Source organism: Leopardus geoffroyi, chromosome C1 (assembly GCF_018350155.1).
Source record: "Leopardus geoffroyi isolate Oge1 chromosome C1, O.geoffroyi_Oge1_pat1.0, whole genome shotgun sequence".
Taxonomy (NCBI): Eukaryota; Metazoa; Chordata; class Mammalia; order Carnivora; family Felidae; genus Leopardus; species Leopardus geoffroyi.
This window is the reverse complement of record NC_059328.1, coordinates 55,793,879-55,865,967: the sequence shown is the minus strand read 5'-3', so window position 1 is coordinate 55,865,967 and position 72,089 is coordinate 55,793,879. Positions and strand designations below refer to the sequence as shown.

The following is a 72,089-nucleotide window of genomic DNA, read 5'->3' as shown; positions in this document are numbered from 1 at the left end:
TGCAATCACATCTGCAAAGTCCCTTTTGCAATGTAAAGTAACATATTCACAGGTTCCAAGGATTAGGGCATGGGCATTTTTGGCTGGCCATTACCCAGTCTGATGTCATAGTTGCTATTAGCAAAAGATGAAGTCCAAACCCAGCCTCAATGAGTTGCACAAATCTTGGAGTCAGACATATGTCCCTATGTGGAGATAAAACTCATTCATCTGATTGCTTTGAAGATTAAATGAGATGATCTGCATGAAGCATGATGACAGCTGCATAATGATCACTTACCAAATGTCTGTGACTATTATTGTTAGCCATTATTTGGCATTTTACCACCAGCTGACTTGGAGTCCCCTCACAGCACTAGTCTTATTTAATAACTTTATATGTATGTTGGGTGACTGTGTGGTATATGATGATTTTAACTGAGTTTTAATTATGTAAACACGACCTTAATACATTATCCTTGTAAAAAAAAAAGTTCGTCTCTCTCACATTAGATCATAAAAAAGCCCATATGGACAAGAATGATTTTACACATCATCAAATTCCCAGAATCTAGTCCAGTAGCAAATACGTGTATAGTTAACACTCAATAAATAGGTATAGAATTAATGGATTCAATCTACCTTTTAAAATACCTGTCTGGTTTCCCATTGTCTTCAGAATGAAGATCAGGTTCTTAGCATGACAAACAAGTTTTAGCCAGATCCAGTCTCAACTTGCTTGAAAATTCACTTCCTATCCACACCTCCCAGCCTTGTCTCCTACCCTACGGCAATATTGAACTCACCCTGTCCTCTCAGGGGACAGGGCTCCATGCCCTTTCTTGTACTAACTGCAGCTTTCTTTGCCTGAAATGGCCTCTCCTCACCCTCAGCAACATAAACACACACATGACCCCCTCCTCGTCACCTGGATAATTCCTGCTCATACCTGGATAATTCACCCATACCAGCTTGAAGCACACCAGATTGCAACTTCCTATCCACCTGACATTTCCTTCCCACCATCCCATCCCAATAGCCTATAGCATCTTTAAGGGCAGGGAGCAGGTCTTACTGTTACATCCCCGGAGGCTGGTAGGTGCAGGCACATCTGCCTCGGTCCATCGAATGTCAGTTTCTTGGGTTCAGGGACTGTTTCATTTATCTTTGGATCCTCAGACTCTAGAAAGGATCCTGACAGGAATATAGTGGGCAGTGAGCATTCCACAAATGTTTGTTGAATGGCCAAATCTTTCCACAAGATGCCCTGCCTACATTAACAATAAATAACAGGTTGTGTGCTAATCACCACTGCTACACTTTGGAAGGGAATAATAATAACAATAACAACAACAACAACAAAACACTGTTCTTCCCTCCAATGTTCATTGGAGCATATGGTGGGCAGTGGCCAACAAAAGAGTCTACTGATGGCTTCTACAAATACATTTCAGTGCATCCCATTGGTTACACTTCTTGCCAAAAAGCATATCTCACAGCAATAAAGGCTAACAAATAATCGTATATTCCTACAATAGCCACTATGTCCCCTACTCTATCAGCAAGTCTCTAGCTTTGACTCTCCTCAATATGCCTACTCCACACCTGACCACACCCTTCCACGGAGAACACCAGGCTCCTACCACTCTTGACAAACCAACAGACCTACTATGTGTCCAGCATCATCCCTTCCTCCTCTTACTTTGTTGGCACTTTGCCAAGCATCTCAGAGGGCTTCCCTTCCCTAACCCTCTCTTATCTCACTTGGCAGGTCCCCAGATGCCCAGCACACAACTCCTATCTCCTGAAGCAGAGCTGAGCCATGGCTCTGGTAGCAGAAGAAAGGACAGTTGGTGGCAGGAAAGAGGTGTGAGCAGAATAGTCTCCAGAGCACCCAAACACACACACAGAAATGGTAGATACTGCTTTATTTCCTGTATTATGGAGGGAACAAAAATTGTCAGCCTCCTAATAGAGAGCAAATGGCTGGTTGTGTAATTGCATCCTTTACAACCATTTTCCTCATTAGTTTCTTTCCAACCATTCTCATTATCATCAAGGATATTAAATATTACTATGAATTGAAAGGAATAGGAGGTAAAGAAGGAGACCACCATCTGGGAAGCGACGACTAAGTGCCAGGCAAGCACTGTGCTGGGCATCTTTGTATATGCAAGCTCTTTTTAATATTCACCAAAAACAGCACACAAACAAAAAGGCCATGCTATAGTAGGTATTTTATCATCCACACTGCCCAGGGCTTCAGAAAGGTTTTTGTGGTCACACAGCTGGTAAGCAGTATTATCACAATTTGAACCCAGTTTCCAAAAACCCATGCTTTTTATGCTACACGAAGTTCTCTGTTACTGAGCAGCTGTTGTGTGACAGGCACTTTGCAAATGACATTTCACGGAATCCTTCCCACTACAGGATGAGAAGCGGCTTCACACAACCATTTCATAGGTGAGGAAGCCAGGGTCAGAAAGGTCAGCTGCTTTGTCCTCATTTATAAATCAAGAGATTTCACACTGAAATTTTAAAGCACACATACATACACACACACATGACAAGAAAAAAATGTTCTAGCTATGTTAAGCAGGAAAACATTACAGGGTATATGGTGCTTACAAAATTGATGGAGGAGCGGGCTATAGGCCGGGTCCCCCGGAACAACACCCAGAACAACACCCAGATGGTATCTCAACTGCCCACTCCAGGCTCCTATCACCTTAGCCACAACTCAGGATGGGGGAACTGCCATTATTGGTATTGGCTCTGCATTGGCCAGACCTGCACCAGCGACACAGTGTAGTAACAAGGTGACCTCACCTTCATCCCCACTTAATTCAGTCTGAGCCTCCTGTGAGCAAATCTAAATGGCAGATTCTAATCATACCCAGGACCTGTAGGGGAGGCCGAGAAAGGTGGATTTTATGTCTCCAGCCTCTGCAATTCAGGGAGGCATGAAGAGGAAGGAGGGACAGATGCAGAGCGAGTCATTCTGTTTATCTGTCATAGGCTTCGTTCCCACAGGGCAGCCATCTGCTGCGGCTGAGAAGCCCTCTTCAGAAGGAGCCAATGATCAAGTCCTCCTCCTGGCATTAGTGCTACGTATGTTGCTAATCTACCGCTTCTATCTGCTACATGGTGCCCACTGTGTGAATCCACCACTTTTCACCTATCCCCTCTGCCAGTGATGGAAACCCAAGCTGCCTGTGGGGCCTCCTTGGGAATTCGCCCAAGACTTATGCTTGGACCCTATGGACTTTTAATCTTCTATCACCTAATTTCAGTTTTATCCAGAGAGAGAAAGAGGGAGGGAGGGAGAGAGAGAGAGAGAGAGAGAGAGAGAGAGAGAGAGAGAGAGAAAAGAATATAGGATAAAAATAGTATCACTTATGGAGCATTTACCATGAGTCAGACACTCTTCTAAATGCTGCAGTGTACTGATTCATTTAAAAACAGTCCTCATAGTATCATTATGAGAATAAATTAAGCAACTTGAGTATCTGGCACTTTATACCAGGGACATAGCGGTGCTCAATAAGTGACAGTTATTATCACCAAGTAGTAGGTCAGGGGCTGGACACCAAGGCCCAGGCTTGTCCAACACAGTCTTATATGCATTCCCAGACAAGGTGCCTCAGTTTGCCTCTGTGCCTCTATGCAGCCATAGGGCTTGTGCCACTTTGATTCTAGGCTCTTAACCACAAATGGCATGCATTCACTTACCTCTCCAACTCCCCATGAGGTAGGATGCCTTTGAGGCAGGGGATGGGTATTATTCTTTTCAATACTACAATCCTGACATCTAGCACAGTGACTGCCACACGTAGGCATTCATCCATGACTTTTGGATGAAGATACTCATGTGTAAGGGAGTTTATGACTAAGCCTGAAGCTTGTAAGAGAAACACTGGTGGGCATCATTCCATTGGACTTACAAGGGGCATGGGCACATTGGCCTCCAAAGGTCAGAAAAGGATATTTTGTACTAGGCTATGGAATGTCATTCCCTTGAGGATGAACTATAGGGAGACACCAAAACCCATGGCTGTACCCTTCACACCATGAGAAGCCTAGTTAGGGATGGAGTAGCGAGGGGAGGACAGCACCTTCCACAATGCTAAGGCAGGCCTGCTGTTCTCAAAAATGAACATTTCTTCAAGGGCTTCTTCACAGATCAATTGGCCACTCTATACACAGCAAATCAGCATTCCCAGTGTCTTCCATCATGTTCCCAGAGACTGATGGATTCAAGGTCGATAACATAGTTCTGCCCAACTCGGATTTATTGTGCCTACCAAGTGGAAGAATCAAATGATCCTTCTGAGCTTCTGCTGCTTGCCAGGCACTGGTAGCCATCTCCGTCTACAGCATTAACTTTAATCTCTTTAGCCATCTGTGGGTGGGTACTGTCGCTACCCACATTTTTAGATGAGGCAACCAAGGCTTCAAGAGCATGAGAAACTTGCTCTCACCTGAGCAGCGAAGAACCAGGGTTTGAAACTAGGGCTGGCTGGCTGGAATTAATACCTTGTCTTTGTCCTTGTCCTTTAATAGGACATCTCACAGTTGTAAATCATCCATTGTGTCATTATTGGTTTATCATATGCCTGCCTGGCCAGACAATACACTCCAGGAGGGCTAGGCCAGACCTGTGTTCACTGCTGTGTCCTCAGCACCAGCACATAATGGGCCATAATGGAAATCCATTTATGGGCATTGAGGGGATATTTCATTGAATGAATGAAATTTACAAATGCAAATGACATAAGTTCTGCTTTCCAGCATGCGGCAATGGTCACATAGTCAGCTCTTTGTTGGCTCTTGCCTGGACTATTACAATAATTCCCTTATTGTCTCCAGATTTTTGCACACTCCCCCATCCTTCATATGGGGATTGGCTTGATCTTCCTTATACACCTGAACACATCATGGTCCTGCTGAAAGTCATCACTGGTGCTCCATTTCCTGCAAGATAGAGTCCAAGCTCCTGGGAGTGGCCTACAAGATCATTATATCACTCCTATATTCCTCGGGAGCCTTAGTTGTTGCTGTGAGACCTAAGCCCTGCCCGTATCAACCAAGTGCACTGTAACAGCAGCCATTCTGAATCAGCTCACTGCTTTCCAAACTGTCATTCTTCACCTGAAATCTCCCCACCTCCAATGCTTCCCACCCCATGCCCTGCTCAGTGTACCTGATAGATATCAACTCATCTTTTTTTTTTCTTTTTGAGATGAAAATCACATAACATAAAATTTACCTTTTTAACCATTTTAAACTGTACAATTCAATCACTCCCACTATATTCATGGTCTTCTGCCATCACTACGACCTAATTCCAGAATATTCTCATCATTGTCAGAAGAAATCCTGTGCCCATTAAACAGTCACACCCCAGTCCCCTCTTCCCCCAGCCCCTGGAAATCTGTTTTTTGTCTCTGTGGATTTGCCTATTCTGAATATTTCATATAAATGGAATAATATGCAGCTTTTGTGTAACTCACCTTTTAAGATGCCTCCACAAAGTCTCCCCTGACCTTTTCCAATGGCTATGATCCCCTTTGTGCCCAATTTCCAAATTCTCATGGATACCTCCGTGTTGCCCCCATTCTCCTTCTCTACTTCTGTCAAGGCACCTGTGACACTCATTCCTCCCACTGGACCATGTCCATCTCCTTCCATCAGCTTGTGAGTTCTTTGAGGGCAGAGAGCTTGCTGCTCTTCATCTTTACCTTTGCAACATCTCCTACAGTGCCTGGCACAGAGCAGTTTCTTTAAAATGTATTCTGAGTACATATCTAAGGTGGTAATAATGTACCCAGGCTCTGGGTCCTGACTACCTGGCATCCAGCTCTACTGCTTGCCAGCCATATGAAACTGGGCAAATGACTTAAACTTTTTGTGTCTCAGATTTCTCTGTGCATGATGGTAATGAGAGTAGGATGTGTCAAAAAAAACGGTTGTGAAGGCAAGACACTCAGAAAAGTGCCTGGCACATAGTAGCGTTCCATAAGTATTAACTTGATTGATTGATGATAAAGAGTATTTTCTATTATGAATGTCATTCACAATAGGTGCTGGAAAGTAATGTACTGGTGGTGTATGGAGCAGGAACACATAATGTTGGTGGAGGGGATTTAACAAGGCTTCTTGGAGGAGGTGCGAATTGACCTTGTCATTCAAAGTTGTATGAGCACTCAAAGAGCAGATGTGAGGAGGCACAGAGAGAACCAAGAAAGGACATTAGGGGCCCAGAGAATAAGAACTGAGCAAACGCAAGTGGGAGAGGGAATGCGGGGCATATTCCAGAAGGGTATGGCAGAAACAAGTGTGTGGAGGCTTGTTCAACAGGACATTGGCCTAAAAAAGGAGCTTGGGACCAATTTGTAGTGGGCCCGTAGGCAGTGTGGAACTGTTAAATGTCTCCGAATATGAAAGTGAGATAATCAGATCACGGTTTAGGAAGATAAACCTAATGGTCATAGGAGGGTGGGTAAAAATGGGGAGAAACTAGGCACTAGGCTTGCAAACTCAGATGCTCACGGAGGGTAGGTGAGGAACTTACATGAGTGAGGAGGTCTGGAGGAAAGAAGCAACAGGGACTTGGCCAACTGAAACACAGACACCTAATCATCAGCAGACAGTGCTGCTCATTGTTGCCATGAGGCTGGTCCAGTGTTAGCAAGTCTTTCCATTTTTCGAAGAATGCCATGCAATATAGATTTTTATGTGATTCTAACATTTAAATATTAATTCGTAAGTTAAAATGGCCCTCAGACTTCACATGTGTGTTCTCTGAGAATAAGCTATTCTGATTATCCCGAGAGAAGAGATCAGTAGCAATGGGAAGCGGCATTAGGAACAGAAGATGGAAGCAGATAGCTCAGATAAGATGACTACCAGATGTAGATGATAAAGAGAAGATGTTGAAAAAGACACTGCCGCTTCCAGCCTAAATGACCTAGAGGAAGCTGATGCCATAGACAACTTCATGGAAATGGAAGAAGGATAGCTCTTGAATCAGAATGGGTTCAAACTCAGCCCCATTACTTACTAGCTGTGTGACCTTGAGCACATTACTTATCCTGTCTGACCCTCAGTTTCTTCATCTGTTATATGGAGGTAATAATAATACATATCTTACAGAGTTGTTTATAAAGATTAAATGAGATTTGTGTGTGTGGAGTGCTTTGCGTAGAGTCTGGCACATAATAAGAGCTCAAATGTTGTCTAATTCATTGGCAACATTCCTTTGTCCTATCTGCAGTAAGAGCCTCCAGTTTTTTGTTTGGTGGTCTGTACTCTCCCCAATCCCTTCCATCCAGGAATGTCATGTGACCCAAGACTGGCCAATGAGAACACTGTAGCCCTCTGGTGATAGTGACTGGCTCAGGGAGCAATTAGTCTGAAATTGGAGTCAATAACAGAGTAAGCTGAATGTTGAGATGAAAGAGAGACCAAGTCCTTCTGGAGCATTTGATTTGCTACATCGCACCATACCTGAAATCAACACTACCTCTCGACTTTTCAATTAATTACCTTTCAGGTTATGCCATTTCAGATTGGATATTCTGACACGTCACTAAAAGAGTCCTAACAGATTCTATTACTATAATCGCTATTACTATAACTTTTGAACTTAGATTCCTAATGATGACATATCCTTCATAGAGTTTAAAGCTGACAGTCCTTGGAAAGGCTTTCTCCAGCCATAGTCCCCTGGGCAGGAGGTTTTGTTCTCCAATGCCTCTTAGGTGAGAATGTGAACATGAGGTGTATCTCAGATACCCTGAGAAGGCGTTTCAAAGTGGAAACCAGGCTTGTCACACCTCAGCAGCACCCACCTAGTTTGAAGTTCAGAATCCCACTTTGAGGGTGAGGCAACAGGCAGTGGGGTCATTGCTCCTCAACTTCTGGGGTTCTTCTCTGGTTCCCAGAAGAGAATCTTAGGTTGGACACTAGCTAGGGAAGCAGAAGGCTGGTGAGATCTTCAGACAAAAGAGACCTCTGGATGGGTGGACAGAAGACCTTTCACCTTGATCCTCCAGGGATATGGTTTTTAGACCTTGCCAGCTCTGCTCTCACTTCCCAGAGGGTCATAAGAGGGGGTGTTGTGTGTGTAGAGTTCTGGCTGACACTTAAGAGACATGGGTTTTAACCCTGTCTCTAAAACACACTAGCTGTCTGATCCAGACATTCTACTCACCTTTCTGATTCTTATTTTCCTCATTGTAAAGCTGGAAAAATTTAATAGAATAATATATCTAAGGCACTTAGCAGTGTCTGAAACATAGCATGCATGTTTTTAGCATTTTTTTTCCTTTAAGAATCTCAAGTTACTCATCTATGGAGTGAAGGAGATGAGGGCAGACTCTAGTTACTGGATAATCCGTGAAGTTCCTTGAGGCTTGAAAATATTCCAAAACATTCTAGGTTTCCTCAGCTTATTTACAGTGGTAAAAACCATAGTGCAAGCTTATCATGATACTACAGAAACATAAACCTTTATCCAAAACTCTCGGTGCCAGATGCAGTTCATAATTATTTAGTAATCTTTGCTGAATTCTTTTGTAGGATAATACTGCTCCATATCTTGCATATAACAGAACACCTCCAGGAAGATATGGGTAACACTTCTGTGGTGGTTTTAAAATAAGTCCACAAAAACTTTTACATTCTTTTCTTAACGAATAGTGTCATCGAAATCTCCTTTTATTGTGTGTGGGCTAAACTTGGTAACTCTCTTTTAAGAAACACAAAGCATGGGACACCTCGGTGGCTCAAACACAAAGCATGGGAAACCTGGGTGGCTCAGTCGGTTAAGCATCCGACTTTGGCTCAGGTCATGATCTCACGGTTCACGAGTTCGAGCCCCACATTGGGCTCTCTGCTGTCAGCATAGAGTCTGCTTCAGATCCTCTGTCCCCTTCTCTCTCAGCCCCTCCTCAGCTTGTGTGAGCCCCACTCCAAATAAATAAATAAACTTAATAATAATAAAAAGGATTGTACTTTCCCCTGCTAACAGCCATATGAGTGAGCCATCTTGCCAGGGACTCCCCCCTACCCCCAGCCCTGGGCAAGCCTTCAGATGACTGCAGCCATAGCAACATCTTGACTGTAACTGTATGAGAAACCCTGAGTCCAAACTACCCAGTTAAGCCTCTTCTGAATTTCTGACCCATAGAAACAGTGAGAAAATAAATGTTTGTTGTTGCAAGCCATTAAGTTTTGGGGTAATTTGTTATGCAACAATAGATCATTAATACAACCCCATAATCAAGCACGCTGATAATTTTGCAGTGCAATGTTTAAGTATTCACAGCAAGTGATTTAAATAATATCTGCTGGGGCACCTGGGTGGCTCAGTCAGTTAAGCGTCTGACTTCGGCTCAGGTCATGATCTCGCGGTTTGTGAGTTCAAGCCCCACATCGGGCTCTGTGCTGACAGCCCAGAGCCTGGAGCCTGCTTCGGATTCTGTGTCTCCCTCTCTCTCTGCCCTTCCCCCACTCATGCTCTCTTTCTCTCTCAAAAATAAATAAACACTAAAAAAAAAATTAAATAATATCTGCAAATAAACTTACTTCAGTTCAGTCACATTTGACTCCAAAATGAGTTTCCCAAACTTAAGACTTTGGGTTTTCAGAACATTTTAATTTTATCTTCACTTGGAACTGTAGATGAGAAATTATGAACTGAGATTACATAATGCAAAACACTCTGGGGACATTTTTCAGCCCCAATGTGATTGTTGGACAGTAACCATAGCAGGCAACCAGTGCCATGAACTGAGTTAATTCTGTTACGATAAACATCAACAGCAGTAAACGGCTTTCCTCACTAAACTACATACTCAGCATGTATGGACTTTCTCATCTTCACAGACTTTGCAGCCAAAGGTAGCCTTAAAGATCATCTAGAGGCACCTGGGTGGCTCAGTTAGTGTCTGAATTTGGCTCAGGTCATGATCTCGCCATCCATGCATTCAAACCCCACAGGGGGCTCTGTGCTGACAGCTCAGAGCCTGGAGCCTGCTTCAGATTCTGCTTCAGATTCTGTGTCTCTCTCTCTCTCTGCCCCTCCCTGACTCGCATTCTGTCTCTCTCTCAAAAATAAATGAATATTGGGGCGCCTGGGCAGCTCAGTCGATTAAGCATCTGACTTCGGCTCAGGTCATGATCTCGCAGTTTGTGAGTTTGAGCCCTGCCTTGGGCTCTGTGCTGACAGCTCAGAGCCCGGAGCCTGCTTCAGATTCTGTGTCTCCGTCTCTCTCTCTCTCTGCCCTTCCCCCACTCATGCTCTGTCTCTGTCTCTCTCATAAATAAACATTTTAAAAAAAGTTTTATAAAAAAATTTTTTTTAATGAACATCAAAAAAATTTTGTTTTAAAAAGATCATCTACACCATGGTTTTCCAAAGTACAGTAAAGAGGTCACCCGCATCAGAACTGGGAAGGTTGGGGTAGGTATTTGTAATGCAGATCCCAATGATTTGCCCAGGCCTACTGAGTCAGATGGCAGCAGTGGACCTAGGAACCACACAGTAGCTTTGTGGTGTTGGGTAAGTCGGGTAACCTCTTTAAACCTGAGTTCCTGCATCTGTAAAATACCTGCTTCTTACGACTGTTGGAAGGATCAAGGAAATGATGTAGCAAAGTGTCCAGTACAGTGCCTGGTATAAAAATGATCTGGATTGAATTATAGGAGAAGGCTACATACAGCTTGATTCCCAGGAGCCCAGCCTCTGGGGAATGCATCACACACCTTCACTGCCATTCCAGGTGGCAGTGGGGTACAAGAGCTGAAGTATGATAATGATAATAACATGATTGTCGAATGTTGATAAGCCAGGTACTGACCTAAGCACTTAGCCGACCTGAACTAATTAAATCTACTAACCATTCTATGAGATAGATACATTTTTAAGACCTAGTTTACAGATAAGGGGGTTGAGGCACAGAGCAGTTAAGTAACACGTTATACTTAAAGCTTCCAAGTGGCAGAGCCAGGATTGGAGCCCAGAGGACCTAAGTAACTTGTAACACTAAGCTTTAGTAAGGTCTGTTTATCCTAAAATAGAGAGAAGGGAGCCCATGTCCCTAAGTGTCCCCCTTTTCTTGATGAAGCTGCTCTGGCTCAGAGCTATAGCTGAAGGCTGAGACCCCAGATGAATTGTAGATCCTGCAAAGGGGGTTCTCAGGCTATCACAGGAGCATGACTGGATGGAGCAAAGGGAAGCACTGAAGGCACTGGGCCTGGGGCAGGGGGAACTCCTAGAGAAAGCAGTGCAGGCTGGAAGTCTGGGGGCCCCCACCAAGAGCAGCTTAGCCATTTCAGTTTGCCTGAGCTGACCTCAGCTTCAAGACATTCGCACGCTCCGTTCCCTCTGCCTGGAATTCTCCCTTGGCTTCCTTATCCTTCATGTTCATTATCTTTCCCAAAGAAGCCTTCTCTGATTATTCCATTCAAAATAAATGGTCCTGTCCCATCCCCCCTCCCGATTATTCTCTGTAATAGCCCACTCTTCATTCCTACCATCACTTACCATAATTTGCAATTACTTTATTTAAGTGTTAGCTTCTTTCTGATCTTCCCCACTACTTCGGAAGGGCTGGAACCATATCTGTCTCATCTGCCATTGTAAATTCCAGGACCTGATTGTAAACAAGGTCTGGCACGTAGTCAATTCCATCAAGACTTGTGGAATGAGGGTGAATAGGCTGAAAACCGTGAGTGCACATACTGGCCTTTCCCTCTCCCACCTACTTTGACACCACTCCTCATCACTTCACTCTGCACCCTTACCCTTGGAAGGCAATCGCTGAGCTAAGGCTCTTGAGCAAGGGACATACCTGCTTTCAGCACCTGTCACTGTCCTGCGTTAAGCTTTCCCCCACTTCACCACCTCCAGTCTTTACCACAAGGCCCTCACATCTTTGTGCAGGAAGGTGGAACCAGGCACAAATGAGTGATCTGAACAGAGTAGACAAATGGCTCAGAATACCTGTTTATGTATTTTTAAAGGGGACCAGCTCTGGAGTTTCAGTCTTCATTCCTAGAAAGGAAAACAGAATGCAGTTAAGTGATTCATACTACATGGGGAAATGGTTTTCTTTAAGCTAGAGCCCGCACCAGTAGCCACTGCATGCAGGATCTCTGAACCAGTTCACTGAATGACACCCAAGGTTTGAACCAATTAATCCACAACTGAGATCACAGCTGGAGATAAGTGATGGCAGAGAGAAGGAACTAGAGCCCCATCTCACATCCCAGCTGTAGGCAATCCATAGTCCTATTGACTTTAGCAAGGAAAGAACAGAGTTGGGCACTGTTGAATGTGTTCTTCCCCCACGGGGTCCTAAGAAAGTCAAACTAACAACTAGGGAGGACTTCAAAGTGGCAAATGGTGCAATTCAGTGAGGAAACCAGGCTTGCACAATCATTAAAACAGCAGAATCTCCCAGAAGGCAATTCCTAGAAATAAAATGCCAAGCATAGTGTAAGTCATCAGAAAGCCTCTGGAGCTGGAAATTCCAGCTTGACAGAAACCATCCACTTAGTGTTCTAAGAGAGAAGGACAGCGTTATCCCAATTTCTCCTACTTAAGTTGTTTTTGAGATTTAGAATTGATTATTCAGCTAAATAATTGCTCCAAAATTCACTTGACATTTTTTTTTTTTAGCTCTGTGACCCTGGATAAGTTACTTGACCTCTCTTATTCTCTATATCCTATACAAGGGGACGTTGTAGTACTTGTTTCATGTTGTATAAAGATTAAATAAATTGTAATGTATTTAAGTACTTAGCACGGTGTCCGACTATGGCGAAATGCTAGGAAAGTGTTGAAAAACAATTTCTTTTCGCAGATGTTTATATGGCTACAACAAATATACCCACAATGAAGTTTGCACACACCTTTACCACATCATAGCCTAATGCCAGTTTGCTTTCCCACTCCCATCCTAGAGCAACCTGAGAGCAAGAACTCAGTCTTTTTCTCTGTGAATCCCCGTGTAAGCAAATTATCTGACAAATAGTAAGCATCCGATAAGTATTTGTGATGAATAAATAAGTAAAGGTATATTTCTGTGAGGTTATAAAATGAATAATGCACAATCCTTGTCCTTGAAGAGCTGATAGTCCAGTGGGGGAGAAAGACACTAAACAATTCCTCATCATGTGATTGATTAGAGTTCTAAAAGAGATATGGAAACACTGCTGTTAGAATTCATTCGGCTTGGGGGAACAAGGGAAGGAGGTGATACATAAGCCAACCTCAAAGAAGGAGAGGGATTTCACAAGTAAAGGTTGGATTCAAGAAGGTGGCATCTAAACTGAGTTTTGAAGGATGAGTAGGAGTTAGCCAGATGAAGAAAGTACAGAGGGCTTACCAGGCAGATGAAATAACATGTGTGTACTTCAGGATCTTGTTTGGAGTGGGTGTGTGTATCTGTATGTGTGTGCGAAAGACATTTCACCATCATACTGCAAGTTCCTATAGAACAGGAGTTGGCAAGTTTTTTCTATAAAGGCTAAACAGTAAATATTTTCAGCATTGTGAGCCATCCAGTGTATCACAACTACTCACTTCAGTCGCTGTAGCAAGAAACCAGCCATAGACAATATGGAGACAAGTGATGTGGGCAGATTTGGCCTTTGGATGGCTGGATTTGACCCATGGGCCCTAGTTTGCCAATCCTCTGGCTTCCCAAGGACACGGTGCATGAAGGTGCCCAACCAACAGGGCTTATGCTAGAGGGCCCTTCACATAATCAGACTTGCTCTTTGCATGGGTTATCAATTGATGTGTTATTAATTACCTTGAAATCATCAATATATATCACAGTTTCTTTCTTTCTTTTTTTTTTTTAAGTAGGCTCCATGCTGGAGCCCAGCATGGAACTTGAACTCACAACACTGAGATCAAGACTTGACCTGAGATCAAGAGTTGGACACTTAACCAACTGAGCCACCGAGGTGCCCCTCTATCACAGTTTCTATAGGTAAGGAAGAGTTCGGGCAGTCTGGCTCAGGATCTCTGATGAGGTTGTGGTCAAGATATTAACTGGGGCTGCAGTTAGCCAAGGGCTCTACTGGGACTGGAAAATATGCTTTCAAGGTGGTTCACTCACTTGGCTGACAAGTGGGTGCTGGCTTTGGCAGAAGGCCTCAGTTCCTCCCCCTATAGGCTCTTCCACATGGCTGCTTCAGCGTCCTTCATAACATGGTGGCTGGCTTCTCCTAGAGCCAAGGTGGAAGCCATGACCTGGTCTAGAAAGCCACAGACTGTCATTTTTGCCATATTTTATTGGTCATACAGACAAAAAGGGATTCAATGCAGGGAGAGACACTATGCAAGATAAAAACACTAGAAGGCAAGGATTACTGGAGGCCATTTTGAGAATGGTTACCACACCCCTTCTTCATATCCACAGTGAGATGTATTTTACTCTTGTCCCTATCTTCTTTCCCCTATTTCAGCCAAATATTCTCATGGAAACTTCAAAGAATCTAAATGTCCCATACCCCTCACATTGACCATAAAGAACAATGAGAAGACCTGAAGAACATGGGAGACCTGAAAAACATGAGAGAAACTGGGTACAAACAGAGGAAGCTCATCTCTGAAACTTTTCTTCAAGGAAAAGGCTTATCAGAGCCATTAATTGCTCCCCATCAGTAAATTGACCCTAGCCTTCCACATCCAACTTTCTCTCTTGCCTAAAGATGGGCTACACTAGACAGTCAGTTCTTTCACCCTGTACCTTCCATAAATGAAGCAGAATCCAGAAACTGGTAAAAACTTTACTTAGAAACACAGCCTACTCTTTCCTAAACAAACCCAGTGGGGGCTATTTGAGGAAACAAGCTGGAGCAACTCCATTTCTAACAAACTATTTGGGACTTAGGATTCTAACATTTTTGAACTGATGAGACCTTACCATTCTTTCCAGCCTCCAGCTTCATCCAGCACACCCATTCCCCAGCACACCTGAGAATAGTCTTCCTGCTTCTGCTTTCAGATATCCCATGTCCTTTTTGACTGAGCAAGAGCTGGGGAGAAATGAGGTGACATCTCTTCAGAGTTCTCTTCACCGACTGCATGGAGGCTCTGTGTTTTGGGGCTGGGGGAAAGAGAGTTTTCTTTATTTTGGTTGTCCAAGTGATAGGAGACAGTCGAGAAAGAAGTAAAGGAGACAGAGAGGGACATGAGTTGTAGGACCCACCTCCAATCATTGGACTGTCTCTGAAACTCTATACCCAAGGAGATGAGGACCAGTATCTGAGAGGGACATATTGTTGTGAGAGACAGAGGACTCCAGCCAAAAGTATTGTTTCTTGGGGACTCAGATGGCAAACTGCAGCACAGACGTGGGACCATTCTCCATTCCTCTCGGAACCTAGCAACACACAGGCCTTGAGCCCTATGGACTAGGGTGCATTGTGGGGAAGCCCCCTTGAAACAGACATTGGTGGTCTCACAATTAGTATAGTTGGTGAGGCTGCATGAATAGTGTTGACAAGAGGGAAGCCATGGTGTATGACAGGTGCATGTACCTTATCCACTAAGTTGTTGGTATAGGTAGGCACTCTGTGGGGACTTCTGGAAACGATCTGAGCACCTCTGGATGAGAAAGACTAATCCTATATTTTGACATGTAGGAGCCTACGGTCATATCTTGGGGGTATTAATATAAATGTGACCTCAATATAGGAGTTAATGGATGGAGTATGGATGTTGGAGCCATTCTACCTGAGTTTGAGTCACAGTGTGGCCCTGGGCAAGTTATTGAACCTCTTTCTGAGTCTTATTTTTCTTCACTTACAATTGGAGATAATAATACACTTATTTTAGAAGGATGTTGTAAGTATTCCTAGAATTATATATATATAAAGTACTTTATATATATAAAGTACTTTATATATATAAAGTATATATATATATATATATATATATATATATATATATATATATATATATATATATATATAAAGTATTATATATATAAAGTGCCTGGTACATAATAAGCACCACCACATAATTGTTGGAAAAAAGTTTTACACTCTCAAGTTGATGGTGCCCAAAAGAAAGTTGTTGTATAGATTTCCTCCAATGAAAATCACCTCCTCAACTATGGAGCCTATTACATGTTGGAAAATTCTCATTATTAAAAACGTTCTTTCTGATATTAAGGCAATTTGCCTCGTTGCAACTTCTCCACATTGGTTCCAATTTTTCTCTGAGATATTATTCCAAAATAAACTTTTAATAAGCTCATTGAGACAATTCTCAAGATCTCCCTGAGTTTTCTCTTTTCCAAGTTAAGCGGCCCCAGGTACTTCAACCATTCCTCAGAGAACTGGTCCCCAGACCCTCTGCAACCCAGGCGCATGCCCCTGAATGCACTGCAGATTGGCAGGGTTGGGGAGGTATATGGATTCCAAGTAGATAGCCTGGAGACTGTCTCCAGGAGACCCTCCCCCCTCATATGAACACATGTTCCTCAGAGGGAAAATGTCAGATTAACCCAACCGTTTCAAATTAATTTTGTTTGGGAGAGCAAGGGGGAAGGGGATTTCCAAACAGGGCCAAGGACTTTGTCAAAGCTGTTCCTCCAAGATAGAGATAGACAACTGGCTGGCCTGGAGAGGGGCCAGCTGGGAAGTGTAACTCTGTCCAGGGATGTGAGCCAGGACTGGCTCCTCCTCTTGGGAGGTAAGAAGGAAAAGCTGGTTTCCTCAGTAGAGATAAGCATACAGTGTGCGCTCAAGTCAAAAATAAAATTTCTCTTTGTACCTGGCACAGGCCCTAACTCATGCCCCCAGCTGGAACACATGCCTCCCTCATTCCACTTTCACTGTGAGAAGCCCTGGATGGTGGTTGTCCGCTCCTCACCTCCAGGGCATGAGGCTGCCAGACACAAGTGTAGTACGTTTCCGGGTTTCACTTGCTCGGGACTTTCTGAATCATTTTTCTTTTATGGGCCTGTGGGGTAGAAGAACAGGAGGGAGGAAGGAACATGGAAAATGTCACTTTTGGTCTCAGTCAGACTTTGTTTTCTATAGAATAACAGCTGAAACACTTTTCAGATGCTTTCTGTTTAGCAGGGGGTAAGGATGAACAAGGATTATGCCCAAGGACTGCTTGGGAAAAAAGGCCTCCTTATTTCTTTTATTAACAGAAGTTTTCCCTATTACCAGAGTAAGGCCTGATGATCAAAGGGGGAAAAACATCAACCATGGTTCACCATCCAAAGACAGCCTTCATTAACATGGTAGTAGATCTCTTGTCAGAATTTAGGTCAGAGGGTTTGTGTTTGTTTGGTGTTGGTTTTTGTTTTAGTTTATTCATTTAAATTCAAGTTAGCTAACATACAGTGCAGTATTGATTTCAGGAGTAGAACCCAGTGATTCATCACTTACATACAATATTCAGTGCTCATCCCAACAAGTGTCCTCCTTAATGCTCATTACCATTTAGCCCATCCCCCCACCAAACATCCTCCAGCAGCCCTCAGTTTGTTCTCTGTATTTAAGAGTCTCTTACAGTTTGCCTCCCTCTCTGTTTTGATCTTACTTTTTCTTCCCTTTCCCTATGTTCACATGTTTTGTTTCTTAGATTCCACATATGAGTGAAATCATACTATATTTGTATGTCAAAGCTTTGAATCTCCTTTCCAAATAATTATAACCATAATTTACAGTACATGATTCTAAATCATTCACAAATATTATGAACATTTCTTCTTTTAGTATATACTTTACACAAATGTATTTTTAATAGCTTTATAAAGATACGATTTACATACCATATAATTTGCCCATTTAAAGTGTACAATTTAATGGGTTTTGGTATACACGTGTTGTTCAACTATCACTGTAATTGCTTTGAGAACATTTTCATTACCCCAGAAAGAAAGCTTGTGCCCATTAGTGATCACTCCCCATTCCCATCCCCGCTCTAGCCTTAGCCCAGGTAACCACTAATTTATTCTCTTGTCTCTATAGATTTACCATTTCTAGACATTTCATATAAATGACATTATACAATACAGGTCTTTTGTGACTGCCTCTCTCATTTGGCATAATTTTTTCAAGGCTCACCCATGTTACAGCATGTATCAATACTTCATTCTTTTTTACTGCCAAATAATATTCTACTACATAGATATACCACATTTGACTTAGCAGTTTATCAGTTGATGGACATTTGTGTTCGTTCTACTTTTTAACTATTATGAATAATGCCACCTTAAATATTTCTGTATAAGTATATATTTCTATTTCTGAGTGGAATTCTGAGTGGAATTGCTGGGTAACCTTTGTGTGGAACTGCTATACCGTCTTCCAAAATGGCTGCTCCATTTTACATTCCCACCAGCAGTGTATGATGGTTCTAATTTCTCTGCATTTTTTTCCAGCGCTTGTTATTATCTGTCTTTTTTAGTACAACGGTCCTAGCAGGTATAAAATGACATCTCATCATGTTTTGATTTTCATTTCCCTAGTGGCTAATGATGTTAAGCATGTTTTCATATGCTTATGGGCCATTCTTACACCTGCTTTGGTGAAGTGTCTATTCAGAACCTTTGCCTATGTTTTAATTAGGTTATTTGTCTTTTTTTTTTTCCAGTTGTGATTTTTGGATATATATTCTGGATACAAGTCCCTAATCAGATAAATGGTTTGCAAATATTTTCTCTCATTCTTTCAGGTTGTTTTTTCACTGTTTTGATAGTGTTCTTGGAAGCACAAAAGTTTTTCATTTTGATAAAGTTCAGTTTGTCTATTTTTCTTTCTTTTGATGCTTGTGTTTTTGGTGTAATATCTAAGAAGGCTTTGCCTAACCCAAGGTCTATTACTCCTATATTTTCTTCTAAGAGGTTAATAGTTTTAGCTCTTAAACATTTCAGTCTATAATCCATTTTGAGTTAATTTCTGTGTATGGTGTTAGGAAGGAGTCCAACTTCATTCTTTTTCATGGGGATGTAAATGTCTTTTTTAATGGTTGCAAAATATGCCATTTATTTGAAGATATTTTAATCTTTCTAATTTGGGCCTGCTATAATAAATTCTATGAAGACTCTATATCTAAAATTAATTTTTTTCAGGGGTGCCTAGCTGGCTCAGTCAGTTGAGCGTCCAACTTCTGCTCAGGTCATGATCTCGTGGTTCGTAAATTTGAGCCCCACTTCAGGAGCTATGCTGACAGCTCAGAGCTTGGAGCCCGCTTTGGATTCTTTGTCTCCCTCTCTCTCTGTCCCTACCCCACTCATACTCTGTCTTTCTCTCTCTCAAAAATAAATAAACATTAAAAAATACTAAAATTAATTTTTCCAAATAAATCAATAAAACCTAGAAAAATCTACAAATGGGTAATAACAATCTAGAAATAGAATTATTGAGTCAAAGAGAATAATCATTTTAAAGGCACTTGATCTATGTCATCACATTGATTTCTCAAATGGTTTTATTGATTTATATTCCTTTCAGCAACATATAATCCTTTCAGCAATTTTTATTGCCTTAATTGCAAGGGGATTTGTATTATTTTTTTTAATCCTTGCTAATTTGATTGGCAAACATTTTTCTCACTAATTTGTTTTCTAGTTGCATTTCTTACTCTATGAATTTTCTGATTTCTTTACCACATTTATCTGTTTTTCTTACTTTTTTTAAACTCCTTCTAAGGCCTGTCTCTTTCTTTGGCTCCCTATCATCTATCACCCTGCAGCATACTGATCAAAACTTTTTACTGGATCACTTGAATCTTCTGTCTCTACAGTGAGAACTTGCAAAGACTTAAGTTAGATTTTTAAAAACATGTTTTAGTATCTTTTTACCAGCTGTTCCCACTCCTGGAAGTAAGTGTTCATCCTACAGAACTTCTCATGGTAGCACCGTAACATTTTTGGCCCTCTGCTTTCCCCTAAAACCTTACCAGTGCTGTGTTCTACCCCTCAAAGCTCTTCTGATTGGCTCATTAATGAACTTAACTGTGAAAATAATATAGTTATGTCAGATAAAGCATTTTTGCATGCAGTACCTCTCTTTAGCTCACAAAAACGCTGAAAGATAATTATCACTATCATCCCTGAGATGGGAAACCTGAGGCACAGATAGGTTAAGTACCTTGCCCAAAGTCACACAGCTTATAAGCTGTTGAGCTGGACTTTGACCATAGGCATTCAGACTCCAGAGCCATTGGGGTGGCTAGCTAGTTCATCTGATCCATGAAATCACATTAAGGTAACAGGGGGTCAATAGGACCTGATGTTGCCACCCCAGGTTAAAATGTACACTTTAGAAGTCACCTCAGCCCAGAGTTATGAATAGTTCTGGGCATCATGACAAGACTGATACAAAAAAGCGTGCTGCTTTGCTCTATTGTACCAGAGCTAAATATGTTCAGGCCTGGCACAGAGTAAGTACTCAAGAAATGATGGTTTTCTCTCCCTATTTCCTTGGACCTCAGACAGATGCCCTATCATCATCAGTGCAGAACCTTGGTGATGGTCTATCAACTTGACTAATAGCATAATAATCAGAGCTACTTCTTGAGTGCAATCTACTGCAAACACTATGCAATTCCATACACTGCCTAATGAGCTCATGCCAATCTTAACACATGCTTGAGAAGTCAATCTTTAGACACATAGTCAAATCACATGTTAAAACATCTGGAAAGTTGGTCCTTTTCCACATGGATCAGATCATGTTTTTACTTTTCCTCTCAACCCTCCCAGCGGCTTCCCAATGCATTTAGAGTAAAATCTAAAGGCTTTACATGTTCCAATCATCTTGACCTTCTTATTCTTCCCCAAACATTCACTGAAAGCACACTTTCCTTATGATTGTCACATCTGATGTTCTCCCCACCTGGAATCTTCTTCTCTACACTTAGTTCACATTTCAGCTCAGATGTCACCTTTTCAGAGGAGCCTTCCTTGACTACCTCTTCTAAGTAGCTTCCCTCCATCCCTAATATCTGTTACTATACTTTGCTCATTGTACTTTCCACCAGGCATTCATATTTATTTATTATGTTTCACTCAACTAAATTCTTACATACATGAAAAAGGGAACTCTGTCCTTGTTCGCTGCTATATTTATTCCCAGAGGCTTGAGTCACACACTGCAGGTGCTCAAAAAAGTATTTATTGAAGGAAAGATGGAAGGAAGGGAGGGAGAGAAGGAAGGAAGGAAGGACAAAGGAAGAAAGGAAGGAAGGAAGGAAGGAAGGAAGGAAGAATCCTTAATATCCCCATTTCATAGATGGGAAGTCAGAGAGGTTAAATAACTTGCTTAAGGTTGTACAGCTAATTAAGTGACAAAACACAGATCAAAGACTTTTTTTAAAAAATTGTAAGTTTATTTATTTATTTATTTATTTATTTATTTATTTATTTAGAGAGAGCCGGGGAGTGGCAGAAAGAGAGGGAGAGAGAGAATCCCAAATAGGCTCCACGCTGTCATCACAGAGCACAACGCAGGGCCCGAACCCACAAACCATGAAATTATGACCTGAGCTGAAATCAAAAGTCGAACGTTTAACTGTCTGAGCCACCCAGATGCTCCCAGAGACTGAAGACTTTTGCTCTTAACCACTACATGTTTCTGTCACTAAATATCACCTCAGATATACTTGAGCATTGGAGGGTTTATCTGCAATATTGCATGACTTTAAAAATAAAAGAGACCTAAGTAATTATTTATAGATTATTCGTTTTTATTTTATGTTTTAATGTTTGTTTGCTTTGAAGGGAAGAGGGGCAGAGAGAGAAGGAGAGAGAGAATCCCAAGCAGTCTCCAGGCTGTCAGCACAGAGCCCAACACAGGGCTTAATCTCACGAACCTTGAGATCATGACCTGAGCCGAAATCAAGAGTCAGATGCTCAACTGACTGGGCCACCCAGGTGCTCCTAGATTACTTGTTTTTTTAAAAAAGGAGAAAGAAACACAAAAAGAACCAAAAAATGACGCATGTATTCTGGATGAAAATACAAAGTTAGGAGTACTTGAATAACCATAGTGGGTTTTGGTTTAGTACCTTATTTTAATTCCCTCTCATGTATACTCTCAAAAGGCATAGAAAAATCCTTTTGTTTGTGACACAGGGAAGTCGTTGCAAATGCCTAGGCACAGGACTTATCTAGAAGGCCACAATCTAAGCATCTTCTCAGAATGCTAACCTATTCTTTTTATTTAGTTCAAAGTAACATAATCCTTTAGACATCCAATTTGTAGATTAGTTATAGCATGGTTGGGAAATTCGAGGCTGGATATTATCCTTTTTTACTCTTTTCAGTTTATAATAAACAAAAAGTGAAATACAATGTCCAAAAATATATAAACCAGAGAGCACAAGTACTAGAAAGCCCTTTAGGGAGCATCTGGTTTACTCTCTCATTTTCCAGATGAGGAATGTAGATCCCTGGGAGGTGAATTTGTACATATATAATAATTATGCTTGACATTTGCTTTCAAATTTAGCATAGCGATATGCCAAATGAACCAAAAAACTGAGAATATGTGGCCAAAAAATTCTATGTGTTTCCTCAGGAACTCATTGAATCATGACATCAGGTTTTTTTTTTTTTTCTTAAGTCTCTAAAATCTCTAACTAAAAATGACCTCACATCTCGTTAGGGGAATAAATCTACGGGCCTGTTAACCTCAAACCAGCCAATATTGGCACTATGTGTATCATGGGCCACATCTGATTCAACTCACCAGTCTTCGTTCAACTCTGCTCAAGGGTATTGACCATGCACTACAGATATGAGGTGTGGTCTTTAGCCAGGTGAGGACTCAAGTCTAAGGATGGTCTATGTGAGATCCTCTGCACAGGGAACTTATCAGCATGGATGGTCAGAAACAAGTCTCAACAATTTTTTTCCCTTTCTTTTTCCCTGTTCTGTTGTTGTTTTATTTCCCACTATTCCTCCTTTTTTCCCATCCTGATAGTAAAATAAATTCATGCTTGATGCAAAAAAAAAAAAAAATTCTCCAGGGGCACCTGGGTTTCTCAGTCGGTTAGGCGTCCGACTTCGGCTCAGGTCATGATCTCATGGCTGGTGGGTTCGAGCCCCGCATCCTGCTCTGTGCTGACAGCTCAGAGCCTGGAGCCTGCTTCGGATTCTGTGCCTCCCTCTCTCTCTCTGCCCCTTCCCCACTCACACTCTGTCTCTCTGTCTCTTAAAAATAAATAAACATTAAAAAAATTTTTTTTAATTCTCCAAAGAACAATTAAGTACCTACAACATTACATCTAAATTTCCAAACATTTGGTAACATTTTCATGTGTGGTGTTTAAAAATCATTGATTAAGAAAATGAGGCTGTCTGGGAGAAATTTGGTACCTTATATTTGACATCATCAGTCAGAACCTTCTCCACATCTTCCCAGGGCCCATATTGAAAAAAGATATTAGAGTGGATAGTTAGTCCATGGTGAGAAATGTTTATTATTGAGGACATGAAAGTAAATTGCACCAAATGAGTACTTTCAGATTGAAATCATGGTGAGGGACAAACAAATGTTAAGGTTGTTGTAGGCATGTCATGGCTAAGCCCCTGGATGCTTTGGAGCTTGTTAGAATCCCATTTTGGCGGGCTGGTTGCTCAACCTCTCAGAGCCTTTTCCATAAAAATGGAGATCAAGATCCCTTCTATGTAAGAAGATTATGAGGATCTTGTGAGATGGGCCTATACAGATCTTAGCGCAGAGCCAGGCACATACTGTGTCCTCGCTCAGCATGAGCCACTCTTGTAAAGTGACCTTCGGTGCAGTGTCCTAGCAACCAGAACTAAAGAAAGAGTCAGAAAAGGTGAGTTTCCTGCACTGAATTCCTCCACCATTTCACAGGGGCTCTGCCTGCAACCTCATGGTAGGTGATCTATGGAATCCAGGCTGGGAGCAGGCACAGGCTGCCCACTGCTGCAGGCTTGGGAAGCCAGGGCAGCAACCTCCAGGGGTGCAAAGACAATCTGGGGGCTTCACTCACCTGGGTCACTCCCTCCTTCATCCCAGCATGTTGTCCGAATGAAATCTGGTATAAATGAGGAGTCTGGACCACCAAAGCAGCAGGAGGAATGGAGGGCCCAGAGGGAGGATCTGAAGCCTGAGGAGGGGCAGTGTGGAGTCAGGAAAGTGACGCCCAGCTCCACTGCCCTAGTGACAGGGGCAGGAGAGGAAAACCAAGTCAGTCAGCTGGTTCCTATGACAGGAAAGGGAACTCTGCAAGCCAGAGCCCTCGGGAAATCAGTTTAGGAAATTAAGCAGGGTTTAACATGTTAAACCATTGGAAGGATAAAGATACAGGGAAAGGGATACCGGGTACCTCGGGAGAGGGGACAGTGGGTGGCACATCCTCTGCAGGGAGAGATTCAAACAAGTACCTTTCTTCTTCTGTTGTCTGCTTTTCAGTGGAATGGAAAAACACACACTCTCCTCCATAATAAGTGGTTTGGTCTGTGCCTCTCTTGACTTCCTCACAAACAACCCCAGGGAGCAGACAGACTTCTCAGATTACTCTTGACCTTGGGAGTTGACCCTTAGAAATGCATTCGACTTCAAGATCTAAGAAAACAAAACCAAACCCAAAACAACAACCTCCTGTAAAGGATGGTTTATTTCTGCTGGGGATCCTGTTTCCCTTCTCTATTTCATTGTTGCTCCACAGTTAAGATAACTTTAACACACACACACATACACACACACACACACACACACACACACACACATCAGATCATCCCTCTTCTAATCAAAACTCTTCACAGTTTCCCACTGTCCTTAGATTAAAATCCAAATAGCAAACTGTGGACAATAAGGTCTCATGTGATCCAGCACTTGCCCGCCTCTTGGACCTCATTCCACACCACTCTCTGGCTGTTCGTCATGTCCCAGCTACCCTGGCCTTGTTCTTCTTCTTCCAGGCTTATTCCCACTTAGTGCCTTTGTGCCAGCCGTTCTCCATGTTTGAAATGCTCTCCTCCCTGGATATTGCATGCCTTTCTTGCCTTTCACATCCCACTCAAATGTCACCTTTACAAGGAGACCTTCCTGAATCACCCAGTGCAAACCCAGATCTGTACCCACATCACAACTTTCCAGAACTTAGTCACTTTCTGGCATTGTGTGTGTGTGTGTGTGTGTGTGTGTGCTTACTCCTTGATTATGTTGTTTGTCACTCCTACAGGGACATGAGCTCCATGACATAAGGCCCTAGCTGTCCTGTTCATGATTGTATCCACAGAGTCTAAGCCTTGCCTGGCACACAGCACAGCTCAGCTCAGAATCTATTTGTAAACGGGAAGAATGAAGCTTCTACCTTTCTACTCTCTCCCCCACTGCCATCTTTGGTGACTTTATCATCTACTTGGATTACACCTGATTCCTTCTCATCGCCCCTCAGTACCACTCAGAAACCAGCAGAACCATATTCTGGCCTTCATCATCATGCCCAAGCATCTCCTACTTGGAACCACTCTGTACTCTTCAAAGCCTATACATCTTCCAAACCTCCTTTACCCACTTCCACTAAAGCAAATTCCCAAATCCCCAACCCCATGAGCTTCCTCTCCATTTGACTCTGCATTTTGTGGCTAGGAAGATAGGGTTGTAGTTACACCAGTGACCTGAATTTGAGCATTTTTGTGAGGATGAAGTGAACACAAAGCCTGGCACATTAAAAGTGCTCAATGGTAGCCTGTCTCATTTCTATCACTATTACAAAAAAAGTTTCTTCTTGGTCTCTGCCTCCCTCCCTTTCTTCTCCTCCTCCCCTTTCACTCCTATTTGGTTAGTTTTAGTCTCCTTGGTTCATTTATATGAGGTGAAGTTAGGACCTTGCCAGGTCTTCTTGGTGGTTATGCAGAATTCTGACTGGACAGAACCAGCCTGGTGTGGGCTGAAGAAAAGCTGAGCACTTTCCAGGCTCCAAGGGAACCTTGCACACCAACCCATGGGCTTCAGGCTGTGACTGTCTGGGGTCCACAGTTGGGCCTCTAAAGCTGTTAGAGGCAGGGGATGAGGCCCCCAGGGCAGCATGGGTTGGAGTGATGTTCACCTGTGTTTTCACTTACACGATGCTTAAGAAACCAGTTTCTATCCTTTGGGATCACCAGTTCATGGTTTACTATAATCCTTTCAATTTTTTAGCCTTTCTTGTTCAAGTTCTCAGGAATCCAGAGAGGCAATCCTTGGAAACAATCATGAGTAATTCCTGGCCTGTTTCCCTGTGTGGAAGAGGGATAGAGTGAGCACAGAGGAAGCTGCCTATGTCTCCCGGCTGTGGTTCTGGGACCTAGGCAATCTGAAACTGTGAGACTCTTTCCTAGCCTCTCCGCAGATAGGTATCAGGCCCCAGATTGGGGAATTTTTCGTTTGCAGAAGTCCAATGTATTTCAGGATGACTAATGCCAATCACATACCAGATTGTCAAATATTTGCTAGAAGAATTTATAAGTGACTAAATAAAGGAACTCAGAAATGGATATGGCTATTGACCCTCCTGCTATGAGGGATGGGCAAGTCTGGAATAAGCAGGGTGACTTTATAAAATGAACTAATTATTTCCACAAATGCTCTGGGCACATAGTATGTGCCAGATACTGTGCCAGATGCTGGGGATACAGGGTGAGAAAAAGCAGGTCCAGTCTCCACTCTCAGAGAGCTCAAAGTTGGAGTGTTCCAGTGAGAATGATACAGTGTGACAGGTGCTACTGCCAGAGGGAACGTACAGGGTGATCTATCTGGAAGCACATGGAGGACAGCATGTCACTCAAAGCACCAGGCTTGGAGAGGGCTTCTTGGAGGACATCGCGATGCCCCAGGTGAGGCTTGAAGGATGAATGAGTCAGCCAGGTGGCAGGAAGGGAAGCAAGGTTGAAGGAAAGTTTCCACGCAAAGCCAAGAGCACGTGCAAAGGATGAAGGATGAGCGAGGGCATGATGTTCTGCTGGAATGAGGTGCAGCCGAGTAGGGCTCCACTGCCAGAGGTTCTGACTTAATTGGTCTTGGATAGAGCCCCGCCTTGGGGATGATTTACAAGCTTGAGTATGTTTTAAAGAAGGTAGCTTTAATGTGCAGCCCGGGTTAAGAGCCACTGGAACAGAACATGGGATGAAAGGGAGGGCGTGGTAAGAGGTTAAGGCTGGAGATGTGAAGTGGGCCAGATCACACAGGGCCTGGAAGACTGTGTCAAGGAGTTTGAGTTTTCTTCTCTGAGCACTGGGAAGCTCTTTATACATTTAAGCAAGGGAACAGGTGGCATGATCAGACTTGCAGTCTTCAGAGCATCCCTGTTGTGGAATATGGATCAGAGCGGGGACAGGAATGGAAGTAAGAAAAACCAGTTGGGAGGCTCTTGCAATACATGACGCAAAAGATAATCACAGCCTGAATTAGGCGAGTGGCAGCAGGGATGAAGAGAAGGAGATGAATTCCAGAGATATTTAGGAAGTAGGACTGCTAAGGCTGATCAGAGATTAACTGTGAGAGGGAGAAGTCAGGGCCATCCTTTTGTTTGGACAGTTGGGTGGGCAAAGGGTCATTCCCTAGGATGGGGCTCATTGGAGGGGAAGCACCAGGACAGGAGAAGCTGGTTTGTGGATGCGTGGGCGAGGACATCAACCTGCAGCCTGTTGAGTGTGAGGTACAAGTGGGACATCCAAGTGACACGACCAGCCAATAGACGGTAGCTTAGTCCTCAGGTAAAATATCTCAGTTGAAGACAGAAGAAGTCATTGGAAAAGGATGAGAATTGGGTGAGATCACCCAAGGGAGAGACTGGAGTGAGAAGAGAAAAACATGTCCACAGAACCTTGCAAGTTACTCCCTTCCTCCAGGTAGACAACTCTAAACCCATTAAGGGTAATTAGGCTAAGTGGTGACGTGACTTGTCCTAGCTAGTCCTCCTCACATCTGTGAGCAGGCTTACCCTAGCCAATGTGAGCCCCTGCTGCTGGCCTATATTCGGCCCATCACTGTCAGTGCAATTGGATCAAGTTGATCTGCAATGAGAAGCGGCTGACAGTTGTGTCTTGCACCTATGGAGCTTAGCTGCGGGAAGCAGTTCCAAATTCCACGGCTCTGCTTAGAGCTTTCTAAACCACAGTGGTGGTTATGTGTTAGACATCAGAGACATTTTAAAGAAAGTGAGCCTGAATCATCTGAGAATGGGAACATTTGACAACTAACTCAACACAAAGGTCCTGGGAAGAATTTGCTGTGGAGAAGGGAAGGATGGGTAGGCAGCTAGTAATGCTTTATTCTAGGCTCTGTGCAATTGTGATGCTATTTTTGGTTTACAGTCTGCCTGGATCTAAGTGCCCTGTTATGCCCTCAGATTCCAGAATCAATCTCTGTTGTATTGTAAACAATAACGACAAAGTGCTTTGACGTTAAGCAGTTTCTTTTATTACTAACAATAGGCCTGTCAATAAGGCAGTAAATACGTAATTAAGGCAAGTAAATAAGGGGTTAGCCCCATTTTAAAGATGAAGAAACTGAGACCAGAGTTAATTCACTTGCCCAAACTGCAGAAAATATAATGGGGGCTGAGGAACTAATCCAGTTTCTCACTCTATATCCACTCCAACCTCCCATTCTGGCTTCTATCTCTTTAAAAAGGGCTTTTTTGACCCACTCCAGAGATGAGCCGTAAAAGGGGATGGGAAGAAGATTTGAAAAGAAGCTTGGCAAGTAGTTCCTGTGATAGCTCTGTTTGCGAATGTTTCCTTTGCTCTTAATCTCACTCCGGCATAGATCACATATGCCCAATACCAAAAAGTTTGAAGACAGTTGTCTGGAGCGGGTGAAGGAGTCAGAGAACCCAATGAATTAGGTCTATAATTCAGGACTGGAAAGGATCAATGGGTCATCTACTTTAACACCTGAATGTTCAGATGGTAGAAAGTGAGGGGAAGACGACCTGTGTGTGCTCACTAGCCAACTGTGGCAATCAGAAGACCCAAAGCCTAGCTTGTTGATGCGCCCCCAAAGGGCAGTGTGAAAATAACTTCAGACTTGGAGCACTGAAACAAAGAAACCGAACTAAAATCTCTGGGGGATTAGAAGAGGTTACCTAAAAGAAACAGTACACACTCGGCGATGCATTCCCTTTTTCTTTTGGATATGTTTTTATAGGGCTCTGATTGAGAAAGTTAATTAGGGGAATTATTATGGTACTCTCTTTCTCTTGTCTTTGACTAAAGTCATGGGAGGAGGTAGGTAGGTGGAAATGCCTAGCAGGTAGAGTGGGTGGAATTGGGAAATTGCTCTGTAAGATTCAAGTTGGTGACAATGGGATTGTTGGTTCCACCACTTTATTATTTACTAGTCACTAGAATTAAGTGTAATAATAGCTTACGTTTGTATAGTATATTCTAATTTACAAAGGGCTTTTATGACATTATCTCATTTGATCCCACTGACAACCCTGTAAGGTAGACAAGGCAGGTATAATTATCCCACTTTATGGATGACAGAACTGAGGCCCGGAGAAGTGAAATGACTTGACCCAGCACATTCAGTTATTAAACAGAGTCTGGACTAGAAACTAGGCATTCTTCCCCACAGAGCTTCAACTCTGCAAAGGTCACATAGCTAAGTAAGTGGGACTTGAATCCCAGGGAGTCCGCCTCAGAGCCTGTGCTTTTGACTACCATGTTTTTCTAGTCATTCACCAGACATTTGTTGACTGTGTCTTGTTTTCTTAGTTTCCTGCTCACTGTACCTATAATTCATGTATTCTTACTGAGGCAGGTGCTCATTAGTGAAGGCATGCTTGGTAAAGGCTTCCAGAACCCTCTCCATACCTCAGCGAACACAAGCCTGTGGCCTAATTCCAGAGTCCCCATAAGAACTAATTGCAGGGAAGATGAACCAAGAGAAGAGTAACACACAGGCCCCCACCCCCTCCCCACCCCCCCACAGCCTTTAGGCTTTGGGCTCATGAGAAGCTGATGCACTACATGTCCAGCCTGGATCCAACCAGAAGTGAGGAAGCCAGAAGACCATTTTACCCTCTCGTGTTGTCTTCTCCCTTGCTATGTTAGCCTTTCTTAGTAAAAATTAGTAGCAGCTGTTGGCTAGTCTTGGAAATTGTGTACCCTCAGGAGAACATGTCACAGAGTACACAGGGCCTGCTTGGGGCTGGACCCCTGGGACAGGCAGCTCACTCCCGGGACAGGGAGCTCTATAAATAGCACCCATGATAGTGAAAGGGGAGGTGGGTCAGAAGAGCAAGCTGGCTCTCCTCAGGAATCATAAACCAGTGAGTCTAAGCAATAATTCTCAGAAAAAAAAACAAAAAAAAACAAAAAAACACCCATTCCTATTACATGGGTCTAACACTGAGGAGTCCCTTTAAGAACTAATTTATATTATAAGCTGTTTAGGACTTTCTTTTCCTCATTCCTTCCCTCCCCTCTCTTTCTCTCAGTTCCTGACTAACATGCCTTTTCCATCTTGCCTGTCAGATGATATTGTATAAGAATCCAGACTGAGTGTTTCTGACTATTTATAGAAGATGGTTGCACTGCTTTAGCTACTACAGGAACTGGAGTTTGGTTCCGGGTTATGTTACATGAGGAAAACTTATAGAAATGTGTTTGTTCTCAAATGTTCCTATCCCACTCCTGTAACATCACATCTAAGAGGCCTTTCTGAGTACCATGTCACTTCCCTACATCCTTTTTTAATGAAAAAAAATTTTTTTAGGATTGCAAAAGCAGTTCGTGCCAGTCAAGAGTGTCAAAAACTATATAAATGTATAACTAAGAACATAAAAGTGCCTCTTGATCTCTAGCCCAGAGATAACAACTGTTAGCAGTCAATGTCTCCTTTAGTTTGGAGGCTCTTGCAAGGATTCACAGGAAAGGTAAAGCATGCTAGGAGAAGGTATGAAGAGGCAGGGACAGATACAAAATGGCTCCAAAGCAAAATCAACAGGAGGGTAGGAAAAGACGAAGGTGAGGAAAATTAGCCCCTGTCTTTGAGCCAGGGTAAATAAAGTGAAGGTGTCTCATGGAATAACAGGGGAAGAGAACTGGGGAAGATGCTTAGTCTGTCAAGCCTTGGTGGTCATCTTGTGACAGTATTCTAGGAGCTGCAGTTACAAATGCTCAAAGGCCTACACTTAGTCTCGCAGATGTGCTGTTGAGTATTCCAAATTCAGACTATCTCAGCATCTCAACAGGAATTAAAGGTTGGGGGGGGGGGGAGGAGAAAATTCAAATGTAGAAAACACTCGTCTATTTGAGGGACCTGAAGTTTTCAATCATCACCTCGAAGCAGCTGTTTGGAACATATTAGCTCCGGAATCCACATTTTCTATAAACTTACCCACAACCTTCTCAAGGTATAAACACTCTGCAATTAGTGCAAAATGAGCTTCGGCAAAATGTAACTTGAGCCAAATACACATCTTAAAGCTAAGGTGAGATGTAGACTGTTTCTAAGTTAGAAATGTGAACCCTGTTAGCCTACTTTGGGGATACGTTGTTTAATAATTACAGCAGACCAAGACTCAAGCTTCTGACTTCATCACTCGTGCCACTATTAATATTGCTCATATTCATTGTTGTGTGTATAACCAGGAAAATTCCCATTTTAGGACCTTGACAAACAAGTCCCACCGGTCTTACCCTCCTTAGTTCAGTATCCTGACAGACTGCCCACACTATTAAAAACCAGTCTTATGCACCTTGAATGAGGCCTTCGAGGACACATACAGTCAGCCCTCAGCCCTGCTGGCTTCACAGTCGGAGGGTAACTGCTGCTGACTTACAGCTATACATCCTTGGAGGCTCCTAGGGATTTCCTGGGATTGCCCCTCTGGTGAGGTTTTCAATGGGGGTGATGATTGCTGTACTTCTCTTTCTTTTTAATTATCACAAGAGAAAAAAGAACATTGTTGGGGCGCCTGGGTGGCTCAGTCAGTTAGACCTCCGACTTCCGCTCAGGTCAAGATATCACGGTTCGTGGGTTCAAGCCCCACGTCGGACTCTGGGCTAACAGCTCAGAGCCTGGAGCCTGCTTCGGATTCTGTGTCTCCCTCTCTCTCTGCCCCTCCCCCGCTCACGCTCTCTCTCTCCTTCAAAAAAAAAAACCAAAACATTAAAAAAGGAAAAAGAAAAAGAAAAAAGAACATTGTTGCTACTATCTGGTTATTTTGCTGATTTTACTTTGCCATTTTAGGTTTTTAACATTGGCTTAACTAAACCAACTTGAAGTTTCTCATCATAGCCCCAAGGGATACAACAAAGATCAAGGAGAAGAAAAGGAAAAGAAGACAAGTTCCAGCATTTCTAAAGGCACCAAGTAAAGTCCAAGAAAGCAACACATAAATACTGAGTCCCTTCTCTCTAGCATAAGTCAAGTATAGGCAGTGTGATCTTTTGTTAGGGCCTTGTCATCTGAAAGGAAAGGCCTGGAGTAAAGTCAGATGTGACTTGGCCAAGCAAGCTAGTTGACCATCTGGAGAGTTTACTAGAATGGTGGCATTAATTAGTTAGAGTCACTAGATTTCCAGGAAGGATTCTCCCGTTTAAAGGCTCATAAATTGAATTACAAGTTCACCATGGTAAGATCAAATGCTGAGATTAGCTTACCAAACTCACAAGAGACATATATAAAAACTAGAATGCCATTTACTCTTTCCCATTGAGAAGTGTAACTACACAGCATATAGGATATGTCAACTAATTCACATTATCAATTGTGGGGGGGGGGATAAGATTTAAACACATCTACAGAATCCTGGAAATATATCATCAAGCCTGTGTATAATTAGGGATTTTATCATACTTTTAGTTCCCTAGAAATAGAACCAGCCTCATAACATGTAAGACCATTGAGTGATTTTAGTGTACTCAAACTTTTGGAACATTTTCCCATCTTTTGACTTTAACTAGTTTTCCAGAATAAGTCTGCCTTTATGTGTTTAGTAGAAACACTTGTTTTGAAAGGGGAAGGTTCACAGACTCTCTCTTAGGTCATTTCCTCAATTACTGAGTTTACGCCTTACATTTGGATTCTCACTGATGTTCTTTTCAGAGAGTTGAGTTGAGTCAATTGTGAGAAAAACTGGCAGCTCACCCCTGTACTGACTACAGGATATTCAGTTATTGAAAGGGAAGCTGGACTAGATGACCTTTATGGTCCTTCTATTCACAGAGGCATGAAGGAAAAGGCGAGAAAAGTTGGATAGTTGAGGTAGAATGATAAGGAGAAGGCCAAATCTGATTTAATTAACTAAAGAAATTACTTTTACTGAGGGCAGAGATATGGAATTGGGTATGCTGAGTTTTCTCTACTTTTGTTGTTCATAGGCAAATGCCACTTTTGGCAACTATAAATCCAAGGAAGCTCTCCTGGTAGACAAACTAGGCAGCTGCTCAGAACCGTGTCTGTGCAGCAGCTCCCACTGTGTAAGGCCCCACCTACCATGCATATACACTTTCTGATTGATCCCATGCAGAAATTGGTTTGGCCTCAATTCCATTCTGCTAAATAGCTTATTCTATCCAGTCATTCATTTGCTCAAGCAACTTTTACTGAGCACTAAGCCAGATTTGGGCATAAAAAATAAGATATTGTCCACTCAAATCTAAAGAAAAAAATATAGGAGGATTTTTTTTGTTGTTGTTGTTAAGCTTATTTATTTTGAGAGAGACAGAGAGAGTGCCAGCAGGGGAGGGGCTAAGAAAGAGGGAGAATCTCAAGCAGGATCCATGCTGTCAGCACAGAGCCCATGCAGGGCTTGAACTCATGAAACTGTAAGAAACCTGAACTGAAACCTAGAGTCAAGACACCTAACTGACTGAGCCACCCAGGCACCCCTAGAAGGAATGGTTTTAAAACAGAAAGTTTTGTGTTTTGCTAAAGGAACATTCAGAGCATTCAAAGAACTGCTTTAGCTGTGTCCCACAAATTTTGATATATTGCATTTTCATTTAGTTCAGTGCAATTTTTCATTTCTCTTGAGACTTCCTTTTTAACCTAGGGATAATCTGATGGGTTTTGTTTCCCCAGTGCTTGGAGATTTTTCTGTAGTCTTTCTGTTATTCTAAGCTGATTTCATTGTGGCTGGAGAACACACTCTGTATGATTTCAATTCTTTTAATTTTGTGGAGGTTTGTTTTATGGCAAGCATCATAGGATATAGTCTATTTTGGTAGGTGATCCACTGGCACTTAAGAAGCGTCTGTATTCTGCTGTCATGGTGTGGAATATTCTATACATGTTGATTAAATCCTATTTGCTGATGTTACTGTGTTACTGAGTTCTTTGTCTAGGTATCCTATCAATTACTGAGAGAAATATATTGAATCCTCCAACCTTAATTGTGAGTTTATTTCTCCTTTCAGTTTTTCAGGTTTGCTTCACATATTTTGTAGCTCTGTTGTTTGGTGCATACGTATTTAAAATTACTATGTCTTAAAAAATAAAATAAAATAAAATAAAATAAAATAAAATAAAATAGTTATGTCTTTTGGGTATAGTGTTCCTTTTATCATTATATATTGTCCCTCTCTGTCTTTGCTAGTTTTCTTCTTACTGGAGTCTACTTTTTCTGATATTAATATGGCCAATCATGCTTTCCTTTGATTAATGTTTATATGACATATCTTTTCTACCCTTTTACTTTCAGCCTGCCTATATCATATCTGAAGTAAGTTCCTTACAGACAACATATTTGGATTACCTTTTTAAAAAAAATTTTTTTTAACGTTTATTTATTTTTGAGAGACAGAGAGAGATAGAGCGTGAGTGGCGGAGGGGCAGAGAGAGAGGGAGACAGAATCCAAAGCAGGCTCCAGGCCCTGAGCTGTCAGCACAGAGCCCAATGTGGGGCTGGACCTCATGAACTGTGAGATAATGACCTGAGTGAAAGTTGGACACCCAACCAACTGAGCCACCCAGGCATCCCTGGATTACATTTTTTAATCCACTCTGCCAATTTCTGTCATTTAAGTAATGTACTTAGACCATTTACGTTTAATTATTGATATGAAGGCTTAAGTTTGCCATTTTATTTTTATATCCTTTTTATTCTGTCTCATTTCTGTTTTCTTTTTAATGCCTTCCTATGAGTTACCTGAATGTTTTGAAGAATTTCACTTTTATTTATCTGTAGTGTTTTTGAGTATACTTCTTTGTATATCTTTTTTGATGGTTGCATAAGAGATTACATATACATAATTTATCTGCTTATGTCATCACTTTACCAGTATGAATGATTCAGATGATTAAATTATAAGTGAAATTCTTTCCCAAGTCAATAGCATATATCTACAAGATCTTGCCTCTGGCACCTGAGAAGGTCTTGATGTCACTGAAACCAAGATTTCATTCCTTCCTCATATCTCCAGAGGTGCTTGCCTGTGAACTAGACTATCTCTGACAGAGGAAAAAGAAGTGCACTGAAATGTTTAGAAAACTACCAATTGGTCTTGCTGATGAGCAAAGGGATGGACTAGATAATTAAAATCCAGACAGAACTTTCAAAATTCCAAATTTTAGCTGCATATACCAACCTGCTAAACTTTTAAGAGGAATTTTTAAAAACAGCAAAATTGTACTGTTCAAATTTTACCTGCTGATTTTATTCTTTTGCTAATATTTCATGTAAAGGGAGAAATGGGTCATAAATGACTCACACTGGATCATCAGACTGCAGGTAATTTGAGTGAGGCATTATGAATTGGCAGTCTGGCCTTATAGAAGATATCAAGACTTAGATGTCAGAGAGATGTGGGTTTGATCCCAGCTTTGTCATATATAAGCTATGTGACACTAGATAAATTATTTAACTTTTGGGATACTTTGTTTCCTAATTTGTAAATACGGTCAATTATTTTTCCTGAAAAATTTTGTTGTGAGGATTACATAACACATAACATATGTAAAAGGCCTACCCCAGAGAAGATGATCAACAAAAAATGAGAGCCCTTGTTATGTTCCTGTTGACTTTCACAGAGGAAAGCCAAATGTCAGTATTTACGTATATGGGTGTTTCTAAACTAGGGCTCTCTCCATCAACCAAACTTTGAGAGGGAAGCTAGATAGTTAATATTTTGGTAGCACTAAAGAAGCCCCTTCTTAAAGAGTTTAAAAAAAAACACAACATTTACTGATCACTAACTATGTGATGAGCATAGGGTGGGCACTTTGACATCCTGACATCATGGCTTCCTTCCATTGCACCCACCTTATAGTCTCTGACATCTAGAAAGATGAAGAGTCAAACAAAAAGGGACCTAACCTGAAAATTAAGTCTGGGATCTAGATCAGAGTTGTCTAGGTAATTATTTGACCTTGAAGAGGTGACTTAGCTTCTTTATAGTTCAGTTTCCTCATCTATTAAATGGGACTAGACCTGTCTTTGGGGAAGCTGTGAGGGTGAATTAGGTCACGTATATAAAACACTTGAGGTCTTTGAAAGAAGAGCTTTTACAAACCTATAAATGGCATAATTAATGTCATCATTACCATTATTGTTGTTGATGAGGTGAAATATGTGTGCACACCTGCAAACTTCAGAGTTGGGAATATTTGTTACAGAGAATATGAATCTGAAGACTACCCTATAGAGTTTCTCTTACCCCACTCTCTTTTCTGCTAGCTTAAAATATCCCACTCCTACAGAAATACTTTTGTTCACACAATTGGCATTTTATTGCCAGCAATAAAATGTGTGTGTATGAAGTCCTCTGAGCCATCACCCCTGTCTTTCATAATGGTTAAGGGTCCCTCAGGAGTGTGTTAGGGTGAACTAGAAAGGTTTTCAGCTACCTGTAGCCTTCACTGTAATGAAATACCTTCTTTAATAACATAAGCAACTAACACTGATATAGTGCCCAGTGTATTCCAGATAATATGCTAAGTTTATCAGCATTATCTCATTAAATCTCACAGTAGCCTAGAACATACTTCATTTTCTCACTTTCTTTAGATTTTATTCAAAGGGTACTTTCTTACAGAGGCTTTTCAGACCACCCTATATAAAAGGGTAACCTGCTCCCTTACCCCCAGTCCGTTTATCTGGCTTTTTTTTCTTCATAGTCACCATCTGACTAGTCACCATCTGACATATTTACATTCTTGGTATATCCTCTGTGTCTCCCCTTAGAATGCAAAGTCTGTAAGAATGGGATCGTTTTGTTAACTGTCTATCCTCAATATCTAATACAGTACCTAGCACATGATGAGTGCTCAGAAAAAAATACTTATAAGCAAATTAATGACCCTTTGAGTTAGGTAAGCTTATGCCATTTTGCTGCTGATGAAACGGAGACTGAGATTTCCCCATGCCACACCAAAAAATTGCAAAGCTGAGACTGTAAAGAAGTCTATCTGATTCTAACCTGGTCACTAACCATTGACCTCATTCTCCCCACTGCTTTCAGGAAACACCACACAGATGATACTTTATTGCTATGGCATGTTTCTGTCAGAAGAGTCATGAAGAGAATAGCAATGAGACAGAGGCAAAGGATATGACTAAAGTGTCAGATAAACTGGGGAAAATAATTAGATTCTAGTAAATTGTCCCTTTCTCCCCTTCCAACACGGTTCATATCTAAAAAAACATGTACCAGTCAACTTTCTCTTCAGCTCTTGCTAAGCAGACCTGAACTTCCAGGAGCCCATATCAACTTCCATCCTTTGTCTATCTTCTCTAACGTCTCCATCAGTTTGCTGGGGCCACAAGTTCCTATAAGGAGAAAAAGGGAAATTGTATTTATTAAGCATTTAGTACACATCACCACTACATTAGGCATGCTACATTCTTTACCTCTACCACATACCAATTTACAGGCAGTAGGTATTTTTAGTCCACACTTTAAACAGGAAATACACTGAGGATCAAGGAGGCTAAATATCTACTCCAAGGTGTCTTAGTCTGACTTCAAAGCTCATGCTCTTTTTCCATGTAGACTAGCAAAGACAGAGACTGGAGCAAACCCACAGGGATTTTCTTAGCAGAATCTCCTCTGGTCTACTAGGAGGTAGATGACGAATTCTAGTTCTTGAGTATGATGAATATTCACAATTGCAGGATTACAACACCAGAGTAAAATGACAAGATGGGTATCTCTGCACTTGGTTGAGGTATGTCCTCACTGTCCTATATGCTCTTCCATGTGGGAAGCATGCTCTTCCATGTGGGAAGGACCAAGGTCCAGGAGTAGGCATTCTCTACACTTCAGACTTTCCTCTCTCCAGGTAGCATGCTTATCCCTAGGGGGAAAAATCCCATTTAAAACAAATTATCCTAGAAGTGTGGTAGAGTCAGGCTGTGAGAAAATGGAGCTGATTCTAGAAGATAAAAGGGAAGGAGTATTGAGGGAAAGGCAGAACTAAGGAAAGGAAGGTGGTTAGGCTCCAGGGCAAGGACAGGAATTGGACTTGACACCTTCCTGCATCTTTCCCCATCACATCTCCTAATCCCCTTTTCTTCCATTCCCTGACCACCAAGCTATACGCTTTCTGTACAACCTCCTCCACCCACCACCCACCCTCCCTTTCCCCACCCAGCATTCTAAAAGGACCTGCTCAGACAAAAACAGACTCTACAGGGGAAGGGGGAGTACAAAGGTCTAACAAACATAAGAAAACTGCCAACTTGTCAGGAAACCTGAGAAATGGAAATTTACAACAAAGCTAACAAACCTTGGAGACTTTTTAAACAGGGGAGGGATAGGATCAAAACATTTTGTAAACATGTACCTTTGTCTGAATTGAGATTTTAATGCAGTGTATAATTCTTTAGATACATCTCAAAAAGCAAATGCTTCAATTTCAGATTTAAATATATATACCAAGAAATTACTGATGTTTTGATATTTTAAAATAACGTGTTATCCGTATAAATGAAAAACTAGTTTTGTAATTGCCAGTTACCTTCCTTCTTCCTTTTTTGAAGGATTTCTTTTACCCTGGGACTTTGTAAGGGGAAAAAAAAAAAAAAAGATCAGTGATGAAAAAGCAAAGACAAGGCACATTCTACATGAACAATGTACAGTTTGGTAAATATTATTGAAACATACTTAGATATGATTAAATTCCATTTGCTATGAAGATATACCTTTAGGGTGGTACTGACTGCATAACTCAGAAATCTTTTGAAACTGCAAAGCTCAGAAAGCTTTTGAAAAGTTCTAAAAGCTGAAAGTTGGTGTTTTGTTTTGTTTTGTTTTGTTTTGTTTTGTTTTGTTTTGTTTGTTTTGTAACTCATTCCTGGCAGGACCTAACCTGACCTGAATTCATTTAGTGGCAAACCTGAACTGAGCTCACATGTTATATAGCTATTTATAGCCTTTATTTCCCACTTACTATGAATATTCATACATTTTACTGCAGAACTAATGTTTGATTACGATTACAGTTCTGCTGTATAACCCACTAGACTAACAATATACTTTCTATGCACATACTATCTTTCTTAAAACTGGAAAATTCTGAATTCTGAAAACTTCTGGCTCCAAATGTTTTGGATAAGGACGCTTCCCGACTCAGATATTAATAGCTGCATTGAAATGTTAAAGAAGGAAAATATATTAGAGATCATGAAGTTCAACATCTTTCTCTTTTTAAAGAGTAAAAACTAGTATTCACAGACAAAGCACCTTCAACAATACAAATGGTTACTCATAAAGCTAAGGCCAACATTGCAAGACAAATCTCTGATTCTACAGAAATTCAGCCAGGGAGTAGTGTCCATGCTATCCTGCCTGAATCATCTACTTTCACACTCATGATTCTGAACCTGGTTTTCCTCTACCTTCTTGCAGAGACTGAAAGAAGCACAGGCCATGTATGGATTTTGAGAATCCTAGTATGTTTTTTAAAAAATGCTAAAATAAGGTTGTAAAAATTGTGATCACACTTACTTACATTACGTGGTTTTTAGTAACGCTTTTGTTAACATGATAAAAGCAATCTATTTTTGTCATGCACAAAATAATGATGAGATTGTCTTACTAAATTTATTGATATTATTAAAAGTATCAATTGACAACACATCATAGGGGGTGTGGTTTAGTAAGTTTAAAGTTGCATCATGAACATGACCTTCTTTCTATTCTGTAAGTGTATCTCCAGGACAACCAAATATATAACTGTATTTGGAGATAACATAAAAAGTCTGCATTGGAGAGCTTTGGACGTGAGGCCCAGTCCTTTTGTCAGGCCTCCTAGACTATCTCTGGATTGTTTGCTTTTCTCTTTTAATGTTGATCTGCACAGAGCCTTCACTCAGTCTCCAATACTGCTCTAAGTTGGGTCTTTCAAGCATGGTGTTTCCCTGAATTATGTATTTCTGTTGCTCATTTTATATTATTCTTATGTTTTGTTTCTGTACCTAATAGTTATAGAACAGACACACAAATACCAGGTGCCCTTCCCCCCACGTCAAAATCCCTGCAAAGGCTCTAGACTGTCAGTGACTCTTCTCAGACCTATGGTGAAGGACAGGCTGTTAGGGATCTCTGTATCTAAAGTCTGTTGAAATAAAAGGGCAGTCTTCTGAGCCAAGTACTGCCCAGAAGACTTTCCTCTTGCTCAAAAATCTTTTCCTCTTTGGTTGTTTCCCGCCTCACACTGTAATTGTCTCCTTGGCAGAGGAACCACCTGCCCCGGTTCTCTGGGGGCGGAACATAGCCAACTGACCCGAGTTGTCTGTTTAACTGCTTCATGCCTATCCCACATGGGTTATGACTCAGGCGAGGAGAGGGAGAATAAGAGAGGTTATGTAATTTGCCCAAGGTCTTACCACAAGCAAATGTCAGAGCAATGACATCAAAATCCATGCTTTAATTCCCCTACACTACATATGCCAGGTGGTCTATTTCTTCTGACTTTTGTAAAGCATTTGTAATTGATTGTTGAGTCAGTTGTAATCTCCTAATGCCACTATCCTTTGGCCCACATTTCTCTTTTTTTCCATCAATGAATTCATGAAATGCGTTGCTACGTGTCTTGAATTCTTTACAAAATGTGTGATAACTTCATCAAAAAAGAAAGAAAATTAGTTCGTAGAACAAGTATTTCTTGACTACCTACTGTGTGTCAAGCCCTGTGTCTACCATGATTTGTTCCTAATGAATTGGTATGGGATTTTAGTGATCAATTCTTCGTCTTTTAGTAATTCACAAAGTATTCTTTTAACGTGTTATTCCAGAATCTAGCCCAGAATGAGGGAACTAAGCTATAGTTCGCAGAATCCAGCTTTTTAACTTTTCTAGAAAATAAAGTTAGTTATGCATCCCCAGGAAAACTTCTCATTCTTCCTGATACCTTAGAGATAACCAAAGTGTTTTGGCTTCCTCGCTTTTAATTTTCTTCCATTTTTCCAATAAATCTAATAGCAGAGTATAATTTCATTCATATTTTGTGTGACTTTTATTTTTAATGGTAATGCCTCTTCTTTTAAGCTATTTGCCTGCCTTCTCCCAGGATCTGCCCAATGAGAAAAATCTCTCTGACCCCAGAGAAGCCTTACTCCTGGATCTGAGATTTTTTTTGTGTTTTAGTATGTAAAATCATCCTCCTATATGTATTTGAGCAGAGGGTGCTTTGGTAGCCTTGCTGCCTTTAGCATTTTTTCTGGTAGGGCTACCTACAGGTGTTTTGTGGGAATGTTCTAATTTTCTTTTGCAGCATAACAAACCACCCAAGACATAGTGAATTAGAATAACAATGTCCCATTGTGTTTCAAAGCTATACGGGTTGACTAAGCTCAATTGGGAAGTTCTCACTTGGGGCCTCTTAACTGGATGCAATCAGTGTCTATTACATGGCCAGGGCAGGCTTCATACAGCATGTGACCTGTGCAGTCACACAGGGCCCCATGTTTAGAAGGGCCTCACACTTGGTTCAATGCTGTTGCTGTCTTGAATCTCTTAATATTTTTTGAACAGGAAGCTCAGGATTGTCATTTTGCACAAATTATGGAGCTGGTTCTGGCTGAGGCTGCAGTAATCTGTAGAGTTGACTAGGCGGGATATTCAAGACGCCTGACTCACAAGGCTGACAGCTGATGCTGGCTGTTAACTGGGAGCTCTGCTGGGGCTGTCACCTGGAGTCCCCACACAGGACTTACCTATATGGCCTGGGCTTCTGAGAGAGAGTATTTCAAGGGTGAGTGGTTCAAGAGACCCAAGCCAAAGCTGAGATGCTTCTAATGACACAACCTTGGAACACCCAATATGTCTTGTCACTTGCAACACATTTGATCGGTCAAGCAAATCATTAAGACCAGCCCAGACTCAAGGGTAAGTGTGTTGAACTCCACCTTATATTGGGGTGTTGCAAGATAACATTGCAGAAGAGCACATGGGATGAGACATTGTTGTGTTCATCTTAAAAAAAAAATACATTCTGCCACAGGGCTATTCTATTTGAGGCACACCATTTCTACACTTGGGTACTCTGTCTCTCAGCCTTTCCTGCAAGCTCTGTCCTGTTGGTAGGCATTCATTACCAAATGTAGATAGACAAACAGCTTCAGGGTATTGGCCCTGTCTTTTGGTATCTTTCTAAAATGATTAAAATGGGTCTTGCTCAGAATTTCTTCTAATCAAGCATGTGTCTATAAGAAGCATACCATTAAGGAAGATTCTGATCTTGAGGTGGGTAAGGGACTGCCGAGAGGAACTACTTTTTGATTTTTTGTCACACTTCAGTTGAGTAAAAATATTGAGCTTTTCTAGAATACATTGCTAAGTCTTGAAGCTTTCAGCTCCAAGACTTTATAGCAGAGATGAAAGAGAAGGTTTGGTATTTGATAATTCTGGGATAAATCCCAATTCTTCCACTGACTAGGTAGGTAAACCTCTGAGAGCTTCTGTGTCTTTATTTATGAATTCTAGTGATTCTCCCATGGAGGCTATTGTGATGATTAGGTAAAATAATGTATTAGGTGTTCAAATAGGTACTGTTATTAAGAAGTCTATCACTTGTCCTTGATTCAAGTTACTCCCTTTTAGGTTTCCTTTGCCCTAGAAACTCAAAGTTGAGTTATTAGAACCACTCAAATCCTCTGGGATTACTTACTGGTGCAGACATAATGAAAACAACCTAAGAGTGGCATGGTCCTAGAAGCTATAGGTATTGGTTTCCACCTGTCAATGTTGAGGGCTAGCAAAACTAGTAGTCGTGGTAATTAACATTTGCTGAGCAGGGTACTTAAAAGTGTTAGGACTTTTAATTTAATCCTCACTACAACCCTCTGAGGTGGATCTTGTATTATTCTTAATATTAAAAATTAAGACATACTAGTTGGGTGAGAATAAGCCATTTGTGCAAAATCACCAAGGTGACAAGTGGTGGGCCAGAATCCAAACCAAGGTCTTTCTGGCACTAGGGCCTGTGCTTCCCCAATGTGTTATATGGCTTCCCAGACAGATTAAAATATTCATATATCTAAACCCTTTGCATGTAACCTGAGATCCCAGGCTCTTGTTTAGTGATTTGAGAGCTTAAGCTTAATATTTTACTATCAGGTCCAGTTGTAGGACCTTATTAGGAGAAAGTTCCCAAGGCCGTCCAATTTTTAGGCTGTGGTATAAATTCCCCTGGAGGATAATCTTGTGGTGGGCCAATCCCTCGTGCTTGTGGCTGGGTCGCTTTCATCAAGGCCTCTGACATTTGGCATTTTTCCTGGCAGGCAGCCAAGGGGACTGAGTATTCCTCTGTTTTCTTCTACTTTCATTTTTAACCATTTCCTCTCAAAATAAACAAAAAAGAACTCAGGGAGCTCACTAGTAGAAATGTATCTGAAAAAGCAGTTTGTGAGGGAAATTTGTAGCTGCAGAGGAAAGGTAGTAAAAAGGTGATTGAGGAAAAGGAGGAAACATAGCCATAAAAGGATTAACAGAATTCAGTATCCCCTTGAGCCAGAAAATTTCTAATTTTAATTTTTTTCATTAAAAAATTTTTTTTAACGTTGATTTTTTGAGAGACAGAGCACTAGCTGGGAAGGGGCGGGGGGGGGAGGGGGAAAGAGAGAGAAAGAGAGAGAGAGGGAGAGAGAGACGGGCGGGGCGGGGGGGAGTCACAGATTCCAAAGCAGGCTCCAGGTTCCAAGCTATCAGCATAGAGCCGAACATGGGGATCAAACTCATGAACTGCAAGATCATGACCTGAGCTGAAGTCAGACGCTTAACAAATTGAGCCACTCAAGAGCCCCCAAGCTCTGTCTAATTTTAAAAGCCACTTAAATTCCTCAAAGAGAGGTATCTCTAAGTATAAAAAAAACGGTCAGGCATTTCTTGATGAGCTATGGAGAATCCCTAAGGTGATTATTTACTTGTGTTTTGTCCCCAACCTTTCCCTTTAAGCAAAAGTTTACAGTGGCCTTCTCTTTCCTAACATTTAATTCCCAAACTTGATGTAAAGTAGCAAAGAATTGGCTTAAGTCTGGATCCTTTCTGTCCCTCTTTCACTCATTTAGAAAAGGTGCTGGCAGCTATTCACAAACCACTGACGTGACCACTTGGCGTTACTGACCCTCCGTAAGCGGAAACACTTTTTCCTCCTCCTTTTTCTTTCTTCAAGTACTTAATTGCATGCTCTGCTCTAAGTGATTTACATATCTTAACTCACTGAGTCCCCACAATCCTAAAAGATCCTAACCATGATATCTCTGTTTAATAGATAAACCGAGGATAAAGAGCTTAAGAACTGAGCCACACACACGAGGCTATGAAGTGGGGTGATGGTTTGATAGGAGGGCCTTTAATCTCACAGCAGTCCACCATGGGAGTCAACTTTACAAAGCCTTAGGCACAAGGCTCTGCCAACAACTGGCATGATGGCTCTAACTCACTGTTGCTTATACTACCTCTAACATACCTGAAGTTCTCACAGTTATTTCAACCATTCGCAATGAAATCTATGAGAAATTAAGACCCTCTTTGTATAGGCTCCTTTATCCCTCCTTAAATAGGCTCAGGACTCTTGGGCTTTTGTTCCTGTAGAAACTGGAAAGGATTCTATTTATTCGTCCCTCACTGGACAGACACATATAGGCAACATGGCATAGCGTCAGAGTGCAGATATTGGAACCAGACTACAGTTGATCCTTGAACTCAGGGGTCAGAGGGACCAACCCCCACGTAGTCAAAAATCTGCATATAATTTTTGACTCCCCCTAAACTTAACTATTGGTAGCCTGCTGTTGGCAGGAAGTCTTACCAATAATATAACAGTCCTTTAACACATATTTTGCATACGTCTTTTATACTTCATTCTTACAATAATGTAAGCTAGAGAAAAGAGAAAAGAAAAATGTTATTAAAATAATAAAGAAGAGAAAATACATTTATAATACTATACTGCACTTAATGAAGGGGCACCTGGGTGGCTCAGTCAGTTGAGTGTCAGACTTCGGCTCAGGTCACGATCTCACAGTTTGTGGGTTCGAGCCCCGTGTCAGACTCTGTGCTGACAGCTCAGAAACCTGGAGCCTGCTTCAGATTCTGTGTCTCCCTCTCTCCCTCTCCCCTGCTCTCTCTCTCTGTCTTTCAAAAATAAAATAAATGTTAAACAATTTTTTTTTAAAAAAGAAATCTTGTACTGCATTTAATGAAAAAAAAAAAAAAGCCCACAAGCAAGTAGACCTGCACAGTTCAAATCTGTGTTGTTCAAGGATCAACTGTACTGTGTTTGAATGGTGGTTTTGCCATTTACTTGCTCAAGGTCACACTGCTTGTTATTGGTGTCTCAGGTTCCTTATGTAAAATGGGTTAATGATAACATTGACTTCACACAGTTATTATGAGTTTTAAATGAGTTAATCCACATTAAATATTATTTAGATTATGCCAGGCACATAGTAAATGCTCAATAAGCATGAAGTATCATTGAACAGATATTTAGGAACTAGAAGTATGCTAGGCACTAGAAATAAAAGTTTATAATCTAGTGGGGGGAAAAAGGGGCACATTCCTTCAATAGAGAGATTTATGTGCTAAGCACAGCACTGGGGGCATAACAGCTAAACAAAACAACCCCACTGCAAATATTTACAAACTACTGGAAGAGGTAAATTGGACAATGATAATGCAGCATGGTGAGTAGTGCAAATGGGGGTAGAAATGGGTAATATTAGAGCACATGGTAGGACAAGGGAACATGATGTTTAAGGGTCAGGAGGCTTCTCACAGGAAGTGAACTCAAGGGGAGACCTGGTAGATAAGAGGGAATTTGCCACAAGAATTCTTGGAACAGGATGTGAAAGGATATGGAGTATGTGCATGTGCATGGGGTAGAGTGAGTTAGTCTTATAGGGTTTGAGGGTTAGGGTGCATGGGATGGGAGGCTGGAAAGAAGGTAGTACCAAATTATTAAGGGCCTTCAGTGCTTTGCTGAGGGTTTTGGACTTTATCTTGTATGTAATAGGGGAAGAACTGTCAAGTCTAGGAATGATATGATCTGTAATCCAGACCAGGATGAAATATGAAGTCAGGGTCATCCATTACCGTGATACTCGTAGATAGTCTGCACTGGAGTGCTGGCCATGGAGATGGAGAAGAGGAGATGTTTGCAGGATATAGAAAGAACTGCTGGAATGTAATGACTGATAAGAGGAGAATGGAAGAATGAGGACAATTCTACATTGCCCTCAAAAATGGTATCCTTCTAGGTATTATGGGTACTTAGTTGGAAAAATTTGAGAAGTACTGGTAGCATAATGGAAAGAACATGAGTTTTGGAGCTGAGTGGAATTGAATTCAAATCCAGTTTTATCATTTGTTGGTCTCATATTTAGTATAGATAATAATCCTACCTCAAAGTTGATTATATGATAATAAAGTACATTTAAAGCACCTAGTACAGTGCTCTGTAGAGTTTTTACAAAGTTGGCACTAGAGGAAGGAAGAAACTCCCAGTGGTGGTGGTAGGCAGTAAGGGCGCATAGCCCTCGCACCTGTATCTCTGCCTAACCTGTGATCTCTGCATATACAAAATTTGCTCCAAAGCTTCTACACATAATCTCCACCTGTGAACATTAACTGTGGAGGACGGAGGCTTCATCTCCCCATACCCTTATCATTTGTTTGCTTTGGGAGCAACAGAAACCTAAGAGACTCCGGCCAGCAATCAAGAGTAGTATCACTGAAGATCAGCCAAAGCTATTGAGATAATAGCTACCATTTATTAAGTGCTTATTATGGTTGAGCATTGTGCTTATAATTAATTATCTCTTCTGATTTTTCAGTTTTAGGGATAACACCTGGACATGTTCTGTCTCAGCTCTACGGTAACTCCTGATAAATAATCTGATATCACTATTGAAGAAAGCTTCTGCGAACAATCTTTGGTGTCGTTTCCTCTAATCCACTTCACAGAAGCCAACAATAGTTGGGGCTGGCTTTCTCTTAGTAAAAAAATAAAATGTTTGAGTTCCCACTGGATCAAGTAGGAATGCCTCCCAATGCCTCAGGTAGTGGGTCAGAATTTCAAGAATGTGTTGATCTGGCCTCTTTAGAATAAGAAATGCTAATTTTGATTACAGAATATTTTCCTCATCTAAATTTAAAATTTTATTACCATGTTAGCTGAGGATTCTTCTTTAAAAAGGAAACGGGGGGGGGGCGGTTGGTGCAGCTGGGTGGCTCAATCAGTTGAGCATCTGACTTCAGCTCAGGTCATGATCTCACAGTTTGTGAGTTCAAGCCCCACATCAGGCTCATTACTGTCATCCTGTCAGTGCAGAACCTGCTTCAGATCCTCTGTCCCCCTCTCTCTGCCCCTCGCCTGCCTGCACTCTCTCAAAAATAAAGAAATATTAAAATTAAAAAAAAAAAGGAAACTGGAAGCATACACAGTCTTAATTATCCTTGTATTCACTTCAAGATCTGTCTTCCAGTCTGCCATCCCAATCTTGTGCTCTTTTGCCTACAGACACTCAGAGATATTTGGTTTTACTCTTGTTTTTTTTTTTTTTGTCTTGAAACCTACAAGCTCTTTCCTAACTCTTGGTCTCTTGCTTTCAGTCCCCTCTTCCTCCCTCCTCCTCCTCCTTCTTTTTTTTTTTACTAAATAATTGCAATGCTGGTGTCTTCTCATGATTCAGACCTCAGCACAGAAGGCTTTCTGACCATGCAATCCAAAAAAGTTGTCCCTCCCTCACATTACACTCTCACAGTACTTATCACTTTGCAAATAACCTTAGTGATGTATGTGTTTACTTGTTTTCTCTTTGCTTCTTGGCTCCAGTGTGTAAACTCCATGAAAATGAAAGCCTTGCCTATTTTGTTCACGACATAATCCTCAGGGCTCAGAACAGTGCTTGACACACTAGTGGGTGTTTAATAAATAATTGTTGAATTAAATGTTTATTATCAGAATGAATAGGTAGTATTAAGTGTGAACTATATTTTCAATTTCCAAAGGAGTTTTTACAGATGCATTTGGAGCTTCATTGGATGTATTAAACCTAAAAACTTGCTATTTATTATAATGCCCAAAATAAAATGTTTTTTAAAAAAATAAGATGGGGTACCTGGGTGACTCAGTTGGTTAAGCATCTGACTTCGGCTCAGGTCATGATCTTGCGGTCGGTGGGTTTGACCCCTGTGTCTGGCTCTGTGCTGACAGCTCAGAACCTACAGCCTGCTTTGGATTCTGTGTAGCCCTCTCTCCCTGCCCCTCCCCCACTCATTCTCTCTTTCTCTCTCTGTCTCTCTCAAAAATAAATAAACATTAAAATTTTTTTAAAAAATAAGATGAATAATAACAGTATCTTTTTTTCTCCTAAAGTTCTTCTTTTTGGTTTGACATATTCAAAATTAACTTAAATTAAAAGGAAAGGGTATATATGAAACAAAAAATTATTTTAAAATGGATTATAGGCCTAAATGTAAAGCTAAAACTGTAAAAAATATCTAAAACTTTTAGAAGAAGGCATAGATGAAATCTTTGTGATCTTGAGTTAGACAAACCCACATTAGATATGACAACAAAAGTATAAGTGACAAAAGAAAAACAGATACATTGAACTTCACAAAAGACCACATCAAATAAAAAGCTTTTATGCTGTAGAGGTTACCACCAGGAAAGTGAAAAGTCAGCCTACTAAATGGGGTAAAATATTTACAAATCATATAACTGATAAGGCACTCGAAATCTAGACTATATGAAGAATTCTTTCAATTCAATAATAAAAAGATAAATACACCAGTTAAAATGTAGATAGACATTCTCCAAAGAAGATACAAAAATGGCCAATCAGCATGTGAAAAGCACATCATTAGCCATTAGGGAAATATAAATCAAAGCTACAGTGAGATATAGCTTCACACTCACTCACTAGGATGGCCATTATCAAAAAGACGAAACAAGCATTCGTGAGGATGTGGGGAAATTAGAACCTTCATAAGTGTTGGTGTGATTGTAACATGGTGTAGCCTCTTTGGAAAACAGCTTAACTCTTCAAAATATGAAACATAGAGTTACCACATAACCCAACAATTCCATTCATATATATATATATATATATATACATATATATATATATATATATGAAATGTAAACATGTCCATACAAGCCCTGTAAATATTCACAACAGCAAAACAGGAAAAAAACAGAAGTAGCTCAAATGTCCATCAGCTGGTAAATGGATAGTTAAAATGTCATCTATCTATATAATAGAATATTATTCAGCCATAAAAAGAAATAAAATACTGACACATACTACAATATGAATGAACCTAGAAAACATTATGCTAAGTGAAAGATGCCAGTCACAAAAGACCATCTCATTTATATGAGATATCCAGAATAGGCAAATCAATGAGACAGAAAGTAGATAAGTGGTTGCCTAGGACTGGGGGTGGAGGGAATGGGAAGTGAATGTTAATTGGTATTGGTTTCTTTTTGGAACGATAAAAATGTTCTAAAATTAGGTAGCAGCAATGGTTGCACAACTCTGTGGGGATACCAAAAAACTTTGAATAGTACCCTTTAGACAGGTGAATTATGTATGACCTGTGAATTATATCTCAATAAATCTTTTTGTTTTTAAGAGTACAATGCAGGGAAATAAAAGGAAGGGATGTTTAAAATTAAGAGGATCAAACTTCAAAGTGAGTTTGAGGTGGCAAAATAGAGAGTATAATATTTCTATTTTTAGCTTAGATATTCTAACTTTAGCAAGAGCATAGACTTGCAATTTTATGCTTAGCATTGCATCCTCAGACACAGATTTGCCCTTTTCTTCACAAGTACCACCTTTACTGCTTTTGTTTTAAAAATGCATAATGTAGAGTACACTAAAAATTAGTCTTTTATTTACATTTATGTGGTGCCTGTATCTAGTGTCCCCAAAGTGTTAGAATAATAGTTTTACTATTAGATGATAGCACTATAAAGATGGAAACACTTTGTTCCCTCTGCCATGGCCCTCACAAGTATAATAGTTGGGTGCCCAGGCTGTGCGATCAGACTGCCTGGACTGTTTCAGGCAATGTGAACTTGGGAGAGACACTTAACTTCAGTGTCCCTATCTGTAAAAGGGAGGCAGAGGTAGTGAAACTAATTACTACATAATGTTGTTCTGAGAATTAAAGGAAATAATGCATGTAGGGAATTTAGCACAAGATGTCAAGAGCATAGTAAATGCTCAAATTGTAGTAGTTGTTAGCAATTATTATTTTAATTTAGCAACAGCGATAGAGGATTGAGATTATTAAGAAATGAATAAAAACAAGTTGCAATTGGTTGAGAATTGAGTATTAGAATCCTAAAAGTGAGGACTGGAAGGATGTATAATATTCTTATTCTCAGTTTCATTAACATTAGGTAACTATATTCGACATTTAATCAAGATATTTGGATAGTTTTCAGAATTTACTGCTAGAAAACTCTTTACAGAACTTGCTAAAGATAAAGCTGTGAAGTTGTATGAATATTTTTCAGAGAACAATATGTGACTCAAGCATTGCCACAGAGACCTGATATTTTAGGCTACATTTCTAATCAGTGGTATCTTACCACTTTTCACTTTACAACTTATGCCTGTAATTTGAGTAACAAATCTGCCAAGAAGTCTCCTTTCCTCCTCCTTTGCGGTTTATTCAGCCAATATTTTTTCTATGGAAAGTAGCAAGAACTTCTGACTATTTTTTAGGACTATTTTAACTTTTTAGGAGAAGGGAAACATTAGTGAAAATAACCACTTACAAAATAGTAACTGTGATAAAGAATAGCCATTTTGAGCTTTATTTGTGTGCTTTAAAAATGGGCCTTAAAATTTTCCCATATTAACCAAAATTCCAGGGAAGAAGAAAGGGAGAGAAGGAACTTAAAAGTACTTACAAGTTTCTCCCTTTTCCCCCCAAAGACTTTTATTTTTGTTATATTAATAGGTAAAATTCTCTGAGGAGCATTAAGTGAACTTTAGAAACTCATAGCTACACAGTTCCCCTATGTGTAGCTTATCTATAAATATTCTTAATATAATAATACTTGGTGGTCATAAGGATCTGTTTGAGGAAACCGGGGATCTGTACATAGGAAAAAATTACTAAGGATAGGCCTGCCCCGCTTCCCAGACTTGGTAAGAGTAGGTAAGTTAGTCTCTTTGTACTTCATTTTCCTCACCTTAAAGAGGGAATACATGAACTTACTCATAGAGTTGATGTGAGGATTAAATGAAATACAACATGTAAAGTGCACCAAGCACACAGTAAAATGCCAAGTTTTCGCTCTTGTTGTTGTTGTAGTGGCCAGAAAGAGGTAAAAAGGAGCTGTAGCAGATGCCTCAAAGATGCAAATATTAACAGTCCTTGGTAGAGAAAGGGTGTGTTAAAAGCATGGAGATCTTCCAAACTGCACTTGAGCTATTTTCAAAGGGGCACAAAGCGTACAGTCAAAAGCTCCTTGCCTTTTGTCTTGGTAGGAACCACAAGAATCAGAGCTTGTGGAAGCGGGTGGGGTGCAAGTGGCAGGGGCTGAGACGACAGAAAAATAAGTGACTTTGAGGAGTGGGGCTGGATTTAGAAACATGAAAATCACCAGGCTTGCTGCCACATGCCTGAAATACGACTCTTGTTTTCCCTGTTAAGGAATTGATTTAAAATTTGCTCAGAAATTGATAAGATTACATTCAGCCATGTTTACATACCCTGCCTGACATGCAACAGTATTTAAATCTTATTAAAGATTGGAAATTAACTAATAATGGACTGACCTCTATCGGAAGGCAGAGTTTGGATTTAAAAGTTGATGTCAACAGTCTCAGAGTGGAGTTAGAAGACTAGGTTACCTCCTGGCATTAGCACTTAAAGAGGTGTGAATTTGGTAACTCATTTCACCTCTGAAATGGTTTCATCAGCTGTGAAAAGGGGAAACTACCTAACAAGCTGTTGTTGAGATTAAGGTTATTTGTAACACCTTGAACATAAGAGACACATTTTCTATTTTGTGTAAATGGGAAAAGGTTGAAAAGTTATGATGATATATTTAAACACTCCTTAAGTGTTACCAAATATGCTTGAATATGCACTGACATCTATTGCCTTAATGGACCTTACTATTCTCAACTAATATCAACGCTTTTAATAACAGCAATTAATTTGCTGACACATTTCCCTCTCCTCGCTGCATTTCTCAGCACCCCACACACTCAGATGCTTTACAATATTATTTCTTGAACACATTTTACCAACCTTACCTTGCTGGACACTAATGGACAATTGGATCGAGTTCAGAAAGTGCTCCTACAAACAGTGCCTTTTTGAGGTTTGCCCCGTATCTAGCTAGTGCTGCACTGTTAAGAGTTAACAGCAATTAAAGCACCCATCGCAACATTCAGGAAAGGCGCGCAATGCTCCTGTGTGATAGTTCAAGTGGTCTTTTTCATTCTGCTAACCGAGTTCACGTCCCCGCGAGAGAAAGCGTATTCCTCCTTCATTTAAACACAAGAGTCTCGATTCATTATTGGCGGTGCAACAGGGCGACTCCAACACCTGGGCAGCTAAGAACTTGGAACAGATCGGGACATGCCTGCGCGAGACAGCAACCTCCCAGCCCTGGAAGTTTGTGAGTCTCTAATTGTAAAATCTGGAGTCACCTTGACCCTCCCCGGGGAGGTGGGGAAAGTTAGCCCTGGGCCGGAGACGGGTAAGTAAAACCAAAGACAGAGAACTTTCGCGAGCAAAATACGCCGTCTCGTTTTCCTGTTTTCAGCGTAGCCCGAGACCCAGAGAGTTTAAGGGTGGCAAGAGCAGGTGGCAGGACTCCGCCCACCACAGCGCTTCCCCGCCCTCAGCTCGCACGCTCCACTCCCTTCGTGAGGTCCCTCCTCTTAGGCGCGCGCGAAGAGTTGCAGCGCCGTGCATTCTGGGATTTGTAGTCTTGGAGCCGAGAGCCGCCTCAGGAAAAGCGACTCTGGCCTACATACCCCGTGGTGCCGTGCGGCGCTGGCCGCTCCCGGATGTGTGCCTGGCGCCGGAAGAGAAGACGGCCCCCCTCTCTCGGCCCGGCCATCTTGTGGGAAGAGCTGAAGCAGGCGCTCTTGGCTCGGCGCGGCCCGCTGCAATCCGTGGAGGAACGCGCCGCCGAGCCACCATCATGCCTGGGCACTTACAGGAAGGCTTCGGCTGCGTGGTCACCAACCGATTCGACCAGTTATTTGACGACGAATCGGACCCCTTTGAGGTGTTGAAGGCAGCAGAGAACAAGAAAAAAGAAGCCGGCGGGGGCGGCGTTGGGGGCCCCGGGGCCAAGAGCGCAGCTCAGGCCGCAGCCCAGACCAACTCTAACGCGGCAGGCAAACAGCTGCGTAAAGAGTCCCAGAAAGACCGCAAGAACCCACTGCCCCCCAACGTCGGCGTGGTTGACAAGAAAGAGGAGACGCAGCCGCCCGTGGCGCTTAAGAAAGAAGGTAAAGCTGTGGTAGAAGGTGGGGGAGACCCGGGATGGAGGGAAGGAGCGAGGGGACTTTACGGCTACCACCTGCTTCTGGAGTTCTGAGGGTCCGCGGGAGACTTTGCCGCCGATTTCCTCACGTTTCCTCCACACGACAAAAGCCAGGTCCCGCTAAGGTGCTGGGAGCATGGTAGCCCCAAGTTCAAACCACCTGCAAGGATCCTGGAGCCATCCCCTTCCCGCTTCAGTTTCTGAGCGGAGGAGCGTGCTCTGGAGATAAGCAGCTCCTCGAGCGTGTTCGCGATCCTGGGAGGCTGTTGACTTCCCGCCGGATTCCTTGGCGGGCGAGCGCGTGGACCGAGGTTCGGGGAAGCTAGCCACTTGCTGAAGCTTTTGTAGTTACGGGGAAGTGTGGGGTCCACAGCTTCTTGCTGCACGGAGCTCTCCCGAGGCTGCTTTGAGGTGCGGTTGGCTTCTCTCCTGCCATCTTGTCCCACGATGGCGCGGAGTACCCCACTGAAAAGCTGGGGGGGTCGGAGTTTGCACCTGAGCTAGTTCTGTGTCCTACGCTATCATACTGTGGAGCAAGCTGCTGTTCCAGGTGCCACATATACTTTATTGCCCACCCCCCATCCCCTTAACTGTTAAAAACTATAAACTTGGAGTGAAGGAAGCTTTTGGGAAGAGACATTTTGTTACACTGTAGCAAGCAGAAGCGGGAATTCTGAACGAAGACCTGTTATTGCAGGAAATCCTGAGGCTCGTCCTCTGTCCCGTCACCCCTCCTCTCAGTATTTCATATTGGTGGCCCCGCCTGGGCCTCGTGGTGAAATGAGTGCAGAGGCTGTCACAATGTTAGCCATGGCAGAGCTCCTTTGAGTCTGTAGCTTTTTCTCCACATGTGCATGAAGCATGGTCGGGATTCATTGGCCGGTCACAGTTGTCTTGGGGTTGATTTTTGCGTTCTCTTATTGCTGGTTTGTCTTCTGTGATGGATGAAAAAGCAAAAACAGTTGAGGATAAGAAAAAAGTGTACTCGATCGGTAGGTAGGTGTAGAACTTAATCTCTGAATCTTTGGAGTTGCCTTTTTACGTTGAAAGTTGAAATTATTCTTCACTGCCACGTGCTCGTGAAAGTAGTAGTTTCTCATTTTAGTTGAATTGCATTCAACTAATTTTAAAAATCACAACAATTATGATTGATTATGATATTAGGCTTTGCTTTGGGATTTTTTTTTTTTTAATACAGAACTTCTGTGATGCTTGGAATGAAGAACCTATGTGATGACTAAAACAAAACAATTCTTGTATTAAAATTACAGGGTGGGGAGAAGCACAATTTGGAGTGTTGGAAAGCATGTGTGCACATTGATTAGACCAAGTATCTATTTAATCTAAGTTTTAAAGCAACCTGTAGCACAGTGGAATAATTATTTAATTTCTGTGTTGAGTAACAGAGACCTGTGTAATTGTTTACTATTTTTTGCTCAAGTTCACCCCCTTGATCACCAATCCAAAAAAAGTGAAAAAATTGAGTCAAATGTATAAATCAAAGTGTACCAGGTAAATGTGTTCACCCATTTTTAATGTTCAAAGCATGAAGATTGGTTTAAACCCCTCAGTTGTTTTGATCATAAAGCCCACTTTTGAGGTAAGCTCTTAACCTCAAACCTAGTATTTTAGGTTACAAAATTGTGGAATTACTTCATAAATTTATAACCAGGACTGAGTTCACACTCTGTACACTTTCCTTAGGAAAACTTCCATATTAGCTGTCAACATTTTCTTCAGATCAGCAATACATTGCACTCACTTGTTAACCTTAAATTGCATAAAACACAAGCATATAAATATAGGAAAAGTGTTGAATGAAAAAGATTTCAGATCCCTACTACCTGTCAGTTGATGTTGTGGGCATTGGAGAAGGATAGACCTGTAAACTGTCTTCCTGCCTCTTGGCAGTGGGAAGAATTGCTACCTAATCATGTGTTCTTTGCCTTTGGATGATAAGTCCTGGCAAATGCTAGAAGTATCTTAGATATGTATTTTGTATTTTATGAGTTTCATAGCTTGTCCATTTGAAGAATTTGAGAGCTGACACAGAACATCGCTAAGAGTGTAGACTAAGGTGTTTTTTAGTTTTTTTTTTTTTTTTTTTTTTTTATTGAAAGCCTGGAATCTACTGCAAATCAAATGAGTTTGCAAGTGCAGATAAGAGGGTAAGAAAAGTTTGAATTTTTAAAAATATCTGTCATTGGGTGAATTTATTTAGTAAATTTTTTAGGTTCTGTAAGCATAATAATGAATATTGGGTGGGGAAGGAAGCCATTGTTCATTTGGGTGTGTTTGGCTTGTTGAATATCATTATTAAAGGACTGGTTCCATAGCTCCACCCCAATACACTATACCTGTGACAGCATTTGTTTAAGATGCTTTACGATCTAACATTTGTGGTCTACCCTGAGAGTTTATGTGGATTGGACCTTAAAATTTTATTTAAGAGTTTGATATTTACCATTTGAATTCAGTTACAAGCAACTGAATGATTGGGTGCATTCTGGTGGTGGTCACTTTCTTAGAAAGAATCAGTGAATCAACTTAAGATCCTGTTACAAAACCAATTCCTCAGCTGCTTTTTGACTCGGGCAGAAATTATGGTTTAGGAGTTTAGGCATACCTGAAATTTTAGTCATGAATTTAATCTACTTGAGGCCACTGATAATGCATATTGGTTGCCTTTGTGGGCCACTGACACAGGAAAAAACTAATGAGGAAATCAGTAAATGTTTTAGCCATCACCTAGTGATGGTTTTTATTTCTTAAATACTGTTTTTAAAGGGATCTATGTGTGTGTGGTTTTTAAAGATTCTTCGGAAACAAAGATACTTGTAAGGGCAAACAAAGAAAGCTCTCCATTTATAATAATGAAATGATTGGACTATTTCCTAGTGGTTGCATAGCAGTATTTTTTTTTTCTCCGTGTGTGTCCCTGTGAATGGATATGGATGGATACACATGTGAATACATACAAAAATTAATAGAGGAAAATGATACTTTTTTCTGGTTAACTAGCTGTTTGAAACAATGAAGATGTATTCCTCTGTTGCATTTGTTTTCCTATCAGTTTTGTAATTTCATAGAAATTAGTTTTATTTCCTCCAGATTATGTAAAATAAAGTAGGTGGCCTTCACTGTTTTTCTGAGGGTCCTTATCTGGTGAGTGTGTTGATTTGCTTCAGTATTAACTAATGAATGGCTACTGGTGTTAATCTTTGGTGTCTTGAAAGCCACTATGTATCATATGCCTAAAATTTCTAAAAGTGGGAATTTTAAATTAAGGGATTGTGGCATCTTGAAAAGTGAGAGGAATAATGGCTACCCTGATGACTTACAAGTCAGTTACAGGAATGCTTGGGGAGGGAATGGGATATGATTTGGCAAACTCTAAATATAAATAGAAGTTTGAAACAAATTTATTGTCTTTAAATAGGAATTTCTCTGAAGTACTTTTATACTTTATAGAGATGCCCACTTGCCATTTTCAGCAGCAAGTGCTGGACAGTGGATTGAAAGAATAGCAACTTTTTTTTTCTTTTTTTGTCTTTTCGGTAGTCTGCCTAATTTTTTGTGTTGCAAAAACACTGTGCTTATGCAGGTTATTTATCATTTTAGGAATAAGACGTGTTGGAAGAAGACCTGATCAACAGCTGCAGGGTGAAGGGAAAATAATTGATAGGAGACCAGAAAGGCGACCACCTCGTGAACGGCGATTTGAAAAGCCACTTGAAGAAAAGGGTGAAGGAGGAGAATTTTCAGTTGATAGGCAAGATTTTTTAATTTCTTCATATTTGTCAGTTTATAGAGTTATATATTAACACAAAGCTATAAACTGGGCATAATTTGCCAGGTGGCAGTGTGGCTGGTTACATTGATCAGTTTTTTAGAGAAATGTCTGAGTGTGTGCATTGTTTTACTATGAACATTTTGGTGACAGTTTTTAGTGTTCAGTCTTGGACTTCTTGTAATGAAATACTTCTATCGAATCAGTGGATAATTCTTTTCCTTACTGTCCCCAGATGTTGTTAGCAGGAAAGTCCTGTTGGGTGATTGTTTATAGGAAAACAGATGACTTGTGCACATTAGATGCATTTATTTTTATTTTGAAGTGTATTGGTGAGGTGTAGTGGTTTTACTAGATTATAATGCGAAATGAATAACCATGAAAAAGTATAGGCACTGGCAGTAAAGTTTTAGAGAAAGCAAAAATTTCTCGTCTGTGGGGAGCTTCCTAGTTCTGATTTCTGTGTCTGGAAGTAGATTGTTTTGAATTTTCTGAAACGTGTTTAACCACTGCATTATTAGCCAGTAAATATGTTTTTTGCATTTGAGTCTTTGGATGAATTTTCCTTATTTTTTTTTTTTCCTGGAAACCTTGGAGGAGGTATATAATATTTTTTTGTTTGTTGTAGACCGATTATTGATCGGCCTATCCGAGGCCGTGGTGGTCTTGGAAGAGGTCGAGGAGGCCGTGGACGTGGAATGGGCCGAGGAGATGGATTTGATTCTCGTGGCAAACGTGAATTTGATAGGCATAGTGGAAGTGATAGATCGTAAGTCTTATATAGGTTTTTATTATATTTTTACATGTGAATTTGCTTCCTTAATTAGACAAAATTTGAATTTCTAGAATTAAAGAGTACTATGTTAACTCAGTTTTGTTAGTTCTTTTTCACATTACAGTGGCCTGAAGCACGAAGACAAACGTGGAGGTAGCGGCTCTCACAACTGGGGAACTGTCAAAGATGAATTAACGTTGGTATTCTGAATTTTTAAAATAATGCTTAAATAAGATTCTATACTTTATTAGAGTTTTATCTATACCTATTAAGTTTTACTTGTCCTAGGACAAGAACAGATGCTCTCATCTGAGAGCTACTTCCTTATACTATCTCGTTGGATGTATCTGAATACAATATGTCAAATGACCAATTTTCTATATTTTAATATATGTGATGTTCATTTTTCTTTTCATATGGCAGTGTAGCTTTTCAAACCCTACGTTTAAGTTATTTGGGTATGCTGATTTCCTGTATGTTTTTAATAGTTCCTTTTCTAGCTGTTGACCTGTGTGGTCATTAGAAAAGTTTGATAGGCTGTTGAAACTTTGTTTTTGAGCAAGCTACTCTGTCCTGCTACTTTTTGAATAAAGTACTTGAACTATAACTTGGAATTAGTATGCAGTTTTAAGTTATTTTCTGTTAGGTCTACCGGGAAGTTTATTTAGTAAGAAAAGATTGTTAGGGAATGTGAAGACTTTAAAACATTTTTGTATAAAGAATTCTTCAGCTACATGTAAATGGACCTAGATGCTTTTCTTTTTCTTTTTTCCTTAGAGAGTCCCCAAAATACATTCAGAAACCAATATCTTATAATTGCAGTGACTTGGATCAATCAAATGTGACTGAGGAAACACCTGAAGGTGAAGAACATCCAGTTGCAGACACTGAAAATAAGTAAGTGGTTTTATGTGTACTGGTAATGCCCCAGCATTGCAATCAGTTTGGGTTTTTACCAAGAAAAGAGCATGCAAGTTTAATGCTACTATTTGGTGGTTTTTAACCGGAGACTTTTGTGGTGCCCCAATCCCTCAAATAGTATCTATTTAGAGGACTGTTTTACACATTTTTATATTGGACTATAATGGCTTGAAAAATAGAAATGGATATTTCTATTTGAAATTACCATTGTTGTCTTTTAAAAGGTAAGGAAAATGCATATTTTACAGTATGAACAGTAATACTTGTTCACCTTAAGAACAAAAATTAACTGTTTAACCTGAGAATGGAGAATAGGAAAAAGATGCCCTGCATTTTATTTAGCTATACTTTATGTGGTAGACAAGTTGTAATGAATAATCCTAGTGATGATAGCTGTCCAGAGACATTGAATAGGTGGAAGCTAAAACTGGGGGTTTCTAAAAATTAGACCAAATGGTTGACATAAGAGAATTGTAGTATTTAGAATGCATAGGTGGTAGTACTTTGGAGTCTATATAAATTTTATTCCAAAATAGTTTAAAACTAGAAAATGTGACCATTTTAAAATTGGTTTCTCTGTCTCTGAAGGCTTCCCCTCCCCCCCATAGAATTTGGAACATAGCATTATTGTCTTGTTTTTAAATGTATGAGGAGAGCAAGAGCCAGAATATGTTACTAATTTACTGGCTTTCTTAATCCTTTTCATTTTCTGAGTTTTTTAGGTATAAGACTTGGTTTTGAAGTTTTCATTCAAGGGTGGAAGAATTGTAAAAGTTCAAGTTACGCTGGTGGAAATAATTTACTGCCTTCCTTTAGTTTCCATCAACCCAAGCAGAAGTTACATGCCAGTCATTTATTATATATAGTAATATGGCTTAAAGTCTGGAATTGCCAGTTATTTAGGGTTTGTGTAATTGCTAGTTATTTAGGGTTTTTGTTTATGTAGAGAGGGCTAGCCCACGAGTGGGGGAGGGGCAGAGGGTGAGGGAGAGCGAGAATCCCAAGCAGGCTCCACAGTCGGCAGAGCCTGACATGCGACTGTGAGATCATGACCTGAGCCAAAATCAAGAGTTGGATGCTTAACCCACTGAGCCACCCAGGCACCCTGGGTTTGTGTAATCTTAATCAGAGTATATTTAAATCAGTCAGAGAGGGGATGCTTTTCTTCTTTTTCTCCAAAAGTTGCGCCTACAGTGAACCATTATTGGTAATAGTATCATATTCCATGGGTTTGTTTGAAGAAAGAATAATAATTTACTATTAGAGTAGATAAACATACATGGTATTAAGTGATCTGTTACACTTGGGGTAATATAAATTTCACTTATATGAAACTACGAAATCATAATTTTGAGTGGTAAAACTGTTTATCGGAAGAAATTTATATATTGATAGTGTATTGCAAGCAAATCTTTTGCTCAGGAGCCAGGAATACAATTGAGGGTATTTGGGCTAAAGAAGATCAAGATTATGACATTAGAGCAGGGGAGAATCTGAATATAGTATTCCATCTTATATGTGGAAGTATAAATTTAGGAAGCATAGCTTTGATTAAGAGTCACAGGCTGACTTTGATTAACTCCCTTATATTTAGTTCCTAGAGCCTTTATTTTATTTCATTTGATCGTTACAACAACCCTTGAAGATAGAGGTCATGATCTCATGACGTGGTAAAGGTATGCTGAGTTCTATTCTTGGCTGTGTCATGACTTGGGAGTAACTAGGATCTTTTTTTGATCCTTAGTTTTCTCATTTGCAAAGTGACAGAGTTGGATTTGATATTGCTAGCCAAGGTATCATTTATTAAGTGTAAACTTGGTACAGGAAGTTTTAAGATAGGATATGTCGAACAGTGAAAAGTAGCATGGAAGGGAGATAGATATTTGAGCTCTCAGGCTAACTGAGTCACCTGCTATCTTTGGAAGGAAGCAAGGCTCCCAAAATAGCAAACAACTTGTTTGGTGACAATTACAAGTTGAGATTAGACTGAAATAATGGATTCCTAGGCCCATGCTTTGTTTTTGAAAAAAAGGAAAGGATAGTATATAATAGTTCTAACTAATTTAGTATTAAGTTTTGAAATTGGTGTGTTTTGTGGAAGGTTCCAGTATTGGTGAAGCTGCAGTATCCTGTCCATGTCAGGTTGATTTGAAAGTTTGGAGTATACAGGATTTTGGATTTATAGGTATACTTGGCTTTTAAAATTGTTTTGCTATGAGCGTTAGTTGATAAAAGAAAGGATAGAGGAATAGTTCTTTTATATTCTAGAATATGAGTCCTGGTTGTTCAGTCATCCTAGATGATTGCCTTTATTTTTGTTATAAGTTCTATATTGTGGGAAATTAGGAAAATTAAAAAGTGTTTTAGGAGAAGCTAAGCCTAATATTTTAATCACATAAGGGTATGTATGGTTTTAAAGAAGTATGTTTTTAAGAAATGTGTATTTTAGGTAAAGATAATTCAAAATTGTATATTCCTCAGTTATCCATGCTTTCACTAATTCAACAAGTACTGAATTCTAGCCTCCACCAAGTTACATGTTAACCTTTGGGTTACAAAGAGGACTGGGGTCTTCTTGTCCTTGAGTAGTCTCTTAAAGAATACCAACTAGTCCAGATTAGCTGCTTCCTTATAATTGTAAATTAGGATTTTATCAGCTTTAAAAGAACTACCAGCTATAAAACAAATATGTTTTCACAGGGAGAATGAAGTTGAAGAAGTAAAGGAAGAGGGTCCAAAAGAAATGACTTTGGATGAGTGGAAAGCTATTCAAAATAAGGACCGGGCAAAAGTAGAATTTAATATCCGAAAACCAAATGAAGGTGCTGATGGGCAGTGGAAGAAGGGATTTGTTCTTCATAAGTCAAAGAGTGAAGAGGTAAAATTAAGTTTTGTGGTGTTTGGAAATGTTCAGATGTGTATTGAATCATATTTATACTTTTTAAAAATATGACATGGGTAATCTGTTTTTAGAAAACCTTTACCTAGGATCATTTGGGGTAAACTTTCAAAAAGGAAATAAATTGCATTACTATATGTGTCAAGAAAAGTAGTCCTTTAATCAGTCCACAATGTATCTAATGTGGTTTTGTTTTTTTCCTAAAAAGCAGTTAGTTGTGTATCATAAAATTAGTGTCTTAGAAATAAGGTAGGTCTTTTCAGAGTTGTGCTAATATTTATTAAAAAGTCTTGCCTAACTGGGAATCAGTTGAAAGATTTGCATATTCATGTGGTTTAATCTAAAATAAATTAGTGGCTTCATTGGTATTAAATTTTTCAAATTCTGCCTGTGCCATTTATAATGATCAAGACTCTTCAAAAAATGTTCTCTTTTACTGAGGATTGATGTCTTACAGGAACCAGCAAATTGGTTTACTAACAAAAATATTTGAGAAAGGCATGTTGGTGGTTTTTGATTTGGTAACAATCATAGGGGCGGGTTCTTAGAGGAATGGCCCATTGCCCATGATTTAGGGCTTGTACAAATGTGAGATTTTGATTATAAAGTGAAGTTGAAATGTTTTTGTTACTAAGGCAACCTGCAATAAAAAGATTCAGTAAGATATTGCATCTTAATTTTCTAAACAAATAGCTGTGAAGCAAACTTGGAAACCTTTTGAAATAAAGGTTGAAGAGACTTAAATATTCTGGGTTTAGAGATGATTTTTTAAGCATTGACTCCATAAAAGTAAAATGGGGACTTTGTTTTAAGTACCAAGTCCTGTAGGAAAAAAAAAAAAAACTTTTTGCTTCATTTGAATGCCTTTGGTTATTTTTTTTGTAATTTTTGCAGATAAAGTTGTGTATTAGGGTTAAGCAAATAGGATTCCTGATGAAAAAAATCATGAAAGTTCATCTTGGAGAGGTTGTTAATTTGTAGTAATTATTAAACTGCTTAGGTTAAAATGGGAAAGATTTACTTAGGCAACTTGACAAAATGATTTGTAAGTTTTTTGGGGTCCCGATAGAACTTTTCTCTAGAACAAGACACACATACACAAAATACTGATCTATTTTACATGATTCATGAATACCCTGAAGTCTCTTCATGCATTTTATAGACCTTGGGTTAGGTATGGTAGTTTTAAGTACTATTTTACATTGAACTTTTCAAAAATAATTATACAAACTGATGTATATGATTAGAAATTTTTGAAAATTAAGTTGTGAAATTTGTTATGAATAACTTTAAAACCAGGACATGTTTGTTATCAAACCACTTTTATGTGTTTGGATCCTTTTTGTTCATGTTGCTTTTGTGACGTGGGTACCTGTTTAGATCTGGCCTTATTGACATATATGGTCTTGCAGTTTATGTATAGGTCTTCAAGATTGTTGTAGTACATTTTAAGTGCTCTTTCTCTTTTACATATCCTAATCCTCACAACAAACTAGTAGTTAGGAAAAACAAGAAACTTAGAAATAGAAAACTGAATTAGGTTGTTAATTGACAGCTGAAGTCAGAGCTTTTAGTTCCTGATTATCCTTCATGGTTCTAGAAAAAAAAACTGCAGATTTGTTCTAGCTGCTTTAAAGGGATGTGCCCTAAACATCCAGACTTTGTCTTTATTAGTGTAGTACAACCTTTGAGGTGCTTCAGTAGTATATCAATTAGGCTTTTTTGGTTCTGTGCTCTAGAAACTTATAAAACACTTCTAATTAATGAATTGATACTGTTGCTTTGCAATAGAAAATGTTTAAAAATTAAGCAATTCGTATATATAATTGATTTTAATTTGCCAGTTTTGTGGGTTTACATTTAAACATTAACTTAAATGGATATTCTAAAAAGAACCTTCTACTGCCTTTTAGATTAGGTTGGCCTAGCACTGAGGAATGACAATTTGGATATTAGACAATTAGAGGGGTGAAAACATAGATACAACTACAAAATTTACTTGTACTTTAAAGGGTAGTTATTAACAGTTGTAGTGTTACAACATTTAGAAAGAACAAAATGTTCATTGTTCCTTCAGAAAAGGATTGTACCTGTATTTAGGAAAGCTAAAACATACTTTTCAAGTAGTATAAGAAAAGTTTCCAACTAGAAGATTAAAACCCATTCATCCCGGGGTGCCTGTGTGGCTCAGTCAGTTAAGCATCCAACTTTGGCTCTGGTCATGATCCCACGGCTTGTGAGTTCAAGCCCCGCATCCGGCTCTGTGCTGACAGCTCAGAGCCTGGAACCTGCTTCAGATTCTGTGTCTCCCTCTCTATCTCCCCCTCCCCTGCTTGCGTGCACTCTCTCTCTCTCACTCTCTCTCAAAAGTAAACATTAAAAAAATTAAAACACATTCATCCCAAACATATAAGAAGAAATTAAGAATTAAACAGTGTAAAATTCTCTGGCTTTTGTTTTGTTTTGCAGAGTGGGTGGTATACCTTATACATAAATACAGAGGAGGATCTGGATTCCACAAACATGTTGACTTTAAGGTTACCTGGCTATATTTAAGGCTTGGATTTATTTGTGCTTAGCTTTCAAGGTTCCCTGATGTAAAGTTGTGTTTCATTTGAATCTGTAGTTCTCCAGTTTATAGGGAAGAACATATAGTTGTACATGAACAGAAAAGCATTCTGAGAAGTTTATACATGACTTCTTTTCCCAAGTCATACTTGGAAGAGTACAGAGCCAGAGTTCTCTTCATAACTTATAAAGGGATTCAGTTAATCACCAGTAGAAACCTTACATCTATCCAGAAGTCTTCATCTGAAGGACACATATCATTTTTGATATATTCACACAAAGTGCAGATTGGATTTTGGTCTTTTTAAAAGAAAGTTAATTATTTAGAAATTAGTGGTGTTGCTTTCCTATTAATCATCCCATGGCCCACTCTTAAATTTTTAGGCTCATGCTGAAGATTCGGTTATGGACCATCATTTCCGGAAGCCAGCAAATGATATAACGTCTCAGCTGGAGATCAATTTTGGAGACCTTGGCCGCCCAGGACGTGGTGGCAGGGGAGGGCGAGGTGGCCGTGGGCGTGGTGGACGTCCAAACCGTGGCAGCAGAACTGACAAGGTAATTTTAAGACTTCTTTAAGTAATTTGAAGACCTCTCTTTGGTAAATCAGTGCCCTATGTCCATTTTGGGGATATGAATAGAAGAAGAAAAAAGAAGTAGACATACCTTCAAGAAACTACATTTTAGGCTATATTTTTGTTTAAAGTATTTAAAGTGATTGAATTGTGCTGCTAGTAAAATTATCACTTTGTTCAGTACTTATTAGGTGCTGGTCATGGTGCTGTGCTAGGCATTTTAGGTACTTAATTCTTGTTACCACACTGACATCCCTGTTTTACAGAAGGAGAAATTTAGATACAAGGAACCAAGTTAACTCTTGGCCTTTGCTAAGGTCTACTTGAAATGCCAGCCTCTTCCTTTGCCTTGACTCTTTGCTGCTTTTTTTAGGTCTCAGCTAAATGTTAACATTAATAACATTTGTGTCCATAATTGTGTGACACAAGATGATATTGTCACTTTTTTTTACTATAGTGTGAAAGCTGGAATTCATTCATGTCCTAGTTTTATAATCTAATGCCTTGCACAGTGTGTGTGACATGAAACAAGTTCTTAAATATTTTGATAGAAGCCCTACTAATTGATGAATTTGAACTCTGATTTGTTTGATGCCAAAGTATCATGACTAGATATTATTAAACTAAAGTATTAGAGGTAATACTTGGGTTAAGTTAGTTCTTTGTCTCTAATGGTGTGGCTAGGAAACAACAATGATGCCTTCCTGAATTCTCAACACCTGATGTGCAAATTGGGGACCCATTTACTTGATTTAGTCTGTCAGTGTTTGATTATAGTGGTAGATTAGTATAACAGATTTTATGCTTGTCCATAATGGGTGATAATTTCTTGTTTCTTCCTCTGACATCAGGTTTTTTTAAAAAGATCACTGTTGTGTATATGGGCTCTTTCAACACATTTCTGTTGTTATTTGTACTTTATAAATAGCAGTTGGGTCCCTTTCTAACACTGATGAATGTGCTGCTTAAATCATTTTATGTAACAAGTTTCTTAGCCTGCTTTTAAATTGATGCCATTCATATTGAGCAAGGGAGGAAAAAATTACTAAACAACAAAGAATTCCACACACATATTCCATGTGAATCTACTTGTGTGATTTATTAGAAAACTAAACCCATGATATTATTAAGCAAGTTTTATAGGTTTTGATAAAAACTTAGGACAAGGCTCATTGTAAATATTTATAGTTTTATTCTGATCCATAACTTTGACTTTTAAGTAAAGCTTTTGCCACATTTTACTTAGTATTTTATTTAACCTCATGATTTTTTAGAGTTGCGTGTCTGAATGTAGACACTGGCAATCCAAGATTCTAGAATTGTTCATTTTGGTTTCTTTCTTTTTCAGTCAAGTGCTTCTGCTCCTGATGTAGATGACCCTGAGGCATTCCCAGCTCTGGCTTAACTGGATGCCATAAGACAACCCTGGTTCCTTTGTGGACCCTCCCATCTGAGGTTTTGCATGCTTAAGGATCCCAAACGACTTAAGAATTTAAAAAAAAAAAAAAAAAAAAAGACTGTCATTCATACCATTCACACCTAAAGACTGAATTTTATCTGTTTTGAAAATGAACTTCTCTCGCTACACAGAAGTAACAATATGGTAGTCAGTTTTGTATTTAGAAATGTATTGGTAGCAGGGATGTTTTCATAATTTTCAGAGATTATGCATTCTTCATGAATACTTTTGTATTGCTGCTTGCAAATATGCATTTCCAAACTTGAAATATAGGTGTGAACAGTGTGTACCAGTTTAAAGCTTTCACTTCATTTGTGTTTTTTAATTAAGGATTTAGATGTTCTCTCAATTACAAACTGGTTTTAAATATTGGACATAATATCAGTTTTAATACCTGCTTTGCATTTTCACACATGGTCAACTGGGTCATGTAAACTTTGATTTGTCAAATTTTATGCTGTGTGGAATACTAATACTACTATATGTATTTTAACTTAGTTTTAATATTTTCATTTCTGGGGAAAATCTTTTTTCACTTCTCATGATAGCTGTTATATATGCTAAATCTTTATATACAGAACTATCAGTACTTGAACAAATTCAAAGCACATTGGTTTATTAACCCTTGCTCCTGCATGGTTCATTAGGTTCAAATTTATAATTGATTGACAATTTCACCTATATTTACTTTTAAAATGTGTGACTGTCCCCCATTTTAAAAACCAAACTAGACACCTTGTTGGTGAAGGTTTAAGCTACTTGTTGGTACACATCCTATCAAGTGAAGTAGTTTTATGGGTGTTGGGTTTTTTCCTCTCCAAAGGGTGGGTGGAACAAGTTGATTTGGCTACTGCGTACTATTTAAACTGTTCTGTAAAATAAGTGTCTGGCCACTCAGTATGATTTGTGTGTGGAAGGTCCCAAATCAAAATTGTTCTTCCATAATCAACAGCCTTTTAACCCTTGCTTTTTTCTTAAGAAACCAAAGGGCACTGGTTTGTATGGTAAGATTGGGGGGGGGCGGGGGTATGTTAATTTTTGGAATTTGGAGAGCAGACAGCTTTACTTATAAGGTTGGAACAGCAGCACCGTCCTTGAAATATAAACCAAAAATCTTACTGTTTCTGAATTTCCTATATTGCTATTAATTTTGGTCTTAAGTTGATAGATGACTGTTCCACAGAAAGTGACAAGTAAGTATCTTTTACCTCTTCCTCAGAAAATTAGGTTAATGGGTTCCTTGAATAGGAGCATACCACATACATGGAGAGAATTCTCAACAAACAGATCAGATATTCTAGGATTTTTTTTTTTTTTTTTTTTGGTCACATTTATTGGTAAACAGGAAAGGAACTTAATGTACAGTTTTAAAGATCTTTTGTCACTCAGTATTTTCTACCTGTGTATGGTAATGTCCAATTTTAAAAATACTGAAGATCTTAAATCAGAATGTCTGCTATTTAGCTGATTAATTCTCCCATATACTTCTAAAAGAGAAATTGTACAGTACAAGAGTTATTCATTTGGATTAGATTTATAATCTAGTTACCTGTTAGTTTGACATCTTAGGAAGGAGGTAATTGGTTTTTAATGATGCATAAACTTTTGTGCTGGTGTTTTGGATCTTATGATGCTGAGCGTGTTCTGCACTGGTGCTAATGTCTAATATAATTTTATATTTACAAACATACCTGCTACCCAGAGGCAAGTATTAATTTAGTCCATATGGACTATTGACCCCTCTTGAGATTGCAACATACACCCTCCTAAATCATTGTGGTTAGACTTCCAAGTTCCTTAAACTTGTTTCTGGACGTGTAATGTTTGTAAACCTTGATTTTTAGCAACCTATAGAAAGCACCTCCTATTAAAAACACTTCACAAGTTCTACTTAGTGTCAGCCATTGCTGGCATTCTGTCACTGTAGAATACAGCAATATCTGGTATGTTGCAAGCTTTCAAGATAGCCTGAACTTTAAAAAGTTGGTCCATTAGTTGTATCTGATGGATGTAAATTTGCCTCCTAGTTCACTTTGTGTCAAGAGCTAAAACTGTGAACCTAACTTTCTCTTATTGGTGGGTAATAACTGAAAATAAAGATTTTATTTTCATGCTCACTTCTTAAAAGTCATGAAAACAAATAGGAGCCCATTTATCGTTACGTGTTTTCTGACCTGTGTGTGCACCCCCAAAATTATCATTCCCCCCCCCCCCCTTATATTTAGATTTTGTTTATGTGGGGTTTTTGTTAAACCAGGCTGTTGGATCACATTTGGAAGGGATACCTATTTCAATTAGAAAGCTGAATTCTTGTAAAATGAATTTCAAGGATTAACAGGACAATTGGCATTTCTTTTAGCAAATCACATTTTGAGTGTGAAAGTTAATCATACTGAATACCACTTTTTTTTTTTTTAAACAAATGATACAATACTAAAAATCCCTTAATACAGGTCTCTAAATAATAGTGGTCCCTGATTGAATGTTGTAGTAAACTTTTATCTTGGTGCTTTTACATGGGAATAATGCCAGAGTTGATATTTATTACTAAGACATTTTCAGCTTGCATTCACATAATTGGGATTTAGTTTATTTTTTAGTTTAATAGTCTTTTGAGACCTGTGTGGAATTAGGAAAGATTTTAAAATGTAGTAGGTACTACACATTCAGTTACTTAGTTTTATTTTAAACATGGAAGCAGGACACATCTCTAGTGTTGTAAATATATTTGGGGCTTATTTCTTGGTATAGGTTTGAAGGGAGACTATGAAGTACTCATTCTAATTGTATTATTTTTCCAATTGCTAGAGATCATTGCACTGAAATAGGAAAATTTTATTGTGCCATTAGGAAGTTTCATACAAAATCTAAATATTGTGTATTGGATATTTAAAACACATCTTTAAGAGCACTAGCATTACGTGGAAGGAACCAAAAATATTAAAAGGTTAAAACACAAGTGTGAAGCTCCTGGAACCTGAATGATTGTGATTTTAAGGTAAGATTATATCAGATATATTAATGGATAGCTGTCCCAACTTTGAAGGAACTGGTATAGCAAATTCTAGGGCTTTCCAATACACGTAAATTCTACTTTCTAAAGAAAGTAAATTAATACTTAAAAAGTAGATTATAACCCATATTTTTCTAATTCTGAAATTAACCTGTGTTTAGCAAGTCTAAACATAAGTCCCATTTCCAAATTAGCCGGAGAAGGCCCAAAATGTGATTACTAGTATGCTTTACAGAGTAATAACAACTTGTAAAATGATCTCTTACCAAAGTTTCAGACCTAGAAATTAGTGAAATAATTCATTAACATGATTTACAAAACTGTCAAAGTTTATCATTAAGATGTTTATTAAGTGGCAGATTTTAGAAATCTGGGTTCAGTTCCTTTTTGCTCAGCCTAGGTTTACCTTGGACATGTCCTCAACTTAAATCCTATGTGATTTTTAAGTTAGGTAAATATGAAGGTCGTAGGAGGAGTGATTGAAGTAAGCCTGTTTCAGGCTGAGAGGAATTCACTAGATCAAAGAATATAGAGAAAAATTGTAACTAAAGGATGAGAAGTTTAATTTCATAAAATGGTTATGATATAAGGATACATTATTACTATCAAGATTTTGGCTTCAGGGAGATAGTTAACATTGGAAATGAGTGTTTAAGTTCTGTATCTAAGCTAGGAGTCCACAGACTTCAGCCTGTGGCCTGCTTTTGTACAGTTGAGCAAAGAATGACTTCTACATTTTTTAGGAGTTAAAAACTAATCCTATATGAAGATGTAGCCCACAAAGCTTGAAACATATGTCCCTTCATGGAAAATCTTTGCTGACCCCTGATCTAAGCTATCACTCCCAGGTCAACATGTGAGAGTTCTAGGTACAAATTAAATCCTACCCCACTGGAAGTTGTGAAGTTAGAAGTATTTTAAAACAAGTTACCTCTTAACTTCTACAATCAGAATAAGGGCAAGGTATCTGGTAGCCTGTTTAAGTAAAGATGGTCTTGTTGTTCAAAAAAGATTATGTAGCTTGTAACTCAAATATATTCTCCTGAAAGTTGTTTAGGAAAGTAAATTCGCTATAAGATTATGCTTAATGCCATGATTATAGTTTAATGTTACATGTTTCGGCAGTTTTTGTCAATGCTAAGCTCTTTCTGATGTGTAGTGATTTTTCAGTGAGCTGAGAGTTGTGAACATTTTATATAGGTGAGGAAACAAAAGTCTGTTTTAATTAACTTCATAGGTTGAGCTGGGGTATCAATTACTGGATTCTTGAGGACTGCATTTCTCAGAGCTTAGAATATTCATTTGGGCAGAATTTCGATTTTGTGCCATTGATTACCTTATAAATAACTAGGAGTCAATTGTTTACTTCTGAATGGAAGGAAAGAAGATGAAAAATGACTCGTGCAAGTTAGGAAATAATTTACCTAATTCTGTTTTTGTTTGATATGTTAATTAGGTACTTAAAGTGTTTTAAATCAGTAACTTTGTCCCTTTTGCTCTGTTTGGCTGGGTGTGGCAGTTCCTAGTGTGCTTATGTATGCTAAGCTTTGTGCTTGGAAGACCTATGAAAGATACCTGGTTGTACCTGACAATTCTAATTAATAACAGGTGTTTTAAAACCTGTTTGGATAACATACCAGGTGTTGAGAGAGAAGCTCTGAACTGATCTTGATACAGTTTTATTTCTTAAACAGCTGTATTCAGTGTTACTGGTATGGAAATGTGGAGAGCAAAGGGCTAGTTAATATTCAGGATTTTGATATTTGGTGAACTGAGTAGGGAAAATGGATGGTACTGATTACACTATATTACCCTCAGTTACAGTTGTAGCTGATCATTTCTCTTAAAGATTTTAGGACTTAAAGAGCTCTCTTAGTTTGAAGAAATGGCACTGGTTTCCATCTACCTAGCATGAAGAGTTGTATGAAGTGGTCCAGCTGAATGTGGTTCTTGTTTGCCTGGTTTTGTTACATTGGACTAAAATTTTTTATTAGCTGATGAATAATGTCAGAAACTTTGTTTTGGGAACTTAATGAATTCCTTGTCTCACACCTAGGGTGTAGTAATCCATAGCAAAATGTTGCTTTGTTTGGCAGCCACACTCTCAAAGTGCTCAGACTGCCAGAGGTAGTTGTGGAAATTGATGACTAAACACATTAAAGAA

At 39.8% G+C, this 72,089-nt stretch overlaps 1 protein-coding gene and 1 long non-coding RNA gene across 6 annotated transcripts; one reads left to right on the top strand and one right to left on the bottom strand.

The window, feature by feature from the left end:
* Window positions 1-14,274: 14,274 nt before the first annotated feature.
* LOC123598039 lies at window positions 14,275-54,065 on the bottom strand. Of its 2 annotated transcripts, none has more exons than XR_006712357.1 (5): window positions 53,962-54,065; window positions 37,593-37,711; window positions 16,883-16,972; window positions 14,928-15,110; window positions 14,275-14,563 (listed from the first exon to the last, which is right to left on the bottom strand). It is a non-coding gene; the product is annotated as an uncharacterized LOC123598039 (long non-coding RNA). The 2 variants fall into 2 exon arrangements; XR_006712356.1 differs by lacking the exon at window positions 53,962-54,065 and adding an exon at window positions 52,679-53,303.
* Window positions 53,405-69,029, top strand: SERBP1 (SERPINE1 mRNA binding protein 1). 4 transcript variants are annotated; one of them, XM_045477791.1, is made up of 8 exons: window positions 53,405-53,890; window positions 57,547-57,697; window positions 58,344-58,484; window positions 58,597-58,686; window positions 59,268-59,387; window positions 62,112-62,289; window positions 65,263-65,436; window positions 66,802-69,029. In XM_045477791.1, exons 1-8 carry the CDS (start codon window positions 53,578-53,580, stop codon window positions 66,856-66,858), a joined length of 1,224 nt encoding a protein of 407 aa, XP_045333747.1. In that variant the 5' UTR covers window positions 53,405-53,577; the 3' UTR covers window positions 66,859-69,029. The 4 variants fall into 4 exon arrangements, with proteins under 4 accessions (XP_045333747.1, XP_045333750.1, XP_045333749.1 ...); XM_045477794.1 differs by having other exon boundaries at window positions 53,426-53,890; window positions 58,615-58,686; window positions 59,313-59,387; XM_045477793.1 differs by having other exon boundaries at window positions 53,444-53,890; window positions 59,313-59,387.
* Window positions 69,030-72,089: the final 3,060 nt, after the last annotated feature.

Coding starts and splice junctions, on each gene's coding strand:
- SERBP1 (XM_045477791.1), top strand. CDS start 53,578: ATGCCTGGGCACTTACAGGAAGGCTTCGGCTGCGTGGTCACCAACCGA. Junction 58,687..59,267: donor ACTGTCAAAGATGAATTAAC/GTTGGTATTCTG, acceptor TTTTTTCCTTAG/AGAGTCCCCAAAATACATTC. Junction 62,290..65,262: donor ATAAGTCAAAGAGTGAAGAG/GTAAAATTAAGT, acceptor TTAAATTTTTAG/GCTCATGCTGAAGATTCGGT.